Below are 65114 nucleotides of genomic sequence, written 5' to 3' on the forward strand. Positions count from 1 at the left end.
TTAGTGTTCAAGAGGGTTTTGATGTTAATTTTGAAGAGGGTATACCAATTTGAAATTATATCACAAATAAGATACCAATTTGAAAATACTTCTTTAAAACCAAATTGAAAGACTAAAATTTTTGAAATTGGTGGTGGTGCGGTCCTTTTGCTTTGGGCTCACACTCTCTCCCCCTTTGGCATAAATCGCCAAAAACGGAATCATTAGAGCCGTTTGAATTACTTTCTCCCCCTTTGGTCATAAATAAATGAGTGAAGATTATACCAAAGTTGGAGAGTGATGCGGAGCGACGGCGAAGGATTGTAATTTGATGGAGTGGAGTGGAAGCCTTTGTCTTCGCCGAAAACTCCAATTCCCTTTCAATACACCTATGACTTGGTTTGAAATCCACTTGAAAACACATTGGTCATAGCATATATAAAAGAGACATGATCAAAGGTATATTCATGAGCTATGTGTTTAGTGCGGCTATGCTCAACAGGATTATCCGCCATGCGGATTGCACTCTCATTATCACATAGAAGAGGAACTTTGGTTAATTTGTAATCGTAGTCCCTAAGGGTTTGCCTCATCCAAAGTAGTTGCGCGCAACAATGACCTGCGGCAATATACTCGGCTTCGGCGGTAGAAAGAGCGACGAAATTTTGCTTCTTTGAAGCCCAAGACACTAGGGATCTTCCCAAGAACTGGCAAGTCCCCGATGTGCTCTTTCTATTAATTTTGCAACCCGCCCAATCGGCATCGGAATAACCAATTAAGTCAAATGTGGATCCCCGAGGGTACCAAAGCCCAAACTTAGGAGTATAAACTAAATATCTCAAGATTCATTTTACGGCCGTAAGGTGAGCTTCCTTAGGGTCGGCTTGGAATCTTGCACACATGCATACGGAAAGCATTATGTCCGGTCGAGACGCACATAAATAGAGTAAAGAGCCTATCATCGACCGATATACCTTTTGATCGACGGATTTACCTCCCATGTCGAGGTCGAGATGCCCATTGGTTCCCATGGATGTCTTGATGGGTTTGGCATCCCTCATCGCAAACTTGTTTAGAATGTCTTGAATATATTTCGTTTGGCTAATGAAGGTGCCCTCTTGGAGTTGCTTCACTTGAAATCCTAAGAAGTACTTCAACTCCCCCATCATTGACATCTCGAATTTTTGTGTCATGATCCTACTAAATTCCTCACAAGTAGATTCGTTAGTAGACCCAAATATAATATCATCAACATAAATTTGGCATACAAACAAATCATTGTCAAGAGTTTTAGTAAATAAAGTAGGATCGGCCTTTCCGACTTTGAAACCATTAGTGATAAGGAAATCTCTTAGGCATTCATACCATAAAGCGCCTTAGAGAGTTTGTATATGTGATTAGGGTACTCACTATCTTCAAAGCCGGGAGGTTGCTCAACATAGACCTCTTCCTTGATCGGTCCATTGAGGAAGGCACTCTTCACGTCCATTTGGTAAAGCTTGAAGCCATGGTAAGTAGCATAGGCTAATAATATACGAATTGACTCAAGCCTAGCTACGGGTGCATAGGTTTCACCGAAGTCCAAACCTTCGACTTGGGAGTATCCCTTGGCCACAAGTCGGGCTTTGTTCCTTGTCACCACACCATGCTTGTCTTGCTTGTTGCGGAAGACCCACTTGGTTCCTACAACATTTTGATTAGGACGTGGAACCAAATGCCATACCTCGTTCCTAGTGAAGTTGTTGAGCTCCTCTTGCATCGCCACCACCCAATCTGAATCTTGTAGTGCTTCCTCTACCTTGTGTGGCTCAATAGAGGAAACAAAAGAGTAATGCTCACAAAAATGTGCAACGCGAGATCTAGTGGTTACCCCCTTATGAATGTCGCCGAGGATGGTGTCGACGGGTGATCTCGTTGTATTGCTTGGTGGACTCTTGGGTGTGACGGTCTTGGTTCTTCATCCTCCTTGTCTTGATCATTTGCATTTCCCCCTTGATCATTGTCGTCATCTTGAGGTGGCTCATCCTTTTGATCTTCTCCTTCATCAATTTGAGCCTCATCCTCATTTTGAGTTGGTGGAGATGCTTGTGTGGAGGAGGATGGTTGATCTTGTGCATTTGGAGGCTCTTCGGATTCCTTAGGACACACATCCCCAATGGACATGTTCCTTAACGCAATGCACGGAGCCTCTTCATCACCTATCTCATCAAGATCAACTTGCTCTACTTGAGAGCCGTTAGTTTCATCAAACACAACGTCACAAGAAACTTCAACTAGTCCTAAGGACTAGTTAAAGACTCTATATGCCCTTGTGTTTGAATCATATCCTAGTAAAAAGCCTTCTACAGTCTTAGGAGCAAATTTAGATTTTCTACCTCTTTTAACAAGAATAAAGCATTTGCTACCAAAGACTCTAAAATATGAAATATTGGGCTTTTTACCGGTTAGGAGTTCGTATGATGTCTTCTTGAGGATTCGGTGAAGATACAACCGGTTGATGGCGTAGCAGGCGGTGTTGACCGCCTCGGCCCAAAACCGATCTGAAGTCTTGTACTCATCAAGCATGGTCCTTTCCATGTCCAATAGAGTTCTATTCTTCCTCTCCACTACACCATTTTGTTATGGCGTGTAGGGAGAAGAGAACTCATGCTTGATGCCCTCCTCCTCAAGGAAGCCTTCAATTTGAGAGTTCTTGAACTCCGTCCCGTTGTCGCTTCTAATTTTCTTGATCCTTAAATCGAACTCGTTTTGAGCCCGTCTCAAGAATCCCTTTAGGCCTTGTTCGTTTGTGTCGGATTGCACCCGGAATCATTCCACTCAATCAAAGTTTATATAAATTAGAGAAAAAATCCGGTTAGGAATCGTTCCGACCCACCAATCCGACAGAAACGAACAAGGCCTTAAGGTTTCTTGGGTATGAGATTTTTCCTGCAAAAAGAACACCCAAGTGAAGGGAGAATAATCATCCACAATAACTAGACAGTACTTACTCCCGTCGATGCTTATGTAAGCTATCGGGCCGAATAGGTCCATGTGTAGGAGCTCGAGTGGCCTGTCAGTCGTCATAATGTTCTTATGCGGATGATGAACACCAAGTTGCTTCCCTGCTTGGCATGCGCTACAAATCCTATCTTTCTCAAAATGAACATTTGTTAATCCTAAAATGTGCTCTCCCTTTAGAAGCTTATGAAGATTCTTCATCCCAACATGGGCTAGTCAGCGGTGCCAGAGCCAACCCATGTTAGACTTAGAAATTAAGCAAGTGTCAAGTTCAGCTCTATCAAAATATACCAAGTATAGCTGACCCTCTAACACTCCCTTAAATGCTATTGAATCATCACTTCTTCTAAAGACAGTGACACCTATATCAATAAAAAGACAGTTGTAGCCCATTTGACATAATTGCAAAACGGAAAGCAAATTGTAGTCTAAAGAATCTACAAGAAAAACATTGGAAATGGAATGGTCAGGTGAAATAGCAATTTTACCCAAACCTTTGACCAAACCTTGGTTTCCATCCCCGAATGTGATAGCTCGTTGGGGATCTTGGTTTTTCTCATAGGAGGAGAACATCTTCTTCTCCCATGTCATGTGGTTTGTGCACCCGCTATCGATGATCCAACCTGAGCCCCCGGATGCATAAACCTACAAAACAAGTTTAGTTCTTGATTTTAGGTACCCAAATGGTTTTGGGTCCTTTGACATTAGATACAAGAACTTTGGGTACCCAAACACAAGTCTTTGATCCCTTGTGTTTGCCCCCAACATACTTGGCAACTACCTTGCCGGATTTGTTAGTTAAAACATAAGATGCATCAAGAGTTTTAAATGAAATGTTATGATCATTTGATGCAGTAGGAGTTTTCTTCTTAGGCAATTTTGCATGGGTTGATTGCCTAGAACTAGATGTCTCACCCTTATACATAAAAGCATGAGTAGGGCCAGAGTGAGACTTCCTAGAATGAATTCTCCTAATTTTGCTCTCGGGATAACCGACAGGGTACAAAATGTAACCCTCGTTATCCTGAGGCATGGGAGCCTTGCCCTTAACAAAATTGGACAATCTTTTAGGAGGGTCATTAAGTTTGACATTGTCTCCCTTTTGGAAGCCAATGCCATCCTTGATGCCAGGGCGTCTCCCACTATAGAGCATGCTTCTAGCAAATTTTAATTTTTCATTTTCTAAGTCATGCTCGGCAATTTTAGCATCTAATTTGGCTATATGATCATTTTGTTGTTTAATTAAAGCCATGTGATCATGAATAGCATCAATGTTAATATCTCTACATCTAGTACAAATAGAAGTATGCTCAACGGTAGATGTAGAGGGTTTGCAAGATTTTAATTCTACAACCTTAGCATGTAATATATCATTTTCACTTCTAAGGTTAGAAATGGAAGCATTGCAAACATCTAATTCTTTGGCCTTAGCAAGCAATTTTTCATTTTCAATCCTAAGGCTAGCAAGAGAAATATTCAATTCCTCAATCTTAGCAAGCAAGTCAACATTATCATTTGTAAGGTTGGGAATTGAAGCATCACAAACATTTGAATCAACCTTAGCAATTAAATTTGCATTCTCATTTCTAAGGTTGGTAATAACATCATGGCAAGTGCTTAGCTCACTAGATAGTTTTTCACATTTTTCTACTTCTAGAGCGTAAGCATTTTTAACCTTAACATGCTTCTTGTTTTCTTTAATAAGGAAGTCCTCTTGGGTGTCCAAGAGATCATCCTTCTCATGGATATCACTAATCAATTCATTTAATTTTTCTTTTTGTTGCATGTTTAGGTTGGCAAAAAGGGTCGCAAATTATCCTCCTCATCACTAGCATTATCTTCATCACTAGAGGATACATATTTAGAGGATGATTTAGATTTTACCTTCTTCCTCTTGCCGTCCTTTGCCATGAGACACTTGTGGCCGACGTTGGGAAAGAGAAGACCCTTGGTGACGGCGATGTTTGCGGCGTCCTCGTCGGAGGAGGAGTCGGTGGAGCTCTCGTCGGAGTCCCACTCCCGGCAAACATGGGCATCGCCGTCCTTCTTCTTGTAGTATCTCTTCTTCTCCTTTCTTCTCCCCTTCTTGTCGTCGCCCCTGTCACTATCACTAGATAATGGACATTTAGCAATGAAATGACCGGGCTTACCACATTTGTAGCAAACTTTCTTGGAGCGGGGCTTGTAATCCTTCCCCCTCCTTTGTTTGAGGATTTGGCGGAAGCTCTTGATGATGAGCGCCATCTCCTCATTGTCGAGCTTAGAGGCGTCGATGTGTTGTTGTAACACCTTAAAATCTCATTTTGAGAATTATGTAAAATTTTCCAAAGATGTTGAGTTAGAATATTTTTTTATCTCTTCTTTCAAAACTTTTGAAGTCACGTCTCCTAAAAATGTTTAATACTAAAGATTCAATAAAGGGATTCTTATATAAATTATCCTTTATTTAAGTTAATAGGTATTATATAAGGATAAAAATTAGAGCACTCCTTAGAAATATTTGGATCAAAAGAAAAATAAAACCATAATGAAGAATTGATAATAAAATTCTCCTAAACTAAATAAGTAATGTGTAAATCAATCCCTTATGAATTATGCATATAGAAGCATTCATTTAGGGGAATAATTAACCAATAAATAAATAAAATACATCATAAATTCATGTTGAGGTTCTTTGTTTGCTGCATTTAACTGGTGTTTGAATTTCAAAGCAAATTTGAACTCAAATCTATGGAAAAATAGAGAAAACAGAAAAGGGGGGAAAGCATTCCTACTGTTGGGCCAAAACTAGCCCACCTCGGCCCAACTACTCCACTTCTACCCTGTGTGGCCTGCTCTCTCGCGCCCACTCACGCGTGTGGCTAGTGGGTGGACCCACTCGGTCAGACCTTTCTTCCGCAGTGAGCTCGCTTCCAAATCATAACAAACCCCGCCCATCGCTCGGTACCATTGGGATCAGGCTGACCGTAGCACCACTATCGGATTTTGCGCCGGTCTCCTTGGAGCGGACTCGCCTCCTGCTCCTATAAATGTATGGCACCGTGACCTCGGCACCGCCGCGCCCGGCGTTCGTCACCAAGAAGCTGGGATCCTGGGTCACCGCAGTCGATCCCTGTCTCAATGACCTGCTCGGCCAAGGTGTCTGGTTCGGGTGAAGGAGGGCACAGCAGCAGACGTTCGAGGGAAGCTCTGGGCACGGGATCCACTAGAACACTGTCTCGCCTGAATCATAGCTCCGCCACGGGCCGCCTGGGTGCGTGGTCGGAATTCTTTGCGGCATGAACCCTGGTAAGCAAACCCCTACCAAGTTTGTCGTGTTCATAGCTTCGTGTAGCTCCGTTTAATTTGATGGTGGTGCTCGAGGGAGGCCGATTGGGTCACGGTCGTTCTTCTCCATAGCGCGGTCATGGCGGAGGCGCCCCTGCTTGGTTGGCGGGGGGAAGATGAACGACGACCGTTGATCTGGTCTGGGCGGCCACGATTAAATGGTTCGCGTACCGATTCGCTGGGTGAACCTGGGCCGTTTGATCTCGATCGGGCGAATCTGGGGCGAGTTGGGGTATTTTAAATCCGCGTCGTCTGTCGTCGATCGGACGGATATGATCGCGTACCGGTTCGATGTGGCCTGGATATAATCTGAGCCCTCGGTTTAGATCGTACGGTCAGAAACAGCCGTACCCCCTTCGCCGCGCCACTTTTCTTAAAAAAGCCCCTTCTCTTTTAGAATATGAACCCGCAGTCCACACTGTGGGAAGCCTGAGTCTGGGAAATATTTCGAGTTAGCCCCTGCGTTTCTCTGTTTTGACGCCCAGTCCAGAGATCAATGAAATTAGAAAATTAATTATAGAAAATGATTTTAAATACAAAAATAATTCCAGAAAGTTGGATTCATAGAAATTTCATATTAAGTCCAAATTGATCCATTCCAGTTTCTATAATTTTGTAATAATATTGTCTATCACCTAGTGTCTCTGTTTAGCCATGAAACTTAAATTAAAAATGTTCATTTGAGTTAATCTATTCTAAGTACCTAATAGCTTCAGAAATTCATAACTCAAAATCTATAACTCCAAAATTAATGATTCTTGTTCCTTTGATCTTATTATAATATGTAGAATATTCTTATATAGTCTGTTCTTATGTTTGGTGTGATGTTAATTTTGCCTATACCATGCTTGTTTGTATTGCTACGACTAGCGCGAGGTTACGAGCCACCTGAAGAGCAAGTTGTACCTGGAATCTCAAGTCCCAGGTAAGTTGTGCCCTTGATCACTTTCTTTTTACCCAATCATGTTCTTATTAATCATAATGATCTGCATAGGTTAATTTTGATGGGACCCAATAGGTTACCCCAGTTTGACTATTTTTATACCTTGATTACCACTGAACTTTTTGGGTAGTACTTGCTATTGCTTTATGTGGTTTTGGGTATGGAGATATATTATTCATGATTACACTTTTTATTATCTGTTCATTATTTACTGTTCATGATAAGATCATTATGTTAATGGGAACATGAAGAACCACCCGGGAAAACAGTGCTACCACAAGGGTTTAATGGGACGCCCTTGGCTGATTAATTAGGAAAGCTAGTGGATGACTACCTTACCCGAAAGGGGCAAGGGCAGTAGGGGAGTGGTCAGTGTAGGGAGGCCCTTGGGATGATTTTGCTGCGATGGCGGTCATGCGAGGGATTCCTGCATTGGAGCTTCCTATAACTGTAGCAGGTTTTCTGAAGCTAGTGGAACTTTGTAAAGGCCTCGTAGTGTTACCCTGCCTCGCCTCCTTGGTAGAGGTGTATGGGATTGGCCGTCTCTTGGCAGATGGGTAACATGACTTGTGGGTAAAGATGTGGAACCTCTGCAGAGTGTAAAACTGGTATACTAGCCGTGCTCACGGTCATGAGCAGCTCGGACACTCACATGATTAAATTATGGAACTTAAACTCAATTTGTCATATGCATTGCATCGCAGGTGATGTTGTTACTTCTGTTCTACTACTTAATTGGGTTTGGTATTTACTTATACTTAGTAATTGCTGATAAAATTTTTACCAACTTTAAAAGCAATGCTCAGCTCTAACCATTCTCTTTGGTAAGCCTTACACTTCACGTGAGCTCCCACCTTTGGCGAGTTCATGCACATTATTCCCCACAACTTGTTGAGCGATGAACGTATGTGAGCTCACTCTTGCTGTCTCACACCCCCCCCACACACACAGGTCAAGAACAGGTACCGCAGAATGAGGTGCATGGAGGATGTTGTGACGAGTTCGTGAGAGGTCTAGGCCGTCATCTCCCAGTCAACTTTTGGGTTGCTGGACCGTCGTCTCCTTATAATGTAATTTTTTATTTATTTTGTACAGAGCTCCTGTTATGTAGTAAAGTTGTGACATTCGATCATGTGCCATGATTCATCATATGTGTGAGACTTGGTCCCAGCACACCTGGTGATTATGTTCGCGCCCGAGTCTTGGTGCCCCGAAACCCGGGTGTGACAGAAGTGGTATCAGAGGAATGTTGACTGTAGGACGATACCTAGATAGAACTGGACAACCATTCCCTACTTACCTTTGCCACTCTGATTCTTTTCTAAACTTATCTTAATCTTTTCTCATCTATTTCTGCTTTACTCTGATTACTCTTACCTTTTCTTTCTAAAGACAAATGTGGATTTCACACTTTGAAATCATGTGCCTAAAGTAACCTTTAGGAATAGGAGACCTACTCTTAGGAACTAAAATAAAACTATTTTTATAGGTATCTATATGCTTGAGTGTTTGTTCTTATGTTACTTGTCTGATTTGGATCTTTGATTGAGTGTGATGGATTGTGGAATAATGTCCACAATTGCATCTGCATATACACTTAGACATAAGGGAAAATATTTATAAAATAGACAACACAGAATATTCCCTATTAGATCCATTTTATCTTAATAGATTCATCTTATCTCGAAGGAATCATCATATTCTAACCACTTTACTTATCTCATCCTAAAATAACAACCATGAGCTAATCCAAAATTTATTTAGATCTTATCTAGTCTAAAATAGTCATATCAATTTATTCTAGAACTGATCTAACCTAATAGGTTAATCTAACCTAACGAAGGCTAACCTTAAGTTGAGCTCACCTAAGGTCAGTCACTTAACCAGTCAATACCGTAACCATCCGATAGTTGCATGACCCTCTGTTTTAACCCATCAGAGATTCTGACTTACCTACACCATATGACCCATCCTATCTCAAAAGATTATAACAGACCCTAATAATACTTATTCTACCATAGTAGATCTATTTAACTTAAACTAGTCTAATCTAGTTATATCCAACCTAACCTACATCATAGGTTGCCTAGTCCATATATCCCCAAAAGCAAAGTTAAACTCTGTTCAAACCTACCTCATGTACCTCGACTATTCTAACTATATGTCCTAAACTCTAATGACAACTCCAAGAATAAAGGCCAAAGAAGACCAACCACGTCAAAGAAGGATAAGCATCAACTCAAGTCTTCAAAGATCGAGTTGGATCACCACATGAATCAAGATCCACAATCTTGGATGGAGTCTTTTCTTACCCCATTGCTTTTTACCCAAACCTATATATGCTTTAAAATATCCTTTATCCTACATAATAAAATGACTATACATATAGATACCCATGCTCTCCTAATCACTCACTAATGAATAAAAAGGCTTTTGATTTTTGAAATAATTAGAAACTGAAAGCTAAAATTGTGAACCACTCTTCCTATATCCTTTTTCTTACAAATCTCGGGTCGAGATTTCTGTTAAGGGGGGTAGGATTTGTAACACCTTAAAATCTCATTTTGAGAATTATGTAAAATTTTCCAAAGATGTTGAGTTAGAATATTTTTTTATATCTTCTTTCAAAACTTTTGAAGTCACGTCTCCTAAAAATGTTTAATACTAAAGATTCAATAAAGGGATTCTTATATAAATTATCCTTTATTTAAGTTAATAGGTATTATATAAGGATAAAAATTAGAGCACTCCTTAGAAATATTTGGATCAAAAGAAAAATAAAACCATAATGAAGAATTGATAATAAAATTCTCCTAAACTAAATAAGTAATGTGTAAATCAATCCCTTATGAATTATGCATATAGAAGCATTCATTTAGGGGAATAATTAACCAATGAATAAATAAAATACATCATAAATTCATGTTGAGGTTCTTTGTTTGCTGCATTTAACTGGTGTTTGAATTTCAAAGCAAATTTGAACTCAAATCTATGGAAAAATAGAGAAAACAGAAAAGGGGGGAAAAGCATTCCTACTGTTGGGCCAAAACTAGCCCACCTCGGCCCAACTACTCCACTTCTACCATGTGTGGCCTGCTCTCTCGCGCCCACTCACGCGTGTGGCTAGCGGGTGGACCCACTCGGTCAGACCTATCTTCCGCAGTGAGCTCGCTTCCAAATCATAACAAACCCCGCCCATCGCTCGGTACCGTTGGGATCAGGCTGACCGTAGCACCACTATCGGATTTTGCGCCGGTCTCCTCGGAGCGGACTCGCCTCCTGCTCCTATAAATGTATGGCACCGTGACCTCGGCACCGCACCGCCGCGCCCGGTGTTCGTCACCAAGAAGCTGGGATCCTGGGTCACCGCAGTCGATCCCTGTCTCAACGACCTGCTCGGCCAAGGTGTCTGGTTCGGGTGAAGGAGGGCGCAGCGGCAGACGTTCGAGGGAAGCTCTGGGCGCGGGATCCACTAGAACACCGTCTTGCCTGAATCATAGCTCCGCCACGGGCCGCCTGGGTGCGTGGTCGGAATTCTTTGCGGCATGAACCCTGGTAAGCAAACCCCTACCAAGTTCGTCATGTTCATAGCTTCGTGTAGCTCCGTTTAATTTGATGGTGGTGCTCGGGGGAGGCCGATTGGGTCACGGTCGTTCTTCTCCATCGCGCGGTCATGGCGGAGGCGCCCCTGCTTGGTTGGCGGGGGGAAGATGAACGACGACCGTTGATCTGGTCTAGGCAACCACGATTAAATGGTTCGCGTACCGATTCGCTGGGTGAACCTGGGCCGTTTGATCTCGATCGGGCGAATCTGGGGCGAGTTGCGGTATTTTAAATCCGCGTCGTCGGTCGTCGATCGGACGGATATGATCGCGTACCGGTTCGATGTGGCCTGGATATAATCTGAGCCCTCGGTTTAGATCGTACGGTCAGAAACAGCCGTACCCCCTTCGCCGCGCCACTTTTCTTAAAAAAAGCCCCTTCTCTTTTAGCATATGAACCCGCAGTCCACACTGTGGGAAGCCTGAGTCTGGGAAATATTTCGAGTTAGCCCCTGCGTTTCTCTGTTTTTGACGCCCAGTCCAGAGTCAATAAAATTAGAAAATTAACTATAGAAAATGATTTTAAATACAAAAATAATTCCAGAAAGTTGGATAATTCATAGAAATTTCATATTAAGTCCAAATTGATCCATTTCAGTTTCTATAATTTTGTAATAATATTGTCTATCACGTAGTGTCTCTGTTTAGCCATGAAACTTAAATTAAAAATGTTCATTTGAGTTAATCTATTCTAAGTACCTAACAGCTTCAAAAATTCATAACTTAAAATCTATAACTCCAAAATTAATAATTCCTATTCCTTTGATCTTATTATAATATGTAGAATATTCTTATATAGTTTGTTCTTATGTTTGGTGTGATATTAATTTTGCCTATACCATGCTTGTTTGTATTGCTACGACTAGCGCGAGGTTACGAGCCACCTGAAGAGCAAGTTGTACCTGGAATCTCAAGTCCCAGGCAAGTTGTGCCCTTGATCACTTTCTTTTTACCCAATCATGTTCTTATTAATCATAATGATCTGCATAGGTTAATTTTGATGGGACCCAATAGGTTACCCCAGTTTGACTATCTTTATACCTTGATTACCACTGAACTTTTTGGGTAGTACTTGCTATTGCTTTATGTGGTTTTGGGTATGGAGATATATTATTCATGATTACACTTTTTATTATCTGTTCATTATTTACTGTTCATGATAAGATCATTATGTTAATGGGAACATGGAGAACCACCCGGGAAAACAGTGCTACCATAAGGGTTTAATGGGACGCCCTTGGCTGATTAATTAGGAAAGCTAGTGGATGACTACCTTACTCGAAAGGGGCAAGGGCGGTAGGGGAGTGGTCAGTGTAGGGAGGCCCTTGGGATGATTTTGCTGCGATGGCGGTCATGTGAGGGATTCCTGTATTGGAGCTTCCTATAAACTGTAGCGGGTTTTCTGAAGCTAGTGGAACTTTGTAAAGGCCTCGTAGTGTTACCCTGCCTCGCCTCCTCGGTAGAGGTGTATGGGATTGGCCGTCTCTTGGCAGATGGGTAACATGACTTGTGGGTAAAGATGTGCAACCTCTGCAGAGTGTAAAACTGGTATACTAGTCGTGCTCACGGTCATGAGCAGCTCGGATACTCACATGATTAAATTATGGAACTTAAACTCAATTTGTCATATGCATTGCATCGCAGGTGATGTTGTTACTTCTGTTCTACTATTTAATTGGGTTTGGTATTTACTTATACTTAGTAATTGCTAATAAAATTTTGACCAACTTTAAAAGCAATGCTCAGCTCTAACCATTCTCTTTGGTAAGCCTTACACTTCACGTGAGCTCCCACCTTTGGCGAGTTCATGCACATTATTCCCCACAACTTGTTGAGCGATGAACGTATGTGAGCTCACTCTTGCTGTCTCACACCCCCCCACACACACAAGTCAAGAACAGGTACCGCAGGATGAGGTGCATGGAGGATGTTGTGACGAGTTCATGAGAGGTCTAGGCCGTTGTCTCCCAGTCAACTTTTGGGTTGCTGGACCGTTGTCTCCTTATAATGTAATTATTTATTTATTTTGTACAGAACTCCTGTTATGTAGTAAAGTTGTGACATTCGATCCTGTGCCATGATTCATCATATGTGTGAGACTTGGTCCCAGCACACCTGGTGATTATGTTCGCGTCCGGGTCTTGGTGCCCCGAAACCCGGGTGTGACAGTTGTCTACTTGATGTAGACTCCTCCTTCTTCTCCTCCGTTGCCTTGAATGCGACTGGTTGTGCTTCGGGCGTGGAGGGGCCATCTAGCTCGTTAATTTTCTTTGAGCCTTTGATCATCAATTCAAAGCTCACAAAATTTCCTATCACTTCCTCGGGAGTCATTAGTGTATATCTAGGATTACCACGAATTAATTGAACTTGAGTAGGGTTAAGGAAAACAAGTGATCTAAGAATAACCTTAACCACTTCGTGGTCATCCCATTTTTTGCTCCCGAGGTTTCACACTTGGTTCACCAAGGTTTTGAGCCGGTTGTACATGTCTTGTGGCTCCTCCCCTTGGCGAAGTCGGAAGCGACCGAGCTCCCCATCGATCGTCTCCCGCTTGGTGATCTTGGTCACCTCGTCTCCTTCGTGTACGGTCTTTAGCACGTCCCAAATCTCCTTTACGCTCTTCAACCCTTCCACCTTATTATACTCCTCTCGACTTAGAGAGGCGAGGAGTATAGTGGTGGCTTAGGAGTTGAAGTGCACAATTTGGGCAACTTCGTCCTCATCATAGTCTTCATCCCCTACGGATAGTACCTGTACACCAAACTCAACAACATCCCATATACTTTTGTGGAGTGAGGTTAGGTGATATCGCATCATATCACTCCACCTAGCATAATCTTCACCATCAAACGTTGGTGGTTTGCCTAATGGGACGGAAAGTAAAGGTGTATGTTTAGGAATGCGAGGATAGCGTAGGGGGATCTTACTAAACTTCTTGCGCTCATGGCGCTTAGAAGTTACGGACGGAGTGTCGGAGCCGGAGGTAGATGGCGACGAGGAGTCGGTCTCGTAGTAGACCACCTTCCTCATCATCTTCTTCTTGTCACCGATCCGACGCGACTTGTGTGAAGAGGATTCCTTTTCCTTCCCCTTCCCTTTGTTGTAGGACTATCCCGATGGAGCCTTCCCATGGCTTGTAGCGGGCTTCTCGCCGGTCATCATCTCCATCTTGGCGTGATCTCCCGACATCACTTCGAGCGGTTAAGCTCTAATGAAGCACCGGGCTCTGATACCAATTGAAAGTCACCTAGAGGGGGGTGAATAGGGCGAATCTGAAATTACAAACTTAATCACAACTACAAGTTGGGTTAGCGTTAGAAATAGAAACGAGTCCGAGAGAGAGGGCGCAAAACAAATCGTGAGCGAATAAAGAGCGAGACACGATGATTTGTTTTATCGAGGTTCGGTTCTTGCAAACCTACTCCCCGTTGAGGTGGTCACAAAGACCGGGTATCTGTCAACCCTTTCCCTCTCTCAAACGGTCCCTCGGACCGAGTGAGCTTCTCTTCTCAATCAAACGGGAACCAAACTTCCCCACAAGGACCACCACACAATTGGTGTCTCTTGCCTCGGTTACAATTGAGTTGATTGCAAGAAAGAATGAGAGAAAGAAGCAATCCAAGTGCAAGAGCTCAAAAGAACACAACAAATCTCTCACTCTAATCAATAGAGCTTGTGTGGAGTTGGGAGAGGATTTGATCTATTTGGTTGTGTCTAGAATTGAATGCTAGAGCTCTTGTAAGTAGTTGGAAGGTGGAAAACTTGGATAACTTGAATGTGGGGTGGTTGGGGGTATGTATAGCCCTGAAAGGGAATTAGGCTTACACCTATTTCCTAAATGATTTTGGTGGTTGAATTGCCCAACACAAATAAATAGACTAACTAGTTTGCTCTAGTGTATAAGTTATACAGGTGTCAAAGGTTCACACTTAGCCAATAAAAAGACCAAGAATTGGGTTCAACAAAGAGAGCAAGGGATAACCGAAGGCACCTCTGGTCTGGCGCACCGGACTGTCCGGTGTGCCACCGAACAGTGTCCGGTGCACCAGAGGACTCCAAGTCAAACTCATCACCTTCGGGAAAATCCAGAGGTGCTCCGCTATAATTCACCGGACTGTTCGGTGTACACCGGATAGTGTCCGGTGCCCCAGGGAAGAGCGGCTCTGGAACTCGCCAGCCTCGGGAAATTGCTCCGCTATAATTCACCGGACTGTCCGGTGAACCAGCAGAGCAACGTCTACTTCGCGCCAACGATCACCTGCAGGCGCATTTAATGCGCGCCAGAAGCGCGCAGAAGTCAGGCACGCGCGAGACGGTGCACCGGACAATCTACAGTACTTGTCCGGTGTACACCGGACAGCCAGGCGGGCCCAGAAGTCAGAAGCTCCAATGGTCGAATCCCAATGGCCTGGTGACGTGGCTGGCGCACCGGACATGTCCGGTGTGCACCGGACTGTCCGGTGCACCATACGACAGACAGCCACCACCAAACGGCTAGTTTGGTGGTTGGGGCTATAAATACCCCCAACCACCCCACATTCATGTCATCCAAGTTTTCCCACTTCAACTACTTACAAGAGCTCTAGCATTCAATTCTAGACACACCCAAGTGATCAAATCCTCTCCAAACTCCACACAACGCCATAGTGACTAGTGAGAGAGATTTGCTTGTGTTCTTTCGAGCTCTTGCGCTTGGATTGCTTTCTTCTTTCTTTGATTCGTCATTGCGATCAAACTCACTTGTAATTGAGGCAAGAGACACCAATCTTGTGGTGGTCCTTGTAGGAACTTTGTGTTCCAAGTGATTGAGAAGAGAAAGCTCACTCGGTCTGAGGGATCGTTTGAGAGAGGGAAAGGGTTGAAAGGGACCCGGTCTTTGTGACCACCTCAACGGGGAGTAGGTTTGCGAGAACCGAACCTCGGTAAAACAAATCCACGTGTCACACTCCTTATTTGCTTGTGATTTGTTTTTCACCCTCTCTCGCGGACTCGATTATATTTCTAACGCTAACTCGGCTTGTAGTTGTGATTATTTTTGAGAATTTCAGTTTCGCCCTATTCACCCCCCTCTAGGCGACTTTCAATTGGTATCAGAGCCCGGTGCTTCATTAGAGCCTAACCGCTCGAAGTGGTGTCGGGAGAACTCGCCAAGAGGGAGATGGAGACCGGCGACAAGCCCGCTACAAGCCACGGGAAGGCATCATCGGAAGAGTCCCGCAACAAGGAGAAGAAGAAGGAAAAGAATAAGGAGAAGAAGACTTCTTCTCACAAATCGCATCGGAGTGGCGACAAAATAAAGAAGATGAGGAAGGTGGTCTACTACGAGACCGACACTTCATCACCTTCTACCTCCGGCTCTGACGCGCCCTCCATAACTTCTAAGCGCCATGAGCGCAAGAAGTTTAGTAAGATCCCCTTACATTATCCTCGTACTTCTAGACATACTCCATTACTTTCCGTTCCATTAGGCAAACCGCCAACCTTTGACGGTGAAGATTATGCTAGGTGGAGCGATTTAATGAAATTTCATCTAACCTCACTCCACAAAAGTATATGGAATGTTGTTGAGTTTGGAGCATAGGTACCATCCGTAGGGGATGAGGATTATGATGAGGACGAGGTGGCCCAAATCGAGCACTTCAACTCCCAAGCCACAACCATACTCCTCGCCTCTCTAAGTAGGGAGGAGTACAACAAGGTGCAAGGACTAAAAAGCGCCAAGGAAGTTTGGGACGTGCTCAAGACAGCGCACGAGGGTGATGAACTCACCAAGATCACCAAGCGGGAAACGATCGAGGGGGAGCTCGGTCGAATCCGTCTTCGCCAAGGGGAGGAGCCACAAGATATGTACAACCGGCTTAAGACCTTGGTAAATCAAGTGCACAACCTCGGGAGCAAGAAATGGGATGACCACGAGGTGGTTAAGGTTATTTTAAGATCTCTTATTTTCCTTAACCCTACTCAAGTACAATTAATTCGTGGCAACCCAAGATATACTCTAATGACTCCCGAGGAAGTAATCGGGAATTTTGTGAGCTTTGAATTTATGATCAAGGGCTCACGAAAGATCAACGAGCTTGACGGCCCCTCCACGTCCGAAGCCCAACCGGTTGCATTCAAGGCGACAGAGGAAAAGAAGGAGGAGTCTACACCAAGTAGACAACCAATCGATGCCTCCAAGCTCGACAATGAGGAAATGGCACTCGTCATCAAGAGCTTCCGCCAAATCCTCAAACAAAGGAGGGGGAAGGACTACAAACCCCGCTCCAAGAAGGTTTGCTACAAGTGTGGTAAGCCCGGTCACTTTATTGCAAAATGTCCTATTTCTAGTGACAGTGACAGGGGCGATGACAAGAAGGGGAGAAGAAAGGAGAAGAAGAGGTACTACAAGAAGAAGGGCGGCGATGCCCATGTTTGTCGCGAGTGGGACTCCGACGAAAGCTCTAGCGACTCCTCCGACGACGAGGACGCCGCCAACATCGTCGTCACCAAGGGACTTCTCTTCCCCAACGTCGGCCACAAGTGCCTCATGGCAAAGGACGGCAAAAAGAAGAAGGTTAAATCTAAATCCTCCACTAGATATGAGTCTTCTAGTGATGAAAATGCTAGTGATGAGGAAGATAACTTACGCACTCTTTTTGCCAACCTCAACATGCAACAAAAAGAGAAACTTAATGAATTGATTAGTGCCATTCATGAAAAGGATGATCTCTTGGACACCCAAGAGGACTTCCTTATTAAAGAAAATAAGAAGCATGTTAAGGTTAAAATGCTTATGCTCTAGAAGTTGAAAAATGTGAAAAATTATCTAGTGAGCTAAGCACTTGCCATGAGACTATAGACAACCTTAGAAATGAGAACTCTAATTTGTTAGCTAAGGTTGATTCTATTGCTTGTAATGTTTCAATTCCCAATCTTAGGAATGATAATGATGATTTGCTTGCTAAGATTGAAGAATTGAACTTGTCTCTTGTTAGCCTTAGGAATGAAAATGAAAAATTAATTGCTAAGGCTAAAGATTTTGATGTTTGCAATGCTACTATTTCTGACCTCAGAACTAAGAATGATATATTGCATGCTAAGGTTGTAGAATTAAAATCTTGCTAACCCTCTACATCTACCGTTGAGCACACTTCTATTTGTACTAGATGTAGAGATGTTGATGTTAATGCTATACATGATCACATGGCTTTAATTAAACAACAAAATGATCATATAGCAAAATTAGATGCTAAAATTGCCGAGCATGAAATTGAAAATGAAAATTTTAAATTTGCTCGTAGTATGCTTTATAGTGGGAGACGCCCTGGCATTAAGGATGGCATTGGCTTCCAACAGGGAGGCAATGTCAAACTTAATGCCCCTCCTAAGAAATTGTCCAACTTTGTCAAGGGCAAGACTCCCATGCCTCAGGATAATGAGGGTTACATTTTATACCCTTCCAGTTATCCCGAGGACAAAATTAGGAGAATTCATTCTAGGAAGTCTCACTCTGGCCCTAACCATGCTTTTATGTATAAGGGTGAGACATCTAGCTCTAGGCAACCAACCCGTGCTAAGTTGCCTAAGAAGAAAACTCCTAGTGCATCAAATGAACATAGTTTTTCATTTAAAACCTTTGATGCATCATATGTTTTGACTAACAAATCCGGCAAGGTAGTTGCCAAATATGTCGGGGGCAAGCATAAGGGGTCAAAGACTTGTGTTTGGGTACCCAAAGTTCTTGTTTCTAATGCCAAAGGACCCAAAACCATTTGGGTACCTAAAGTCAAGAACTAAACTTGTTTTGTAGGTTTATGCATCCGGGGGTTCAAGTTGGATTATCGACAGCGGGTGCACAAACCACATGACAGGGGAGAAGAAGATGTTCTCCTCCTATGAGAAAAACCAAGATCTCCAACGAGCTATCATATTCGGGGATGGAAATCAAGGTTTGGTCAAAGGATTGGGTAAAATTGCTATATCTCCTGACCATTATATTTCCAATGTTTTTCTTGTAGATTCTTTAGATTACAATTTGCTTTCCATGTCTCAATTATGCAAAATGGGCTACAACTGTTTATTCACTGATGTAGGTGTCACTGTCTTTAGAAGAAGTGATGATTCAATAGCATTTAAGGGAGTGTTAGAGGGTCAGCTATACTTAGTGAATTTTGATAGAGCTGAACTCGACACTTGCTTAATTGCTAAGACTAACATGGGCTGGCTCTGGCACCGCCGACTAGCACATGTTGGGATGAAGAATCTTCATAAGCTTCTAAAGGGAGAACACATTTTAGGATTAACCAATGTTCATTTTGAGAAAGACAGGGTTTGTAGCGCATGCCAAGCGGGAAAGCAAGTTGGTGCCCATCATCCACACAAGAACATCATGACGACTGACAGGCCACTGGAGCTCCTACACATGGATCTATTCGGCCCGATTGCTTACATAAGCATCGGCGGGAGTAAGTACTGTCTAGTAATTGTGGATGATTATTCTCGCTTCACTTGGGTGTTCTTTTTGCAGGAAAAATCTCATACCCAAGAAACCTTAAAGGGATTCTTGAGATGGGCTCAAAATGAGTTCGCCTTAAGGATCAAGAAAATTAGAAGCGGCAACGGGACGGAGTTCAAGAACTCTCAAATTGAAGGCTTCCTTGAGGAGGAGGGCATCAAGCATGAGTTCTCTTCTCCCTACACCCCACAACAAAATGGTGTAGTGGAGAGGAATAATCGAACTCTATTGGACATGGCAAGAACCATGCTTGATGAGTACAAGACTTCGGATCGGTTTTGGGCCGAGGCGGTCAACACCGCCTGCTACGCCATCAACCGATTATATCTACACCGAATCCTCAATAAAACATCTTATGAACTCCTAACCGGTAAAAAGCCCAACATTTCATATTTTAGAGTCTTTGGTAGCAAATGCTTTATTCTTGTTAAAAGAGGAAGAAAATCTAAATTTGCTCCTAAGACTGTAGAAGGCTTTTTACTAGGATATGATTCAAACACAAGGGCATATAGAGTCTTTAACAAGTCCTCTGGGCAAGTTGAAGTTTCTTGTGACGTTGTGTTTGATGAGACTAACGACTCTCAAGTAGAGCAAGTTGATCTTGATGAGATAGGTGATGAAGAGGCTCCATGCATCACGCTAAGGAACATGTCCATTGGGGATGTGTGTCCTAAGGAATCCGAAGAGCCTCCAAATGCACAAGATCAACCATCCTCCTCCACGCAAGCATCTCCACCGACTCAAGATGAGGATGAAGCTCAAGTTGATGAAATAGAAGATCAAGCAAATGAGACACCTCAAGATGACGGCAATGATCAAGGGGGAGATGCAAATGATCAAGACAAGGAGGATGATGAACAAAGGCCGCCACACCCAAGAGTCCACCAAGCAATCCAACGAGATCACCCCGTCGACACCATCCTCGGCGACATTCATAAGGGGGTAACCACTAGATCTCGGGTTGCACATTTTTGTGAGCATTACTCTTTTGTTTCCTCTATTGAGCCACACAGGATAGAGGAAGCACTTCAAGATTCGGATTGGGTGGTGGCGATGCAAGAGGAGCTCAACAACTTCACTAGGAATGAGGTATGGCATTTGGTTCCACGTCCTAATCAAAATGTTGTAGGAACCAAATGGGTCTTCCACAACAAGCAAGATGAGCATGGTGTGGTGACAAGGAACAAAGCTCGACTTGTGGCCAAGGGATACTCCCAAGTCAAAGGTTTGGATTTCGGTGAAACCTATGCACCCGTAGCTAGGCTTGAGTCAATTCGCATATTATTGGCCTATGCTACTTACCATGGCTTCAAGCTTTACCAAATGGACGTGAAGAGTGCCTTCCTCAATGGACCAATCAAGGAAGAGGTCTATGTTGAGCAACCTCCCGGCTTTGAAGATAGTGAGTACCCTAACCATGTGTATAAACTCTCTAAGGCGCTTTATGGGCTTAAGCAAGCCCCACGAGCATGGTATGAATGCCTTAGGGATTTCCTTATCACTAATGGATTCAAAGTCGGAAAGGCCGATCCTACTTTATTCACTAAAACTCTTGAAAATGACTTGTTTGTATGCCAAATTTATGTTGATGATATTATATTTGGGTCTACTAACGAGTCTACTTGTGAAGAATTTAGTAGGATCATGACACAAAAATTCGAGATGTCTATGATGGGGGAGTTGAAGTATTTCTTAGGATTTCAAGTGAAGCAACTCCAAGAGGGCACCTTCCTAAGCCAAACGAAGTATACTCAAGATATTCTAAGCAAGTTTGGAATGAAGGATGCCAAACCCATCAAGACATCCATGGGAACCAATGGGCATCTCGACCTCGACGAGGGAGGTAAATCCGTCAATCAAAAGGTATACCGGTCGATGATTGGCTCTTTGCTATATTTATGTGCATCTCAACCAGATATTGTGCTTTCCGTATGCATGTGTGCAAGATTCCAAGCCGACCCTAAGGAAGCTCACCTTATGGCCGTAAAACGAATCTTGAGATATTTGGTTTATACTCCTAAGTTTGGGCTTTGGTATCCTAGGGGATCCACATTTGATTTGATTGGTTATTCGGATGCCGATTGGGCGGGGTGTAAAATCAATAGAAAGAGCACATCGGGGACTTGCCAGTTCTTGGGGAGATCCTTGGTGTCTTGGGCTTCAAAGAAGCAAAATTCCGTAGCTCTTTCTACCGCCGAAGCCGAGTATATTGCCGTAGGCCATTGTTGCGCGCAACTACTTTGGATGAAGCAAACCCTTAGGGACTACGGTTACAAATTAACCAAAGTTCCTCTTCTATGTGATAATGAGAGTGCAATCCGCATGGCGGATAATCCCGTTGAGCAAGCCGCACTAAACACATAGCCATTCGGTATCACTTTTTAAGGGATCACCAACAAAAGGGAGATATCCAGATTTCATATATTAATACTAAAGACCAATTAGCCGATATCTTTACCAAGCCACTTGATGAACAAACTTTTAACAAACTTAGGCATGAGCTAAATATTCTTGATTCTAGGAACTTCTTTTGTTGATTTGCACACATAGCTCATTCATATACCTTTGATCATGTCTCTTTCATATGCTATGACTAATGTGTTTTCAAGTCTATTCCAAACCAAGTCATAGGTGTATTGAAAGGGAATTGGAGTCTTCGGTGAAGACAAAGGCTTCCACTCCGTAACTCATCCTTCGCCATCGCTCCGAGCAACTCTCCATCTTTGGGGGAGAGATCACTCTTCGTCTTTGGTATAATCTTCACTCATTTATTTATGACCAAAGGGGGAGAAAGTAATTCAAAGGGCTCTAATGACTCCGTTTTTGGCGATTCATACCAAAGGGGGAGAAAGAATTAGCCCAAAGCAAAAGGACCGCACCACCACCTAATTTTAAAAAGAGTTTCTTAATTGGTATGATCTTGGTATGATTCTCAATTGATAAATTTAAAATTGGTATCTTATTGTGTTCAAAAGGGGGAGAAAGTAGCATTTCAAAATTGATATATCAAAACCCTCTTGAACACTAAGAGGAGAATTTTATTTAGGGGGAGTTTTGTTTAAGTCAAAGGAAAAGCATTTGAAACAGGGGGAGAATTTCAAATCTTGAAAATGCTTATCGAAATCTTATTCATTCACCTTTGAATACTTGCAAAAGACTTTGAAAAGGATTTCCAAAAACATTTGCAAAAACAAAACATGTGGTGCAAGCGTGGTCCAAAATGTTTAAAAACGAAGAAACAATCCATGCATATCTTATAAGTATTTATATTGGCTCAATTTCAAGCAACCTTTGCACTTACATTATGCAAACTAGTTCAATTATGCACTTCTATATTTGCTTTGGTTTGTGTTGGCATCAATCACCAAAAAGGGGGAGATTGAAAGGGAATTAGGCTTACACCTATTTCCTAAATGATTTTGGTGGTTGAATTGCCCAACACAAATAAATAGACTAACTAGTTTGCTCTAGTGTATAAGTTATACAGGTGTCAAAGGTTCACACTTAGCCAATAAAAAGACCAAGAATTGGGTTCAACAAAGAGAGTAAGGGATAACCGAAGGCACCTCTGGTCTGGCGCACCGGACAGTGTCCGGTGCACCAGAGGACTCCAAGTCAAACTCATCACCTTCGGGAAAATCCAGAGGCGCTCCGCTATAATTCACTGGACTGTCCGGTGCCCCAGGGAAGAGCGGCTCTGGAACTCGCCAGCCTCGGGAAATTGCTCCGCTATAATTCACCGGACTGTCCGGTGTACATCGGACTGTCCGGTGAACCAGCAGAGCAACGGCTACTTCGCGCCAACTGTCACCTGCAGGCGCATTTAATGCGCGCCAGAAGCGCGCAGAAGTCAGGCACGCGCGAGACGGTGCATCAGACAATCTACAGTACTTGTCCGGTGTGCACCGGACAGCCAGACGGGCCCAGAAGTCAGAAGCTCCAACGGTCGAATCCCAATGGCCTGGTGACGTGGCTGGCGCACCGGACTGTCCGGTGCACCATACGACAGACAGCCACCACCAAACGGCTAGTTTGGTGGTTGGGGCTATAAATACCCCCAACCACCCCACATTCATGTCATCCAAGTTTTCCTACTTCAACTACTTACAAGAGCTCTAGCATTCAATTCTAGACACACCCAAGTGATCAAATCCTCTCCAAACTCCACACAACGCCATAGTGACTAATGAGAGAGATTTGCTTGTGTTCTTTCGAGCTCTTGCGCTTGGATTGCTTTCTTCTTTCTTTGATTCGTCATTGCGATCAAACTCACTTGTAATTGAGGCAAGAGACACCAATCTTGTGGTGGTCCTTGTAGGAACTTTGTGTTCCAAGTGATTGAGAAGAGAAAGCTCACTCGGTCCGAGGGATCGTTTGAGAGAGGGAAAGGGTTGAAAGAGACCCGGTCTTTGTGACCACCTCAACGGGGAGTAGGTTTGCGAGAACCGAACCTCGGTAAAACAAATCCACGTGTCACACTCCTTATTTGCTTGCGATTTGTTTTTCACCCTCTCTCGCGGACTCGATTATATTTCTAACGCTAACTCGGCTTGTAGTTGTGATTATTTTTGAGAATTTCAGTTTCGCCCTATTCACCCCCCCCCTCTAGGCGACTTTCAAGCCCCAACCACCAAACTAGTCGTTTTATGAGGGCTGCTGTCGCATGGCGCACCGGACAGTCCGGTGCGCCAGCCACGTCACCCGGTCGTTAGGGTTCGACCGTTGGAGCTCTGACTGGTGGGGTCGCCTGGCTGTCCGATGGTGCACCGGACAGGTACTGCAGACTGTCTGGTGCGCCGTCTCGCGCGTGCCTGACTTCTGCGCGCTCTGGCGCGCATTAAATGCCTCTGCAGGTGACTGTTGGCGCCGTAGTAGCCGTTGCTCCGCTAGCACACCGGACAGTCCGGTGTGCACCGGACACTGTCCGGTGACTCACCGGATAGTCCGGTGAATTATAGCGGAGCGGATTCCCGAAGCTGGCGAGTTCAGAGTTGCTCTCCCTTGGGGCACCGGACACTGTCCGGTGGTGCACTGGACAGTCCGGTGAATTATAGCGGAGCTCCTCTGAAAATTCCCGAAGGTGAAGAGTTGGGCGTCGAGTTCCCTGGTGCACCGGACACAGTCCGGTGCGCCAGACCAGGGTGCCTTCCGGGTTGTCTTTTGCTCTCTTGTTTGAACCCTTTTCTTGGTCTTTTTATTGGCTTATTGTGAACCTTTGGCACCTGTAGAACTTATAGACTAGAGCAAACTAGTTAATCCAATTATTTGTGTTGGGCAATTCAACCACCAAAATCAATTAGGAAATAGGTGTAAGCCTAATTCCCTTTCACCTACCTCTTTTATAAAGAATAAAGCATTTGCTACCAAAGACTCTAAAATATGAAACATTTGGCTTTTTACCGGTGAGGAGTTTTTAAGATGTCTTCTTGAGGATTCGGTGTAGATATAACCGGTTGATGGCGTAGCAGGCGGTGTTGACTGCCTCGGCCCAAAACCGATCCGAAGTCTTGTACTCATCAAGCATGGTCCTTGCCATGTCCAGTAGAGTTCGATTCTTTCTCTCCACTACACCATTCTGTTGTGGGGTGTAGGGAGAAGAGAACTCATACTTGATGCCCTCCTCCTCAAGGAAGCCTTCAATTTGAGAGTTCTTGAACTTCGTCCCGTTGTTGCTTCTTATTTTCTTAATCCTTAAGTCGAACTCGTTTTGAGCCCGTCTCAAGAATCCCTTTAGGGTCTCTTGGGTATGAGATTTTTCCTGCAAAAAGAACACCCAAGTGAAGCAAGAATAGTCATCCACAATAACTAGACAGTACTTACTCTCGCCGATGCTTATGTAAGCAATCGGGCCGAATAGATCCATGTGTAGGAGCTCGAGTGGCCTGTCAGTCGTCATGATGTTCTTGTGTGGATGATGAACACCAACTTGCTTCCCTGCTTGACATGCGCTACAAATTCTGTCTTTCTCAAAATGAACATCTATTAGTCCCAAAATGTGTTCTCCCTTTAGAAGCTTGTGAAGATTCTTCATTCCAACATGTGCTAGTCGGCGATGCCAGAGTCAGCCCATGTTAGTCTTAGCAATTAAGCAAGTGTCGAGTTCAGCTCTATCAAAATCTACTAAGTATAGCTGACCCTCTAACACTCCCTTAAATGCTATTGAATCATCACTTCTTCTAAAGACAGTAACACCTATATCTGTAAAAAGACAGTTGTAGCCCATTTTACATAATTGTGAAACTGAAAGCAAGTTGTAATCTAAAGAGTCTACAAGAAAAACATTGGAAATGGAATGGTCAGGTGATATAGCAATTTTACCCAATCCTTTGACCAAACCTTGATTTCCATCCCCGAATGTGATAGCTCGTTGGGGATCTTGGTTTTTCTCATAGGAGGAGAACATCTTCTTCTCCCCGGTCATGTGGTTTGTGCACCCGCTATCAATGATCCAACTTGAGCCCCCGGATGCATAAACCTACAAAACAAGTTTAGTTCTTGATTTTAGGTACCCAAATGGTTTTGGGTCCTTTGACATTAGATACAAGAACTTTGGGTACCCAAACACAAGTCTTTGACCCCTTGTGCTTGCCCCCAACATACTTGGCAACTACCTTGCCGGATTTGTTAGTTAAAACATAAGATGCATCAAAGGTTTTAAATGAAATCTTAGAATCATTTGATGCAATAGGAGTTTTCTTCTTAGGCAATTTAGCACGAGTTGATTGCCTAGAGCTAGATGTCTCACCCTTATACATAAAAGCATGATTAGGGCAAGAGTGAAACTTCCTAGAATGAATTCTCCTAATTTTGCTCTCGAGGTAACCGACAGGGTACAAAATGTAACCCTTGTTATCCTGAGGCATGGGAGCCTTGGCCTTAACAAAGTTGGACAATCTTTTAGGAGGGGCATTAAGTTTGACATTGTCCCCCTTTTGGAAGCCAATGCCATCCTTAATGCCAGGGCGTCTCCCACTATAGAGCATGTTTCTAGCAAATTTAAATTTTTCATTTTCCAAGTCATGCTCATTAATCTTAGCATTAAGTTGAGCTATGTGATCATTTTGTTTCTTAATTAAAGCTAAGTGGTCATGGATAGCATCAACATTAGTGTCTCCACATCTAGTGCAAATGGAAACATGCTCAACGGTAGATGTAGAGGGTTTGCAAGATTTTAGTTCAACAATCTTAGCATGTAAAATGTCATTCTCACTTCTAAGATTGGAAATTGTAACATTGCAAACATCTAAATCTTTAGCCTTAGCAAGTAATTTTTCATTATCACTTCTAAGGTTAGCAAGAGAAACATTTAATTCTTCAATCTTAGCAAGTAATTCAACATTATTATCTCTAAGATTGGGAATTGAAGTATCACAAACATTTGAATCAACCTTAGCAATTAAACTAGCATTTTCATCTCTAAGGTTGGTAATAATATCATGGCATATGCTTAGCTCACTAGATAATTTTTCACATTTTTCTACTTCTAGAGCATAAGCATTCTTAACCTTAACATGCTTTTTATTCACCTTAATTAGGAAGTCCTCTTGGGTGTCCAAGAGATCATCCTTCTCATGAATAGCGCTAATTAATTCATTTAATTTTTCCTTTTGTTGCATGTTTAGGTTGGCAAAAAGGGTTCGCAAATTATCCTCCTCATCACTAGCATTATCTTCATCACTAGAGGATGCATATTTAGTGGAGGATTTTGATTTCACCTTCTTCCTTTTGCCGTCCTTTGCCATGAGGCACTTGTGGCCGACGTTGGGGAAGAGGAGGCCCTTGGTGACGGCGATGTTGGCGGTGTCCTCGTCGGAGGAGGAGTCGGAGGAGCTCTCCTCGGAGTCCCACTCGCGGCACACATGGGCATCGCCGCCCCTCTTTTTGTGGTACCTCTTCTTTTCTCTCCTCTTGCCCTTCTTGTCGTCGCCCCTGTCACTATCACTAGATAACGGACATTTAGCAATGAAATGACCGGGCTTACCACATTTGTAGCACACCTTCTTGGAACAGGGCTTGTAATCTTTCCCCTTCCTTTGCTTGAGGATTTGGCGGAAGCTCTTGATGATGAGCGTCATTTCCTCATTGTCGAGTTTAGAGGCGTCGATGGGTTGTCTACTTGATGTAGACTCCTCCTTCTTCTCCTCCGTTGCCTTGAATGCGACCGGTTGTGCTTCGGGCGTGGAGGGGCCATCTAGCTCGATGATTTTCTTTGAGCCTTTGATCATCAACTCAAAGCTCACAAAGTTTCCTATTACTTCCTCGAGAGACATTAGTGTATATCTAGGATTACCTCAAATTAATTGAACTTGCGTAGGATTAAGAAAAACGAGGGATCTTAGAATAACCTTGACCATTTCATGGTCATCCCATTTGGTGCTCCCGAGGTTGCGCACTTGGTTCACCAAGGTCTTCAAGCGGTTGTACATGGCTTGAGGGTCCTCGCCTTGGTTGAGTCGGAACCGACCGAGCTCCCCCTCGATCGTCTCCCGCTTGGTGATTTTGGTCACCTCATCTCCTTCGTGCGCGGTCTTGAGTACGTCCCAAATCTCCTTGGCGCTTTTTAACCCTTGCACCTTGTTATACTCCTCTCGACTTAGAGAGGCGAGGAGTATAGTGGTGGCTTGGGAGTTGAAGTGTCGGATTTGGGCGACCTCGTCCGAATCATAGTCTTCATCCCCCGGTGATGGTACCTATACTCCAATCTCAACAACATCCCAAATGCTAGTGTGGAGTGAGGTTAGATGATGCCTCATTTTATCACTCCACATATTATAATCTTCACCATCAAACATAGGTGGTTTGCCTAATGGGATGGAAAGTAAAGGAGTACGTTTGGAAATGCGAGGGTAGCGTAGGGGAATCTTACTAAACTTCTTGTGCTCATGGCGCTTAGAAGTTACGGACGGCGTGTCGGAGCCGGAGGTGGATGGTGACGAAGAGTCGGTCTCGTAGTAGACCACCTTCCTCATCTTCTTCATTTTGTCACCGCTCCGACCCGACTTGTTGTGTGAACGGGATCCCTTCACCTTGTTGGCGGACTCCCCGGATGGAGCCTTCCCATGGCTTGTGGCGGGCTTCTCGCCGGTCCCGGTCTCCCTCTTGGCGGATGCTCCCGACATCACTTTGAGCGGTTAGGCTCTAATGAAGCACCGTGCCTCTGATACCAATTGAAAGTCGCCTAGAGGGGAGTGAATAGGGCGAATCTGAAATTTATAAACTTAAGCACAACTACAAGCCGGGTTAGCGTTAGAAATATAAATGAGTCCGAGAGAGAGGGCGCAAAACAAATCGTGAGCAAATAAAGAGCGAGACACGATGATTTGTTTTACCGAGGTTCGGTTCTTGCAAACCTACTCCTCGTTGAGGTTGTCACAAAGACCGGGTCTCTTTCAACCCTTTCCCTCTCTCAAACGGTCACCTAGACCGAGTGAGCTTCTCTTCTCAATCAAACGGAACACAACGTTCCCACAAGGACCACCATACGATTGGTGTCTCTTGCCTTGGTTACAATTGAGTTTGATCACAAGAAGAATGAGAAAGAAAAGAAGCAATCCAAGCGCAAGAGCTCAAATGAACACAACAAATCTCTCTCTCTCTAATCACTAAAGCTTTGTGTGGAGTTGGGAGAGGATTTGATCTCTTTGGTGTGTCTTGTATTGAATGCTATAGCTCTTGTAAGGTGTAGAAGTGTAGAAACTTGGATGCCATTGAATGTGGGGTGGTTGGGGTATTTATAGCCCCAACCACCAAAAATGGTCGTTGGAAGACTGTTGTCGCATGGCGCACCGGACACTGTCCGGTGCGCCAGCCACGTCAGCAGACAGTTGGAGCTCTGACTTGTGGGGCCTCTGGGCTGTCCGGTGGTGCACCGGACAGGTCCTGTAGACTGTCCGGTGCGCCAACTGCGCGTGCTCTGACTCTGGCGCGCACTGTAGCGCATTGAATGCGGTTGCAGACGACCGTTGCGCGCGAAGTAGTCGTTGTTCCGCTGGCACACCGGACAGTCCGGTGAATTTTAGCGGAGCGCCCTTTGAATTTCCCGAAGGTAGCGAGTTCAGCTTCAAGTGCCCTGGTGCACCGGACACAGTCCGGTGGCACACCGGACAGTCCGGTGCGCCTGACCAGAGTGCCTTTTGGGATGTCTTTTGCTCTCTTTGTTTGAACCCTTTCTTGGTCCTTTTTATTGGCTTATTGTGAACCTTTGGCACCTGTAGAACTTATAGACTAGAGCAAACTAGTTAGTCCAATTATTTGTGTTGGGCAATTCAACCACCAAAATCAATTAGGAAAAAGGTGTAAGCCTAATTCCCTTTCAGTTAGTCACCCCTCATGTGGGGAGAGGTATTGTGTTTATCAAACTGGAGAAACCTAATAGGCAGCTATGACCTCTAGGGAATCTTTGTAAAAGCTACGTAGTGAAACCTTGCCGACTCACCTTGAGAGTGTTTTAGTAGGGTCTATACAACCTGAGGCAAAAAAGGATCACGACTCGTGGGTAAAGTGTGCGACCTCTGCAGAGGGTTAGAAACTGGTATATCAGTCGTGCTCATGGTTATGAGCGACCTTGAGAGCTCCTTTGATTAGAGATATTCTAGATACCTTTGAGGTGATGGTTTAATGATGATGATTATAATTATGGATATTCTTGTATTTCCTCTCTGAGGGAGTACCCTTTGATATAATACTTGGGGTTGTTACTAAAACTTGGCTCCTACTAATAATAAATATCTAACAAACTAAAAGCAACTGCTTCGAGCTTCACCCCCGCATAAAGCTAGTCCACTTTAGCCAAAACATGACATTTGTTGGGTACGTTTATTGTTAACATAATGTTTTGATATACGTCTCGTTATCCATATGTTGGGGCGAAGGCGCAACGCTCCCTCGCTCGAGAAGCTACAACGTCAGAGGATTCAAGGGAAGACTGGAGGGCGCGAAGGCCTGAAGAGTAAACTACGCTACGAAGGAAGTGCACGGAGAGAACGCGGAGCGAAGACCATCTAGAATTTTGAAGACTGAGCATCTGGACTGCGAAGACCATGTGTTGTAACCTACTACTAATTGTAATAAGGGGCCCGTGTATAGTCGGCCCATGCTAAGGATCCCACCTGTAGGCCGCTACGCGAGTAGAGCTGTTAGTGGATCAGCCCATGTTTGTAATTAATTACGCAGTAATGACCCGCCATAACCCCCAAGGGAGAATATCTCATGGATAACGTAGGTAACCGAGGGTATAATCGTCTTTGACGGGGCAGGGCCGACCCTCGGTTACCTATAAATACCCCTGTACAGCACCATTGCGGGGGACGGGAAAAATTACTATTGCCCTAATACTCTGTGTAACTAGGCATCAAACCTCTTCCTGTTTTTCTAATGTTTGAGCTCGATTGACCACGAGTTAGCGAGTTCCAACACCATAGTAAACATATAGACACCTAAACTGATGGTAAACATGTCTCCTCGCTAAAAAAAAACTCATTTCTAAAACCGACCGCAACATTTTTGCCAAACACCTCAGAAAACTTTGGAGTAGACCTGCTCTTTCCTGGTGTTTTGGAGCAGAGTTGCTCTAATGTGGAGTTGAGCCATGCCAAACACGTCCTAACACTCTAGGTGAAGCAACTCTGCTTTGGAGTCTATAGTGTTTTCTCATAGCAATGGCGAGTAAAATATCTTTAAACTCCATATGTTGCTTTTTAAGAATTTTAGAGCAGTAAAAAAAAGTATCCCAAAAACTTGTACTGCATCTCTCAAAACTTACAACTATGAAATTAGAGTGTTTGGCTAGTTTTGACTAGCACCATCTAAAGTTTTTCTCTGAAATCATGCCAAACACTCTTGTTATTACATCGTGCAAGAAAAAAGTGAATTAGGAGTGGATTTAGGGCCTGTTTGGCGGAGCTCTGCTCTATGATTTTTAGCTCCGAGAGTTAATTCTCTAGTAGAGTGATTTTGAGTGATTCTTTAGCAGAAATGAATCTATCTAACGGAAATCGTTTGTCAAATAGTCCGTAAAGTGATTCCTAAGGGGTTGGAGAGTGGGAAGCTGGTTGGAAGCGGTGGGAAGCATTATTTTTTGCTCTAACTCTCTAGTACAAAAGAGCGACTCATTCACTCCGCTCTCACAATGAAGCAATTCATTTTTTTGTTATTTTAGTTGCATAGGAGTGATACTCGTTAGGACCAAAACTGAGGAGCTCTACCAAATGCCATGTTATTGTACACTAACCATTCACTGCTTATTTGGTTCAACTTTTTTCTATCCAGCTTTTATGATAATCTAAAATTTTTAGAGAATCTGGCTATGGAAAAAATCTAAATATCATGGAACTACGTACGGAGGAAGATAAATAGGTCCATAGAGTTTAAGATCTAGTAATTGATAGATTCTTTCCATCGTGATCATGATTGACTCGACGAATTCTATATTTACGTTGATTTGAACGATTACGAAATGGACTGAAACTTTTGGGTGATAAAATCCGATTTTAAGTGCTAATTTGGAAACTCTAATTTTCCAAATAAACTAATTTTCTTTAAGAAATAAAAAAATATTGGGAAAATGGGTTCGAAACTAGCCTAACACACCATTCTCCTACACGGCTACACCACCACCACCGGCAGCAAGAAAAAACATTCTTTGTCCTCTTCTCCTCCGCTCCCCATTTCTCTTGCTAGGGTTTCTACCCCTCCATATCCTCGCTCCACGGTCATGGCGAAGACGAAGCAGGGAAATAAGGACGTGGATTCGTACACCATCGGCGGCACCAACAAGGTCGTCTATGGTAATTTCCCGCATCCCCGATCTGGTTGTATCTGTTTTCCCCGTGAGAGGTATCTGATGCTGCTGCAAATGTCTGTGCCGGGAAGTGGGAGACTGCGTGCTGATGCGGGCGTCGGACTCGGACAACCAGCCGTATGTGGCGCGGGTGGAGAAGATGGAGGGCGACGGGCGTGGCAGCGTGCGGGTGCAGGTGCGGTGGTACTACCGCCCCGAGGAGTCCAAGGGCGGCCGCCGGCAGTTCCACGGCGCCAAGGAGCTATTCCTCTCCGACCATTTCGACCTGCAGAGCGCCCACACAATTGAGGGGAAGTGTGTTGTCCACTCTTTCAAGAACTATACCAGGCTTGACAATGTTGGGCCTGAGGACTTCTTCTGCCGATTCGAGTACAAGGCGGCCACCGGTTCGTTCACCCCTGACCGCGTGGCAGTGTATGAAGCTCCTCAACCCTTCCATTGCTGGCTGTCCCTTTTACTGTGCATGCATTTTTAGCTTGCTTGTGATGATTGGGTTGTCTATTTTCTCTCAAGGTATTGCAAATGTGAGATGCCGTACAACCCCGATGACCTCATGGTGCAGTGCGATGCTTGCAAGCACTGGTACATTTGTTACAATGATTTGCAATTTACATTTCACTGATATTTGCCTTTGTTCCCCGTCTATTATGTGACTGTACAAAGCATGTTTTAAATCTCCTGATATTGAGTTTAGCGGCATCATCACCGAGCTGCTAACACAGTGCCAAACGCACCACCCAGAGTCCCAGACCTACCTCTTCAGTCCTTGTCCACGAGTTCTCGCTGACGCTCACACCTTTTATCTGTTTTCTTGCCCAACTCTGTCTTGCCTGCACTCTGCCACTCTAACTTTCCAATACTCACTCTGCTGCAAAACGGCTTCTGCTGCATTGCTGCTGGGGAGGACTTTGCGCCCAACAGCACACACGTTTGTGGCTGCGCTTGGGGAGAGTGTCGTGGATGAGATGGCCATGATTCAGCAGGGCTCAGTGCTCCTATCCTAGATCGAGGAGGAGCTCAAGCACACATCACAGGGGCTCAAGGACACTGAGGTGGTGGGCCAGAAAGCGCCGAGCAGAGGGCAAGAGTCACACAGCCAGTAGTCAGGGCACCTCGCCGACTGGAGCTAGGTGCTTCTGTGTGCAGAGGGGGGGGGGGAGCCGGCATCAAGTGGAGCTGTTGCTTCTTCTATTGGTGCGCTGAGGTGGAGAGCTGGAATTGGACGATGCTCGACAAGGAGGTACTCTTGTAACTGCGGCAGGCAGTAGAGAAGGTCTCAGCCTGCTGCTGGCAGTGTTCCGACGGGTGTTCTGCGAGGAACAGCAAGTCTCAACAATGTAAGCGGTAGCGCGGTACTAAATCACATCTTGATTAGCAGATTTCGCGCACTAAATCCGGCTATTAGTGCTAAAAGTCAACTATCCCAGCCGCTGTTCTGTGCAGCTGTGGTCTCTAGTTGTAGCGTCCACTATAGCTGGAGATTTAGAACTTCGGTACAAAGGCAGGAATTTCACGTCAGTTTTATCTGCTTCACAGCCCAAGAGGCTTCGCTGGCCCAGTGCCCTTGTTTCAAGCCCAGTGGATTGTTTAGCTGGAGTATAAGTAGAAGTAGCCGTGTAGGAGACTCCAACAATTGTATCGAAATGTTTAACTCATAATCATTTAACTGTTATGTTGTCGTTCTCTTCTGTCCCCTTCTTTCCGAAGGCTACCGTCACAATTTGTATCAGATTCATGGATCCTAGATCTGTTCCCGCTGCTGCATTACCATTCACCAGATTCCAGGGAGCCTGCGGTGCGATGGGCTTGCTCAGAGCTTCACTGAGCATGGTGCCAAGTTGGAGTGTTGCTTCGTCGATTTGGTGCGCTCCCATGACGACTCTTATGCCGCCTTGAGCAATGATAGGTTGATTAGGAGAACAACCGCTCCGAACACGTCAACACCAAGTGTGATGACTGATGATTGTGTCTCCACCTTAGAAGCTGCTGCCACAAATCTCAGCACCTGATGCCTGGAAGTGGAGGCCGCTATCGATATCTAAAGCTGAACAAGTTGACAAAGCATTGGTGGACTGAATAGTGTTTGACAAATTTTGCACCACCCACGGGTGATGAGTTCACCTTCCATGGCTGCCAAGCATTCACCCGACGGGATTCAAGCCACCTTGACCCATGATCCTGACATCGGTCAGCATGACCTGGATACTGGGTTTGGGCTGGCACAACCTGGACCCATGTCCCGGTGGTACACCCTTGCTTCCTCTTCTTAATTTCTCTCCTCGTCCTGTTATGGTTTCACGTTTGCCGCATTCTCCATTGTCCACACTGAACTATCCCATTGGCCACCTACTGGAGATCCAGTTTCCCATTTTCTCTAGTTTCCCAATTTCGACGAGAACCAGCGTATCTGGCAATCGGGTTGTGAGAAATACTATGTATGGGCTTGACAACTCTGTTTATGTTTGGGTAGCCGAAATGCACTTTTATGGCCCAACTGCTCGTTGGTTACACAAATTGTTAGATGCTCAAATCCAAACAGCGGTAGATGTCATGGGGCGGCAGCCCAGAGCATGGAGGCCATAGGGATATGCTTTGGGTTAGGATTAATGGATAAAGATTAGATTAGATAAGATTGAGTTAGTTACTTAGGATTAGATTAGATAAGATTAGGTTAGTTACTTAGGACTAGATTAGATAAGATTGAGTTAGTTACTTGGGGGCCAAGTCTTCCTATCTATATAAGGATAGGCTGTACCTCCTTAAGGAGGAATCAATCAATGAAGAAGAATTAGTCTCAGATCTCTCTAATAGTCTAGTCCCCCCAAGCCAACTCCGCCCGGCTATCTTCCCGGCGCTGTTTATCCCCCTATGAACTAGATTCATAACAGTAGATAGGGAAAATGTCTCTCGCCCTATATGGTCCCAAATAGGACAGTTTAGAGTTGAACTTTTGCTTTTATCTTGAAGGATAACACAATCTCATCTATAATTCATAATCCTATACATGACACTGTATACAATTGGGTGCTAGAGGATTCAGGATTGTGTACCACTATACTTTAGGCTGTATTAAGAGAATTGTTATTTGGAACCACCGCAACAGATGTGTCTTTGATAACTAGATTCCTAATGTGTCTTTAGCCATTAGGATGGCTCTGGAGGAAAGATGGATGTGGGAAATGGCTGGGGCTGAAGGTCTTTCCTATCTGTCTGCCCCCCTTCTTGAGGTTTAGCCTCGGAGGGCGTTTACACCAGTAGTAGTTTGCTGTCTCAGATGGATTATTTTGGTTTTCTGGTTGTTTGGCCTCCGTAAGGAAGTCTGTCTTATTGTACCTGGTCTCCTTAGACCCTGTTTTTCCTTCTTAATATAATGAGGCGCAGTTCTCCTGCGTTTTTCGAAAAAAGAGAATTGTTATGACATGTAAATTTTCCATGTTTCATTGATTCATACATGATGTTCATATCCCATTTGTTTCGAATCTTCACTGACAGTAGTTTTGTAAGAGTTTAAGTGCCATTAATTTGAATGAAAAAAACTGTCATCTTATGAGAATCATATATGCTCGTTACAACAGAACTATAGAAGTGCAAAGTCTGCATCCATCCTGGTTTCCAAGGCGTCGCCTAGGGCATACCCAGCTCACCTTGGACAACAATGGTGCCTTATTGCTTAGGAACCACCTACATGTCCATGCGAACCCAACACTCACCTTGATACCTATTCGTCTCTGAAACCATGACATTCATCTTATTGATGCAATATGCGTTGACCTTGCTTGTCATATCACCTACCCTTTTCAAATTAGAATCGAAAATCTGTCTGGATTTCCTTCAATGCATATTTGAGGTGTCAGAACTCAGGAACTTGCAAATAAACCTAAAAATATCAATTTTCTGAATATAAATTTTATGCTGTCATTGCTTTTCTATTAAGATATGGTACTGTGTCCCTACCTCGTTCATGCCCTATGATATGCAGGTTCCATCCATCTTGTGTGGCTATGACCATTGAACAGGCCAAAAAGCTAGATCACTTTGTTTGCTCAGACTGTTTCAAAGAAAATGGTTCAAAGAGACTTTCAAATGCATATGCCACTTCACCAAATTTTGAGCCTAAGGTAAGTTAATTGTTTGTTCTTTATATATTTTTGGGTATTTTCTTTTCTCCAAACAAGTTTACCTTAATATTTTGAGTCTCTAAGTTATTTGGTTCAACCTTTTGGTGCTCTTTGAGATGCCAGCATTGTCTTCCAACAATTTCATGTTCATCCTGTTGTAATTACTTAGCAAACATTCAAGAAGGCATTTTTTTTCATTTCTCTATTTTCCTTGATGAAATCACCTGAAACATAACCTTTGGTTTGTACCATGTTTGGAGTGGAACCATGGGTTTTAGTACCTTGATTGATGTTTAAGTTTATTCTAGTTTTGCGATTTAGTTCTAAAGCTCATGGACGTGTTTGTTTCTGATTAAAATCGGATCTGCGGCCACCCTACCATGAGGATCGAGAAAACTCCTAAACGACTCATGGTACCGCTGATTCTTTCTACCGCGTCAAGATCACCGTGAGATTGAACTAGCACCTTTGTTTTCCGTGCCGCGGGGTGGAGGCCGCAGTCGCCATACTCCACACTGCACGGTTGACATGCCGCGGTGCCAAACATGCCCCATAATTCTTTGGCATGTTTTTTGTTTTTCTGCACCTCGTTTCAGATATAATTGTTATTGTATGCTTATTTCTAAGCAGTAGCAGAGAATATTTAGCTAGCAAATTATAACGTTCTTTGTTGGTACAAAGAAAATTTTCTTTTGAACTTCGCCGACAAGCTCGATCTGCCGCTCGGGGTCGCAGGGCGGTGGCTTCGCCACTGTTTCTAAGCCTTCATGGATTGGAGCTGCATGCAGCTTTTAGAAAAACGTTTCAAATATCTAGGCCGCTATGCCGCATGAGAGTCAATGTATTCAGACATTATTCAACTTTACTCCATAATTTCTACCTGAACGGGGATACATGCTTATTCCTAGGATTTCATGGATTGGTTGGAGCACTATTCAGACATTATTCCTTTGACATGCCACTCAACTTTTGCAAGATTAGATAACTAGTTCATTTGGATGCCACTTCGTAAAATTAGATAGCTGGTTCATTTGGATGACATAGAGTGGCATCCAAATGAACTAGCTATCTAATCTTGCAAAAGTTGAGTGCCATGTATACAATTAATCCATTGTTAACCCCCCCCCCCCCCCCCCCCCCCCCCCCCCACACACACACAAAGTGTTTCCATCACATTTTGCTGATATATGTTTGTTCTATTGTGGCTGCTTGACAACTGCAGGCTGAACCAAAAAGGCAGAGGAGGTAACAAACTGTGAGTGGTAACATCCATATGGGTAAGGGGAGATGTGCTGCTTCTGTGGTGAATCAGCCCTTGCCCTTTGCTGTGGTGAGAGCAGAGGTGTACAGTGTACTAGACCAGTGTTTGCTGTTAGGGGAACGGGTTTTGTTCGATGTGTAGACCGTGTGGCATGGCATGCAGTTGTTGGTAGAGGTCAAAAGAACAGTCGTTGTGTTCACTTGGTCAGCTTAGCGCCTTAGCCCTTGTTAATGTGTTAATGCACTGTGTTAACTCAGCGAGCCCCCCTTGTGGCTGATAATGCAAGTCATGCAGTTGTTGATACAAATGTTGCTGCGGCCATTTCATCGACTGTCATTGTTCAGTGGTACTGGAGTTTCGGTTTTGCCAGCTCAGTGCAGGGCTCGATCTAAGCTGCCATTCGTTTGGTTGAACAAATGTGAGTGCCCGCTATCGTCAACGTCATAGTCGGCAAAATCACAGTTCTACCGTATGCAAATTTTACGTTCCGATTTTAACGAAATCACGACTAGGGATGAAACGATCGGAAAAGCAGTTAAATTATTTTTTTTTTCATATTTTTTTGATCGGGGCGAAAACGAAAACTTGGTCGAAATATGGGATCGAAATTGTTGGTCATGTGAAAACGATCGAAAACAATAAACTCCAGTAGAAAAGATAATTTTTTGTAGTTTCCACAAATATATAATAAAGTGACATATTGCCTATTTTTTAGATATAAAAATACACAAACAATTTTTTTATCATTCGTATATAACTTGAATAAATTATATGATAGATGTATCTCATATTATATGAAAACGGTAAAAACAGTATCATCATGACTTAAAAACGAAAAATACGGAAACGATCGGAAAACTAGCTAAGACCCCGTTTGGTTCCCTTAGTTACCTGACTAAATTTTAATGACTAAAGTTTAGTGACTAAAGTATCTCGTTTGGTTCCAGTAACTAGTAACTAAACTTGACTAAAAAGCATTAATTGGTGCGAATAATGACTGCATTACCCCTATTAATTAGTGGATGCATGCTGCACTAAGAAGATGAGAGTGCAAATGAGGTAAAAATCCTACTTTATTCCCTTTTAGTCACCCCCTTAGTGACTAAAGAACTTAAGTTTAGTCACCACACTTTAGTCACCATGTTTGCTTCTTTAGGTACTAAAAGTGACTAAAGTTTAGTCACCCCAAACCAAACGGGGCTTTGAAAGCATCTAGGCCCCTGGTTGGTTTTAATGATTAATGATAACGTAATATTATATGTGACTAACGTGTGTTTTGCAGAGCCAATGATAAGTTAGGTCGCATTACAGGAAGTTGTACTACAACGGTGAAAACAATCCCCGAGATGAGAACTTGAAGCGACGGCGGAAACGACGAATCAAAAGATGAAGGTCTTTGTATTCCGAGTGTCGAAAGAGTTGCGGACACTAGGTATAGAGTTAGGTCTTCTATTTTATTTTAGTCGTACTATAAAGAGGGGTTGTGGATGAGTAGTTTGACCAAGAGAATTCTAGTGTATTGTTGGTGCATATTTACACTCACATCTAGTTGAAAGTCGCCTAGAGGGGGGTGAATAGGCAAATCTAAAATTTATAAACTTTAAGCACAACTACAAGCCGGGGTTAGCGTTAGAAATAAAACCGAGTCCGTTAGAGAGGGCGAAAACAAATCACAAGCAAATAAAAGCGGATGACACGGTGATTTGTTTTACCGAGGTTCAGTTCTTGCAAACCTACTCCCCGTTGAGGTGGTCACAAAGACTGGGTCTCTTTCAACCCTTTCTCTCTCTCAAACGGTCACCTAGACCGAGTGAGCTTTTCTCCTCAATCAATTGGGTCACTTAGACCCTACAAGGACCACCACAACTTGGTGTCTCTTGCTTTGATTACAAAGGTGTTGAGAACAAGAAATGGGGAAGAAGTAAAGCGATCCAAGCGACAAGAACTCAAATGAACACAAATATCTCTCTCACTAGTCACTAATTGTTTGGAGTGATTCCGGACTTGGGAGAGGATTTGATCTGTTGTTTGTGTCTTGGATTGAAGTCTAGAGCTCTTGTATTGAATGCAATGGCTGAAAACTTGGATGCCTTGAAGTGTGGTGGTTGGGGGGTATTTATAGCCCTCAACCACCAAAGTGGCCGTTGGGGAGGCTGTCTGTCGATGGACGCACCGGACAGTCCGATGCGCCACCAGACACTGTCCGGTGCGCCAGCCACGTCACCCAACCGTTAGGGTTCGACCGTTGGAGCTCTGACAGATGGGGCCACCGGACAGTCTGGTGGTGCACCGAACAGGTACTATTCACTGTCCGGTGCGCCTTTTGGCGCCTACTCTAACTCTGCGCGCGTTGTCCGCGCACTGTAGCTGTGTTAGCCGACCGTTGAACTCGACCGTTGCGATGGCGACCTTTGCTCCGCTTGGCACACCGGACAGTCCGGTGCCACACCGGACAGTCCGATGAATTATAGCGGAGTCGCATTCAAAAAACCCGAAGCTGAGCAGTTAAGAGTTGATCTCCCTGGTGCACCGGACACTGTCCGGTGGCACACCGGACAGTCCGGTGCGCCAGACCAGGGCAGCCTTCGGTTGGTTTTGCTCCTTTCTTTTTGAACCCTATCTTGGACTTTTTTATTGGTTTGTGTTGAACCTTTGGCACCTGTAGAACTTATATTCTAGAGCAAACTAGTTAGTCCAATTATTTGTGTTGGGCAATTCAACCACCAAAATCATTTAGGAAAAGGTTTGACCCTATTTCCCTTTCAATCTCCCCCATTTTGGTGATTGATGCCAACACAAACCAAAGCAAATATATAAGTGCAGAATTGAACTAGTTTGCATAAGGTAAGTGCAAAGGTTACTTGGATTTAAACCAATTTATACTTTCATAAGATATGCATGGATTGCTTTCTTTCTTTTAATGTTTTGGACCACGCTTGCACCACTTTTTTTGTTTTTGTAAATGTTTTTGAAAATTCTTTTTCAAAGTCTTTTAGCAAATAGTCAAAGGTATATGAATAAGATTTCGAGAAGCATTTTCAAGATTTGAAATTTTCTCCCCTTGTTTCAAATGTTTTTCCTTTGACTAAACAAAACTCCCCCTTAATGAAATTCTCCTCTTAGTGTTCAAGAGGGGTTTACAAATTGAAAGATGATCAAATGTTTTAGATACCAAATTTTTGAAAAACTCCTCCTTTTAATATAGTTACCAATTGAGATAGAATTTCTTAGAGGAATACTAATTTCAAAGATACCAATTGAAGAACATTTAAAAATTTAAACTTGTTTCGAAAATTTTGAAATTGGTGTGGTGGTGCGGTCCTTTTGCTTTGGGCTAATACTCTCTCCCCCTTTGGCATTAATCGCCAAAAACGGAGTCTTTAGAGCCCATATTCAATTCTCTCCCCCTTTGGCAAACAATATATGAGTGAAGGATTATACCAAAGTGAAGAGCGATGCAGAGTGACGTCGAAGGGTAAATAATACGATGGAGTGATGGAGTGGAAGCCTTGTCTTCGCCGAAGACTCCATTTCCCTTTCAATCTAAGACTTAGCATAAAATAAACTTGAAGAACACATTAGTCATAGCAAATGAAAGAGATATGATCAAAGGTATATAATTGAGCTATGTGTGCAAAATATCAATCAAAATTCCGAGAATCAAGAATGTTTAGCTCATTCCTAAGTTTGGTAAAGGTTTTCTCATCTAGTGGTTTGGTAAAGATATCGGCTAATTGTTCTTTGGTGCTAACATAAGCAATCTCGATATCCCCCTTTGTTGGTGATCCCTCAAAAAGTGATACCAAATGGCTATGTGCTTAGTGTAGCTGTGCTCAACGGGATTATCCGCCATGCGGATTGCACTCTCATTATCACATAGGAGAGGGACTTTGATTAATTTGTAACCATAGTCCCTAAGGGTTTGCCTCATCCAAAGCAATTGCGCGCAACAATGGCCTGCGGCAATATACTCGGCTTCGGTGGTAGAAAGAGCTACTGAGTTTTGTTTCTTTGAAGCCCAAGACACCAAGGATCTTCCCAAGAACTGATAAGTCCCTGATGTGCTCTTTCTATCAATTTTACACCCTGCCCAATCAGCATCTGAATAACCTATTAAATCAAAAGTGGGTCCCTTGGGGTACCAAAGACCAAACTTAGGTGTATGAACTAAATATCTCAAGATTCGTTTTACGGTCCTAAGGTGAACTTCCTTAGGATCGGCTTGGAATCTTGCACACATGCATACGGAAAGCATAATATCTGGTCGAGATGCACATAAATAGAGTAGAGATCCTATCATCGACCGATATACCTTTTGATCTACGGATTTACCTCTCGTGTCGAGGTCGAGATGCCCATTTGTTCCCATGGGTGTCTTGATGGGCTTGGCATCCTTCATTCCAAACTTGGTGAGTATGTCTTGAATGTACTTAGTTTGGCTGATGAAGGTGCCCTCTTGGAGTTGCTTCAATTGAAATCCTAAGAAATACTTCAACTTCCCTATCATTGACATCTAGAATTTTTGAATCATGATCCTACTAAACTCTTCACAAGTAGATTTGTTAGTAGACCCAAATATGATATCATCAACATAAATTTGGCATACAAACAAATCATTTGCAATAGTTTTAGTAAAGAGAGTAGGATCGGCTTTTCCGACTTTGAAGCCATTAGTGATAAGGAAATCTCTTAGGCATTCATACCATGCTCTTGGGGCTTGCTTGAGCCCATAAAGCGCCTTAGAGAGTTTATACACATGGTTAGGGTACTCACTATCTTTAAAGCCAAGAGGTTGCTCAACATAGACCTCCTCCTTGATTGGTCCATTGAGGAAGGCACTTTTCACGTCCATTTGATAAAGTTTAAAGCCATGGTAAGTAGCATAGGCAAGTAATATACGAATTGACTCAAGCCTAGCTACGGGTGCATAGGTTTCACCGAATTCCAAACCTTCGACTTATGAATATCCCTTGGCCACAAGTCAAGCTTTGTTCCTTGTCACCACACCATGCTCATCTTGCTTGTTGGGGAAGACTCACTTGGTTCCTACAACATTTTGATTAGGACGTGGAAAAAGATGCCATACCTCATTCCTTGTGAAGTTGTTGAGTTCCTCTTGCATTGCCAACACCCAATCTGAATCTTTTAATGCGTATTCCACCCTGTATGGCTCAATAGAAGACACAAAAGAGTAATGTTCACAAAAAATGAGCGACACGAGATCAAGTGGTTACCCCTTATAAATATCACCGAGGATGGAGTTCACGGGGTGATCTCGTTGTATCGCTTGGTGGACTCTTGGGTGTGGCGGTCTTGGACCCTGATCATCTTCCTTTTCTTGATCATTGGCATCTCCCCCTTGATCGTTGTCCTCCTCTTGAGGCGGCTCTTTTTGATCTTCATTTTCATCATCTTGAGCTTGATCCTCATCTTGAGTTGGTGGAGATGCTTGCATGAAAGATGAAGGTTGATCTTGTTCTTGTGGAGGCTCTTCGGATTCCTTAGGACACACATCCCCAATGGACATGTTCCTTAGCGCGACACATGGAGCCTCTTCATCATCTAGTTCATCAAGATTAACTTGCTCGGCTTGAGAGCCATTAGTCTCATCAAACACAATGTCACAAGAAACTTCAACTAGTCCAGTGGACTTGTTAAATACTCTATATGCCCTTGTGTTTGAGTCATAACCGAGTAAAAAGCCTTCTACAGCCTTAGGAGCAAATTTAGATTTTCTACCTCTTTTAACAAGAATAAAACATTTGCTACCAAAGACTCTAAAATATGAAACATTGGGCTTTTTACAGGTTAGGAGTTCATAGGATGTCTTCTTGAGGATTCAGTGAAGGTAGAGACGGTTGGTGGCGTAGCAAGCGGTGTTGATTGCTTCCGCCCAAAACCGGTCCAAAGTCTTGTACTCATCAAGCATGGTCCTCGCCATATCAAGTATAGTTCTATTCTTCCTCTCCACTGCACCATTTTGTTGTGGTGTGTAGGGAGAAGAGAACTCATGCTTGATGCCCTCATCCTCAAGAAAGCCTTCTATTTGAGAGTTCTTGAACTCTGTCTCATTGTCGCTTCTAATCTTTTTGATCCTTAAGCCGAACTCATTTTGAGCCTGTCTCAAGAATCCCTTTAAAGTCTCTTGGGTTTGAGATTTATCCTGCAAAAAACACACCCAAGTGAAGCGAGAATAATGATCCACAATAACTAGACAGTACTTACTCCCGTCGATGCTTATGTAAGCTATCGGGCCGAATAGATCCATGTGGAGTAGCTCAAGCGGCCTGTCGGTCGTCATGATGTTCTTGTGTGGATGATGAACACCAACTTGCTTCCCTGCTTGACATGCGCTACAAACCCTGTCTTTCCCAAAATGAACATTGGTTAGTCCCAAAATGTGTTCTCCCTTTAGAAGTTTGTGAAGATTCGTCATCCCAACATGTGCTAGTCGGCGATGCCAGAGCCAACCCATATTAGTCTTAGCAATTAAGCAAGTATCGAGTTCATCTCTATTAAAATTAACTAAGTATAGCTGACCCTCTAATACTCCCTTAAATGCTACTGAATCATCACTTCTTCTAAAGACAGTAACACCTATATAAGTAAAAAGACAGTTGTGACCCATTTTGCATAATTGAGAAACAGAAAGCAAATTGTAATCTAAAGAATCTACAAGAAAAACATTGGAAATAGAGTGGTCAGGTGATATAGCAATTTTACCAAGTACTTTGACCAAACCTTTATTTCCATCCCCGAATGTAATAGCTCTTTGGGGATCTTCATTTTTCTCATAGGAGGAGAACATCCTTTTCTCCCCTGTCATGTGGTTTGTGCACCCGCTATCAATGATCCAACTTGAGCCCCCGGATACATAAACCTACAAAACAAGTTTAGGCCTTGTTCTTAGGTACTCAAATGGTCTTGAGTCCTTTCACATTAGAAACAAGTACCTTGGGTACCCAAACACAAGTCTTTGAACCCTTGTGTTTGCCACCAACATATTTGGCAACTACTTTGCCTGATTTGTTAGTGAGCACATAAGAAGCATCAAAAGTCTTAAATGAAATGTTGGGTTCATTTGATGCAATAGGAGATTTCTTTTCAGGCAATTTAATATGAGTGGATTGCCTAGAACTAGATGTCTCACTCTTATACATAAAAGTATGATGAGAGCCAGAGTGAGACTTCCTAGAATGAATTCTCCTAATCTTATGTTCGGATAACCAACAGGATATAAAATATAGCCCTCTTTATCCTGAACCATGTGAGCTTTGCCCTTAACAAAGTTAGACAATTTCTTAGGGGCATTAAGTTTAACATTGCCTCCCTGTTGGAAGCCAATGCCATCCTTAATGCCAGGGCGTCTCCCACTATAGAGCATGCTTCTAGCAAATTTGAATTTTTCATTTCTATTTCATGCTCATTAATTTTATCACTAAGTTGAGCTATGTGATCATTTTGTTGTTTAATTAAAGCTAGGTGATAATGAATAGCATCAACATTAATGTCTCTACATCTAGTACAAATAGTAACATGATCAACACTAGATGTGGAGGGTTTGCAAGCATTTAATTCATCAATCTTAGCATGTTAGGTGGCATTCTCATTTCTAAGATTGGAGATAGAAACATTGCAAACATTTAAATCTTTAGCCTTAGAAAGTGATTCATTCAACTTATCAACTTTAGCAATCAAACTAGCATTATCATTTTTAAGTTTGACAAGAGAATCATCACAAACATTTAATTTCTCAACCTTAGCAATTAATTTAACATTCTCATTTCTAAGGTTGGAAATAGTATCTGAAAGGGAATTAGGCTTACACCTAGTTCCTAAATAATTTTGGTGGTTGAATTGCTCAACACAAATAATTGGACTAACTAGTTTGCTCTAGTGTATAAGTTATACAGGTGTAAAAGGTTCACACTTAGCCAATAAAAAGATCAAATATTGGATTCAACAAAGGAGCAAAGGGACAACCGAAGGCACCTCTGGTCTGGGGCACCGGACTGTCCGGTGTACACCGGACAGTGTCCGGTGCACCAGAGGACTCCAACTCAAACTTGCCACCTTCGGGAATTTCCAGAGGCACTCCGCTATAATTCACCGGACAGTCCGGTGTACACCGGACAGTGTCCGGTGCTCCAAGGAAGAGCGGCCTCCGGAACTCGCCAGCCTCGGGAAAACGCAGCGGCTGCTCCGCTATAATTCACCGGACATGTCCGGTGAACCAGCAGAGCAACGACTACTTCGCGCCAACGGTCACCTGCAGGCGCATTCAATGCGCGCCAGAAGCGCACAGAAGTCAGGCACGCTCATACTGGCGCACCGGACATTGAACAGTACATGTCCGGTGTGCACCGGACATCCAGGCGGGCCCAGAAGACAGAAGCTCCAACGGTCGGAATCCAACGGCATTGGTGACGTGGCTGGCGCACCGGACATGTCCGGTGTGCACCGGACTGTCCGGTGCACCATACGACAGACAGCCTCCACCAACGGTCATGTTTGGTGGTTGGGGCTATAAATACCCCAACCACCCCACCATTCATTGCATCCAAGTTTTCTAGCTTCCAACCACTATACAAGAGCTAGCATTCATTACAAAGCACACCAAAAGAGATCAAATCCTCTCCTAACTCCACACAAAGCATTAGTGACTAGAGAGAGTGATTTGTAGTGTTCATTTGAGCTCTTGCGCTTGGATCGCTTCTTTTCTTTGGCATTCTTTCTTGTGACCAAACACTCACTTGTAATTGAGGCAAGAGACACCAATTGTGTGGTGGTCCTTGCGGGAAGTTTGATTCCCAAGTGATTTGAGAAGAGAAGCTCATTCGGTCCGAGGGACCGTTTGAGAGAGGGAAAGGGTTGAAAGAGACCCGGTCTTTGTGACCACCTCAACGGGGAGTAGGTTTGCGAGAACCGAACCTCGGTAAAACAAATCCTTGTGTCACACTCCTTATTTGCTTGAGATTTGTTTTTGCACCCTCTCTCGCGGACTCGTTTTTATTTCTAACGCTAACCCGGCTTGTAGTTGTGTTTATATTTGTACATTTCAGTTTCGCCCTATTCACCCCCCCTCTAGGCGACTATCAATTGGTATCGGAGCCCGGTGCTTCATTAGAGCCTAACCGCTCGAAGTGATGTCGGGAGATCATGCCAAGAAGGAGATGGAGACCGGCGAAAAGCCCACTACAAGCCACGGGAGCACTTCATTGGAAGAGTCCCGCACCAAGAGGAAGGAGAAGAAAGACTCCTCCAAAGGGAAGGAGAAGAAGAAGGACTCCTCCAAAGGGAAGGAGAAGAAATCTTCTTCACACAAAGAGAAGAAGGAGAAGTCTTCCTCCCACAAACCGCAACGAAGTGGGGACAAGAAAAAGAGGATGAGGAAAGTGGTCTACTACGAGACCGATTCTTCATCGACATCCACCTCCGGCTCCGACGCGGCATCCGTCACTTCTAAGCGCCAAGAGCGCAAGAAGTATAGTAAGATCCCCCTACGCTACCCTCGCATTTCTAAACATACACCTTTACTTTCCGTCCCATTAGGCAAACCACCAACATTTGATGGTGAAGATTACGCTAGGTGGAGTGATTTAATGCGATTTCATCTAACCTCACTCCACAAAAGCATATGGGATGTTGTTGAGTTTGGTGCACAGGTACCATCCGTAGGGGATGAAGACTATGATGAGTATGAGGTAGCCCAAATCGAGCACTTCAACTCCCAAGCCACAACCATACTTCTCGCCTCTCTAAGTAGAGAGGAATACAACAAGGTGCAAGGGTTGAAGAATGCGAAAGAGATTTGGGATCTACTCAAGACCGCGCACGAGGGTGATGAACTCACCAAGATTACCAAGCAGGAGACGATCGAGGGGGAGCTCGGTCGCTTCCGTCTTCGCCAAGGGGAGGAGCCACAAGATATGTACAACCGGCTCAAAACCTTGGTGAACCAAGTGCGCAACCTCGGGAGCAAGAAATGGGATGACCACGAGGTGGTTAAGGTTATTCTTAGATCACTCATCTTCCTTAACCCCACTCAAGTTCAATTAATTCGTGGTAATCCTAGATATACATCAATGACCCCCGAGGAAGTTATCGGGAATTTTGTGAGCTTTGAATGTATGATCAAGGGCTCAAAGAAGATCAACGAGCTTGATGATCCCTCCACGTCCGAAGCACAACCGGTGGCTTTCAAGGCGACGGAGGAGAAGAAGGAGGAGTCTACACCAAGTAGACAACCAATTGACGCTTCGAAGCTCGACAACGAGGAGATGGCTTTAATCATCAAAAGCTTTCGCCAAATCCTCAAGCAACGGAAGGGGAAGGATTACAAATCCCGTTCCAAGAAGGTTTGCTACAAGTGTGGTAAGCCCGGTCACTTTATTGCTAAATGTCCATTATCAAGTGACAGTGACAGGGATAACGACAAGAAGGGCAAGAGGAGAGAAAAGAAGAGGTACTACAAGGGCGGCGATACCCATGTTTGTCGTGAGTGGGACTCCGACGAAAGCTCTAGCGACTCCTCCGACGACGAGGACGCCGCCAACATCGCCGTCACCAAGGGTCTTCTCTTCCCCAACGTCGGCCACAAGTGCCTCATGGCAAAGGACGGCAAAAAGAAGAAGGTTAAATCTAAATCCTCCACTAGATATGAGTCCTCTAGTGATGATGATGCTAGTGATGTGGAAGATAATTTGCGTACCCTTTTTGTCAACCTTAACATGGAACAAAAGGAAAAATTAAATGAATTAATTAGTGCTATTCATGAAAAGGATGACCTTTTGGATTCTCAAGAGGACTTCCTAATTAAAGAAAATAAGAAACATGTTAAGGTTAAAAATGCTTATGCTCTAGAAATTGAGAAATGTGAAAAATTATCTAGTGAGCTAAGCACTTGCCATGAGACAATAGACAACCTTAGAAATGAAAATGCTAATTTGTTAGCTAAGGTTGATTCTCATGTTTGTAATGTTTCAATTACCAATTCTAGAAATAATGATGATGATTTACTTGCTAGGATTGAAGAATTGAACATTTCTCTTGCTAGCCTTAGGATTGAAAATGAGAAATTGCTTGCTAAGGCTAAAGATTTTGATGTTTGCAATGTTACTATTTCTAACCTTAGAAGTGAAAATGACATATTACATGCTAAGGTTATAGAATTAAAATCTTGCAAACCCTCTACATCTATCGTTGAGCATGTATCTATTTGTACTAGATGTAGAGATGTTGATATTAATGCTATTCATGATCACATGTCTTTAATTAAACAACAAAATGATCACATAGCAAAATTAGATGCTAAAATTGTCGAGCATAACTTAGAGAATGAAAAATTTAAATTTGCTAGAAGTATGCTCATAAGTGGGAGACGCCCTGGCATCAAGGATGGCATTGGCTACCAAAGGGGGGACAATGTCAAACTTAATGCCCCTCCTAAAAGATTGTCTAATTTTGTAAAGGGCAAGGCTCCCATGCCTCAGGATAACGAGGGTTACATTTTGTACCCTGCCGATTATCCCGAGAGCAAGATTAGGAGAATTCACTCTAGGAAGTCTCTCTCTAGCCCTAACCATGCTTTTATGTATAAGGGTGAGACATCTAGCTCTAGACAACCAAACCGTGCTAAGTTGCCTAAGAAAAGAACTCCTAATGCATCAAATGAGCATAGTCTTTCTTTTAAAACTTTTGATGCATCTTATGTTTTGACTAACAAATCCGGCAAAGTAGTTGCCAAGTTTGTTGGGGGCAAACACAAGGGCTCCAAGACTTGTGTTTGGGTACCCAAAGTTCTTGTTTCTAATGCCAAAGGACCCAAAACCGTTTGGGTACCTAAAGTCAAGAACTAAAATTGTTTTGTAGGTTTATGCATCCGGGGGCTCAAGTTGGATACTCGACAACGGATGCACAAACCATATGACAGGGGAGAAAAGGATGTTCTCCTCCTACGAGAAAAACCAAGATCCCCAACGAGCTATCACATTCGGGGATGGAAATCAAGGTTTGGTCAAAGGTCTTGGTAAAATAGCTATATCTCCTTACCATTCTATTTCCAATGTTTTTCTTGTAGATTCATTAGATTACAATTTGCTTTCTGTATCTCAATTATGCAAAATGGGCTACAACTGTCTTTTCACTGATGTAGGTGTCACTGTCTTTAGAAGAAGTGATGATTCAATAGCATTTAAGGGAGTGTTAGAGGGTCAGCTATACTTAGTAGATTTTGATAGAGCTGAACTCGACACTTGCTTAATTGCTAAGACTAACATGGGCTGGCTCTGGCATCGCCGACTAGCACATGTTGGGATGAAGAATCTTCACAAACTTCTAAAGGGAGAACACATTTTAGGACTAACAAATGTTCATTTTGAGAAAGACAGGGTTTGTAGCGCATGCCAAGCAGGAAAGCAAGTTGGTGCCCATCATCCACACAAGAACATCATGACGACCGACAGGCCGCTTGAGCTACTCCACATGGATCTATTCGGCCCAATTGCTTACATAAGCATCGGCGGGAGTAAGTATTGTCTTGTAATAGTGGATGATTATTCTCGCTTCACTTGGGTGTTCTTTTTGCAGGAAAAATCTCAAACCCAAGAAACCTTAAAGGGATTCTTGAGACGGGCTCAAAATGAGTTCGGCTTAAGGATCAAGAAAATAAGAAGCGACAATGGGACGGAGTTCAAGAACTCTCAAATTGAAGCCTTCCTTGAGGAGGAGGGCATCAAGCATGAGTTCTCTTCTCCCTACACGCCACAACAAAATGGTGTAGTGGAGAGGAAGAATAGAACTCTATTGGACATGGCAAGAACCATGCTTGATGAGTACAAGACTTCGGATCGGTTTTGGGCCGAGGCGGTCAACACCGCCTGCTACGCCATCAACCGGTTATATCTACACCGAATCCACAAGAAGACATCTTATGAACTCCTAACCGGTAAAAAGCCCAATATTTCATATTTTAGAGTCTTTGGTAGCAAATGCTTCATTCTTATTAAAAGAGGTAGAAAATCTAAATTTGCTCCTAAGACTGTAGAAGGCTTTTTACTAGGATATGATTCAAACACAAGGGCATATAGAGTCTTTAACAAGTCCACTGGACAAGTTGAAGTTTCTTGTGACGTTGTGTTTGATGAGACTAACGGCTCTCAAGTAGAGCAAGTTGATCTTGATGAGATAGGTAACGAAGAAGCTCCATGCATCGCGCTAAGGAACATGTCCATTGGGGATGTGTGTCCTAAGGAATTCAAAGAGCCTCCAAATGCACAAGATCAACCATCCTCCTCCACGCAAGCATCTCCACCAACTCAAAATGAGGATGAAGCTCAAGTTGATGAAATAGAAGATCGAGCAAATGAGCCACCTCAAGATGACGACAATGATCAAGGGGGAGATGCAAATGATCAAGACAAGGAGGATGAAGAGCAAAGACCGCCACACCCAAGAGTCCACCAAGCAATCCAACGAGATCACCCCGTCGACACCATCCTCGGCGACATTCATAAGGGGGTAACTACTAGATCTCGTGTTGCACATTTTTGTGAGCATTACTCTTTTGTTTCCTCTATTGAGCCACACTGGGTAGAGGAAGCACTCCAAGATTCAGATTGGGTGGTGGCAATGCAAGAGGAGCTCAACAACTTCACTAGGAATGAGGTATGGCATTTGGTTCCACGTCCTAATCAAAATGTTGTAGGAACCAAATGGGTCTTCCGCAACAAGCAAGATGAGCATGGTGTGGTGACAAGGAACAAAGCTCGACTTGTGGCCAAGGGATACTCCCAAGTCGAAGGTTTGGATTTCGGTGAAACCTATGCACCCGTAGCTAGGCTTGAGTCAATTCACATATTATTAGCCTATGCTACTTACCATGGCTTTAAGCTTTATCAAATGGACGTGAAAAATGCCTTCCTCAATGGACCAATCAAGGAAGAGGTCTATGTTGAGCAACCTCCCGGCTTTGAAGATAGTGAGTACCCTAACCATGTCTATAAACTCTCTAAGGCGCTTTATGGGCTCAAGCAAGCCCCGAGAGCATGGTATGAATGCCTTAGGGATTTTCTCATCGCTAATGAATTCAAAGTCGGAAAGGCCGATCCTACCCTATTCACTAAAACTCTTGATAATGACTTGTTTGTATGCCGAATTTATGTTGATGATATTATATTTGGGTCTACTAACAAGTCTACATGTGAAGAATTTAGTAGGATCATGACACAAAAATTCTAGATGTCTATGATGGGGGAGTTAAAGTACTTCTTGGGATTTCAAGTGAAGCAACTCCAAGAGGGCACCTTCATTAGCCAAACGAAGTATACTCAAGACATTCTAAACAAGTTTGGGATGAAGGATGCCAAGCCCATCAAGACACCCATGGGAACTAATGGGCATCTCGACCTCGACACGGGAGGTAAGTCCGTGGATCAAAAGGTATACCGGTCGATGATAGGTTCTTTACTCTATTTATGTGCATCTTGACCGGATATTATGCTTTCCGTATGCATGTGTGCAAGATTCCAAGCCGACCCTAAGGAAGCTCACCTTACGGCCGTAAAACGAATCTTGAGATATTTGGCTTACACTCCTAAGTTTGGGCTTTGGTATCCTAGGGGATCCACATTTGATTTGATTGGTTATTCGGATGCCGATTGGGCGGGGTGCAAAATCAATAGGAGAAGCACATCGGGGACTTGCCAGTTCTTGGGAAGATCCTTGGTGTCTTGGGCTTCAAAGAAGCAAAATTCGGTCGCTCTTTCCACCGCCGATGCCGAGTACATTGCCGCAGGCCATTGTTGCGCGCAATTGCTTTGGATGAGGCAAACCCTGCGGGACTACGGTTACAAATTAACCAAAGTCCCTTTGCTATGTGATAATGAGAGTGCAATCAAGATGGCAGATAATCCCGTCGAACATAGCCGCACTAAACACATAGCCATTCGGTATCACTTTTTAAGGGATCACCAACAAAAGGGAAATATCGAGATTTCATATATTAACACTAAAGATCAATTAGCCGATATCTTTACCAAGCCTCTTGATGAACAAACCTTTAACAAACTTAGGCATGAGCTAAATATTCTTGATTCGAGCAATTTCTTTTGCTAACTTGCACACATAGCTCTTTTATATACCTTTGATCATGTCTCTTTCATATGCTATGACTAATGTGTTTTTCAAGTCTATTTCAAACCAAGTCATAAGCGTATTGAAAGGGAATTGGGGTCTTCGGCGAAGACAAAGGCTTCCACTCCATAACTCATCCTTCGCCGTCGCTCCGAGTCACTCTCCATCTTTGGGGGAGAAAGCAAAAGGACTTCATCTTTGGTATAATCTTAACTCATTTATTTATGATCAAAGGGGAAGAAAGAACTTCGAGGGCTCTAATGATTCCGTTTTTGGCAATTCATGCCAAAGGGGGAGAAAAGTATGAGCCTAAAGCAAAAGGACCGCACCACCACCAATTTCAAAAACTTAGTTTTTCCAAGAGTATTTTCAATTGGTATCCTATTGTGTTCAAAAGGGGGAGAAAGTAGTATTTCAAAAATGATACATCAAAACCCTCTTGAACACTAAGAGGAGGATCTCATTTAGGGGGAGTTTTGTTTAGTCAAAGGAAAAGCATTTGAAACAAGGGGAGAAAATTTCAAATCTTGAAAATGCTTTGCCAAATCTTATTCATTTACCTTTGACTATTTGCAAAAGAACTTTGAAAAGGATTTACAAAAGAATTTGCAAAAACAAAACATGTGGTGCAAGCGTGGTCCAAAATATTAAGAATGAAAGAAACGATCCATGCATATCTTGTAAGTATTAATATTGGCTCAATTCCAAGCAACCTTTGCACTTACATTATGCAAACTAGTTCAATTATGCACTTCTATATTTGCTTTGATTTGTGTTGGCATCAATCACCAAAAAGGGGGAGATTGAAAGGGAATTAGGCTTACACCTAGTTCCTAAATAATTTTGGTGGTTGAATTGCCCAACACAAATAATTGGACTAACTAGTTTGCTCTAGTGTATAAGTTATACAGGTGTAAAAGGTTCACACTTAGCCAATAAAAAGATCAAATATTGGATTCAACAAAGGAGCAAAGGGACAACCGAAGGCACCTCTGGTCTGGGGCACCGGACTGTCCGGTGTACACCGGACAGTGTCCGGTGCACCAGAGGACTCCAACTCAAACTTGCCACCTTCGGGAATTTCCAGAGGCACTCCGCTATAATTCACCGGACTGTCCGGTGCTCCAAGGAAGAGCGGCCTCCGGAACTCGCCAGCCTCGGGAAAACGCAGCGGCTGCTCCGCTATAATTCACCGGACATGTCCGGTGAACCAGCAGAGCAACGACTACTTCGCGCCAACGGTCACCTGCAGGCGCATTCAATGCGCGCCAGAAGCGCACAGAAGTCAGGCACGCTCATACTGGCGCACCGGACATTGAACAGTACATGTCCGGTGTGCACCGGACATCCAGGCGGGCCCAGAAGACAGAAGCTCCAACGGTCGGAATCCAACGGCATTGGTGATGTGGCTGGCGCACCGGACATGTCCGGTGTGCATCGGACTGTCCGGTGCACCATACGACAGACAGCCTCCACCAACGGTCATGTTTGGTGGTTGGGGCTATAAATACCCCAACCACCCCACCATTCATTGCATCCAAGTTTTCCAGCTTCCAACCACTATACAAGAGCTAGCATTCATTACAAAGCACACCAAAAGAGATCAAATCCTCTCCCAACTCCACACAAAGCATTAGTGACTAGAGAGAGTGATTTGTAGTGTTCATTTGAGCTCTTGCGCTTGGATCGCTTCTTTTCTTTGGCATTCTTTCTTGTGACCAAACACTCACTTGTAATTGAGGCAAGAGACACCAATTGTGTGGTGGTCCTTGCGGGAAGTTTGATTCCCAAGTGATTTGAGAAGAGAAGCTCATTCGGTCCGAGGGACCGTTTGATAGAGGGAAAGGGTTGAAAGAGACCCGGTCTTTGTGACCACCTCAACGGGGAGTAGGTTTGCGAGAACCGAACCTCGGTAAAACAAATCCTTGTGTCACACTCCTTATTTGCTTGAGATTTGTTTTTGCACCCTCTCTCGCGGACTCGTTTTTATTTCTAACGCTAACCCGGCTTGTAGTTGTGTTTATATTTGTAAATTTCAGTTTCGCCCTATTCACCCCCCCCCCTCTAGGCGACTATCAGTATCATGGCAAATGCTAAGCTCACTAGTCAATTTTCACATTTTTCTATCTCCTGAGCATAAGCATTTTTAATCTTAACATGCTTCTTGTTTTCTTTAATAAGGAAGTCCTCTTGGCTATACAAGAGTTCATCCTTCTCATGAATAGCACTAATTAATTAATTCAATTTTTCCTTTTGTTGCATGTTTAGGTTGGCAAAGAGGGTGAGAAAATCATCCTCACCATCACTAGAGCTAGCCTCATTACTAGATGTTGCATATTTAGTGGAAGCTCTAGATTTTACCTTCTTCTTTTTGCCGTCCTTTGCCATAAGGCACTTGTGGCCGACGTTGGGGAAGAGGAGACCCTTGTTGACGGCGATGTTGGCGGCGTCCTCATCGGAGGAGGAGTCGGTGGAGCTCTCATCAGAGTCCCATTCCCGACACACATGGGCATCACCGCCCTTCTTCTTGTAGTATCTCTTCTTTTCCTTCCTCTTTCCCTTCTTGTCGTCGCCCCTGTCACTATCACTTGATAATGGACATTTTGTAATGAAATGACCGGGCTTACCACACTTGTGGCGAACTTTCTTGGAGCGGGGCTTGTAATCTTTCCCCCTCCTTTGCTTGAGGATTTGGCGGAAGCTCTTGATGATGAGCGCCATTTCCTCGTTGTCGAGCTTGGAGGCGTCGATTGGGAGCCTACTTGATGTAGACTCTTCTTTCTTCTCCTCCGTCGCTTTGAATGCGACGGGTTGCACCTCGGGTGTGGAGGTGGCGCCTCGCTCGATGATTTGTTTGGAGCCTTTGATCATCAATTCAAAGCTCACAAACTTTCCTATAACCTCCTCGGGAGACATTAGCTTGTATCTAGGATCACCACGAATTAATTGAACTTGTGTAGGATTAAGAAAAACGAGTGATCTTAGAATAACCTTGACCATTTCATGGTCATCCCATTTTGTGCTCCCGAGGTTGCGCACTTGATTCACCAAGGTCTTGAGCCGGTTGTACATGGCTTGTGGCTCCTCCCCTTGGTTGAGCATGAATCGACCGAGCTCCCCCTTGATCGTTTCCCGCTTGGTGATCTTGGTCATCTCATCTCCTTCATGCGCGGTCTTGAGCACGTCCTAAATCTATTTGGCACTCTTCAACCCTTGCACCTTATTATACTCCTCTCGACTTAGAGAGGCGAGGAGTATAGTAGTGGCTTGGGAGTTGAAGTGCCGGATTTGAGCTACCTTGTCCGAGTCATAGCCTTCATCCCCCACGGATGGTTCCTGCACTCCAAACTCAACAATGTCCCAAATGCTAGTGTGGAGTGAGGTTAGATGGTGCCTTATTTTATCACTCCACATACAATAATCTTCACCGTCAAAAACCGATGGTTTGCCTAGTGGGACGGAAAGTAAAGGAGTGTGTTTGGAAATGCGAGGATAGCATAAGGGGATCTTACTAAACTTCTTGCGCTCATGGCGCTTAGAAGTGACGGACGTCATGTCGGAGCCAGAGGTGGAAGGTGACGAAGAATCGGTCTCGTAGTAGACCACTTTCTTCATTTTCTTCTTCTTGTCGCCACTCTGGTGCGACTTGACGCGGGGAGGTGATTCCTCCCTGTTCTTGTTGCCGGACTCCCCCGATGGAGCCTTCCCGTGGCTTGTGGCGGGCTTCTCGCCGGTCACCATCTCCTTCTTGGCGTGATCTCCCGACATCACTTCGAGCGGTTAGGCTCTAATGAAGTAGCGGGCTCTGATACCAATTGAAAGTCACCTAGAGGGGGGTGAATAGGCAAATCTGAAATTTATAAACTTTAAGCACAACTACAAGCCGGGGTTAGCGTTAGAAATAAAACCGAGTCCATTAGAGAGGGCGAAAACAAATCACAAGCAAATAAAAGCGGATGACACAGTGATTTGTTTTACCGAGGTTCGGTTCTTGCAAACCTACTCCCCGTTGAGGTGGTCACAAAGACCGGGTCTCTTTCAACCCTTTCCCTCTCTCAAACGGTCACCTAGACCGAGTGAGCTTTTCTCCTTAATCAATTGGGTCACTTAGACCCTACAAGGACCACCACAACTTGGTGTCTCTTGCTTTGATTATAAAGGTGTTGAGAAGAAGAAATGGGGAGGAAGTAAAGCGATCCAAGCGACAAGAACTTAAATGAACACAAATATCTCTCTCTCACTAGTCACTAATTGTTTGGAGTGATTCCGGACAGAGGATTTGATCTTTTGTTTGTGTATTGGAGTGAAGTCTAGAGCTCTTGTATTGAATGCAATGGCTGAAAACTTGGATGCCTTGAAGTGTGGTGGTTGGGGGGTATTTATAGCCCTCAACCACCAAAGTGGCTATTGGGGAGGCTGTCTGTCGATGGGCGCACCGGACAGTCCGGTGCGCCACCGGACACTATCCGGTGCGCCAGCCACGTCACCCAACCATTAGGGTTCGACCGTTGGAGCTCTGACAGATGGGTCACCGGACAGTCCGGTGGTGCACCGGACAGGTACTGTTCACTGTCTGGTGCGCCTTCTGGCGCCTGCTCTGACTCTGCGCATGCTGTCCGCGCACTGTAGCTGTGTCAGCCGACCGTTGAACTCGACCGTTGCGCTGGCGACCGTTGCTCCGCTTGGCACACCGGACAGTCCGGTGCGACACCGGACAGTCCGGTGAATTATAGCGGAGTGGCATTCCAAAAACCTGAAGCTGAGCAGTTCAGAGTTGATCTTCCTGGTGCACCGGACACTGTCCAGTGGCACACCGGACAGTCCGGTGCGCCAGACCAGGGCAACCTTCGGTTGGTTTTGCTCCTTTCTTTTTGAACCCTATCTTGGACTTTTTATTGGTTTGTGTTGAACATTTGGCACCTGTAAAACTTATATTCTAGAGCAAACTAGTTAGTCCAATTATTTGCGTTGGGCAATTCAACCACCAAAATCATTTAGGAAAAGGTTTGACCCTATTTCCCTTTCACTAGTGCTAGGTGTCACTCTATAACACACGAGTTAGAACGAAAACGGATTTGAAAATCATAATGAAAAAGAAGATAGGATTTTTGTCTTAGGGGCACCGGACTGTCCGGTGCGCCCCATGACAGTGGGGCTAGTCAGGCCCGGGGGTAGAGCCTCGCCCCCGAGAAAAACCCGAGAGCAACGAGTTGCGAAGTTGAATTTTAGCCGTCACACCGGACTGTCCAGTGTGCACCGGACAAGAACTGTTCACTGTCCGGTGTGCCATCAGCCCAACGGCTAGCTGTCAGAACTAGTCGTTGGAGTCGACCGTTGGCGCATCGGTGGCGCACCGTTGGCGCACCGGACTGTCCGGTGCGCCCATGCGCAGGAAACCCTGGTAACGACTAGTTTAGTGGGTGGGGCTATTTATACCCCTCCACCCACTATACTGAATGTCTTGTTGCCCACATTGATAACCATACATTGCTAGAGCATTGCAAGCACCACAAAGCATAGTGAGGTGATTATAAAATCTTAATCCCGCATTAGGACCTCATTAGTGCAAGTAAGAGCCACCTAGAGCACACACCGCATGCATTAGGCTTCTCTTGGTCAAGTAAAAGTTTATGGCTTGTTACTCTTGGTGATTGGCATCACCTAGACGACTTGGTGGTGTTGGGAGCATGATGATCACCTTGGAGGATTTGTTGGTGACCCAGCTCAAGATTGTAAGCGGTCGTGAGGGATCCACCACGCCGGAGTGGCAAAGGATCATCTCATAGTGAGCACTTGGTTCTTGCGAGGACCAAGGGGAAGCGATACCCTTGCGCGGGTGCTCCAACAAGGACTAGGGAAGAGTGTCGACTCTTCGATACATCGAGAAAAATTGGAGGAGTCTTCTAAACCTTGCTTTACATTCCGCATGTAATTCAAGCATTTTACCTTGTTTAATTGTTTAGCAAGTACTTGAAGTAATGTCTTATTATTGTTGTCTTTCTAGTAGTATTCTCTTATTGCTGCAATAATAGTTGGGTGAAGTTGGGCTCTTTCTTAGGGTTTAATTGTTGTTGATTTTTAGAGAAGCCCAATTCACCCCCTCTTGGGGGCATCATGATCCTTTCAGGCTTAAATCATTTTCGTACCGTTTCTAATCGGTTCCTGAACAATTTGAAAACGATTGGGAAAAAACAGTATTCGAAATGGGACGGTACGAGAATTTCCCTTCCCGTTTTCATCCCTAATCGCGACAACACACATCTGCGGTTTGGCTTAGACCCTGTTTGGTTACTTTTAGTCACTAGACTAAACTTCTAAAGTACCCAGTTTGGTTCCAGTGATTAAACCGGACTAAAGAGCATTAATTGTTGTAAATAATGACTGTATTACCCCTATTAATTAGGGATGTAAATGGTACAGATAATATTCGTCCGTATCTGAGTCCTAAGAGAGCAAATAATGATTTGGATATTTTTTCGGATATTCGAACATTTTTTCCGGATATCGGATATGGATTCGGATACTTGCTTCGGATATCGAATACGAATACAATATAGGCTATATCCGATGGATATCAGGTATTCGACAAGAGTATCGAATATATTTGAATAGGTATTCGATTTAATATCCGATTTAGCTCTGCAATTGGCAAACACCGAAGTACCAAACCACGGCCCACTACGGCCCACTTGGCCTTCCTACGGTCTGCATGACTGCATTACCCTCCAAACCCTAACATGTAACAGGCTAACAGCCTGCGACCGTGCAACCCGGAGGCCGGAGCTCGCAGTCACTCGTCAAGACGCCGCTGCCCGCTGGGTCGCGCACTCGCGCTAGCTCATGTTCGCCTGTTCCCGCTCGGTGGCGCCACCGCCGCCGCTCCGTGTCCCGCTCGCTGCTACGCCTGCGCTCGGTGGCCCTCGCTCGGAGCTCGCTGCTACGCCCGCTCGCTGCTACACCGTCGCCATACGCGTACGTGAAAGGGAAATGTGCCCTTGGGCAATTTCTATAAGTATTTTGGTGATTAGATGCCCAACACATTATTTGAGTACTTATGTGCTAAATGTGTGAAAGGTGCAAATCAAAGTAAAATGTATGTTTCTAGACTTAGTACATTGTTTTTGTGAACTAACATTGTTTGTCTAAGTGCTAGAAATAGTGCCGAAAAGAGAGAAATCGAATTGCAAAAGACTTGGCTGTGAGCAACCAAATTTCAGCTCGGACTAGCACACCGGACTGTCCGGTGGTGCACCGGACAGTGTCCGGCGCGCCAGGCTGGTCTCTGGTGAAAAGGCCGCTCTCGGGAATTGACGACGGTGTATGGCTATAATTCATCGGACTGTCCGGTGAGTCATTCGTGGCGATCTCGTCGCTCTCGGGAAACGGAAAAGGCGACGTGGCTATAATTCACCGGACTGTCCGGTGGTGCACCGGACTGTCCGGTGAGCCAATGGTCGCCAGCGCCAACGATCGGCCGTGAAATCTGCGGGCGACGCGTGGCAGCTCCAACGGTCAGCAGGGGGCACCGGACTGTCCGGTGTGCACCGGACAGTGTCCGATGCGCCAACGGGCCCGGAGCTGTAACGGTCGACTATGCCTGATTTGGAAGGAAATCGTGCACCGGACAGGCTACAGTAGCTGTCCGGTGGAACACCGGACTGTCCGGTGCGCCACTCAACAGAAGGCAGGAATTGCCTTCCAAGATTGTCGCCAACGGCTCCTAGCTGCCTTGAGGCTATAAAAGAGACCTCTAGGCGCATGGAGGAGTACACCAAACATTCACTAAGCATTCTAAGACTCCCACACTCCGCCTCCGCGCATTTGATCGATTGTGTTAGTGATTTGAGCTCCGTTCGAGTTGTGAACTCTCTGTGCTAAGTTTCGAGCTCAAGTCTTGGCTTGTGTGCGTGTGTGTGCTGCGGATTTGTGTCTTGTGTGTGTTGCTCTCCCTAGCTTACTCTGCACTTTCTTTGTGATCTCTATTGTAAGGGCGAGAGACTCCAAGTTGTGAAGATTCCTCGCAAACGGGAAAATACACTAAGGGCCCGTTTGTTTGATTGGAATTGGACTGAATTAGAATTTAATTCTTAGGCTGACCTGTTTGGCAAACTATAGAATTGGAAACTAACTTTCCATCCATTTCTTGGGTCTGAATTAGAAGCCTCTAAAACTTTCTTAACCTAAAATCAGGAAACAGATTCCTGACTCGTCCTGGTCCTCAGCGCCACCGCACCGCCTCCTGACTCGTCTCCTCCCCGAGCGCCGCGCCGTCGCCTCCTCCTCCCCGAGATCTGCTGTGGTAATGTCGCTTGCTCCCCACCCCTTCTCCTCTTCTCTGATATTCCCGTTTGGTGCCTCAGTTGTGTTCTTCACCCCCACGCCTTCCTTCGAGTGCCGACGCCGCGGGTTCGACTGTAGCACTGGTACACCTTTCGCTTCAGTCGCTCAAGGTCTCGGCCGAGCCGTCCGCCTCGCCCTGCAGCAGCTGGTCGAGCCAGTCGCTCGTCACCTTGAGCTACGACAGCCGGGCCACGATCCTCCTGCTAGGGTCTCACTCGCATCCTTGTACTTGTTGGAGCTGCAGATTCGTGCGCTTGGACGCTGCTACCACTACCCCTTGTTTGGCCGCGAGCAACACCGATGCTGCCAGTGACATGGCGCCACTTCTGCTAGCGAAAAAGCTTTCTTCGTGCATACCCCTAGCTAAAATTTCTTCCACTCTTCTCTTCTCACACCGCCTTTTGCGGGTCTGTTTTTTCTTTTTAATGAAGCAACAGTACTGCTTCTGCTGTAAATGGAGGGAGTTGAGAAAGATCATGCAACCGGTGAAGCAGCAAAGACCCCGGCTGGTGGTGCGAGAGATATGAGTAAGGAAGAGGGAACCGGTAAAGAGCTTACTTCATCAACAACCTCAGAAAGCTTGAAGAGGCAACGGTCCAGTGATTCCTTCACCTCAATGATCGCGGAGAAATTAGACAAGTTCACTGAAGCTATTAGGGATGAAGCACCAAAAGGCCCGACATCAAAAGAAATTTTTAGCAGATTGGAGGAGATAGATGGGTTAGATGAAGACACATTTTTAGACTTGTTTGATATCTTAACAGGTGATGCGCGCAAGTACGAGTCCTTATTGGCACTTCCATTGATTCTGAGGAAGAGATGGTTGTTGAAGCAACATAAAAAGTGAACCGAGTTGTGGTTGGGTGAATTGAACTGTTGTTGGGTGTGTTGATGTTGCTGTCTTAGTTTATGTTGGGTGAATTGAACATCACATTGAGTAGCAAGTAATGTGCTCCAATGATATGTGGACATTTGAGACAAATCTGCATTATTATTACTATTCTCGTGATGCATGTTGCTTGATAAATTATAGGGTGAAAACTTGTGTATTTTGTCGTGTGTAAGTTGATGTGGTTACTTCCCTCCAAATATGTAAATTTCATATATAACTATCCAAACAGGATATTGAATTTGATTCATGAAAAATAATTCCATTAGCATCCAAACAAAAAAAATTGAATTGAATCAAATTCTAAGGAATTACTTTCTTTAGGAATCTAATATCTAGAATGTTATTCATGGAATGGGTTTCATTTCCAAGGAAACAAATGGGCCCTAAAGGAAAAGATCGTGGCATTCAAGCTGATCATCGGATCACTTGAAATGGGTTGAGTGCAACCCTCGTCCATTGGGACGCCACAACGTGGAAGTAGACAAGTGTTACTTGGCCGAACCACGGGATAAAATCGCGTGTCTCTTGTGATTGCTTTCTCTGTGATTGTTTTGTCCACAAGAACTCGCCTCAAAACTACTTAGTCACACTAACACTTCTATAACTAAGTTTTGTGGCTATCTAGTGTTTAATTTTACAGGATCACCTATTCACCCCCTCCTCTAGGTGCTCTCAATTGGTATCAAAGCCGTACTCTTCACTTAAGGGACTAACCGGCCGAAGAGATGGATCCTAAGGGAAAGGGGATGGTGGTCAACGACAAGGAAAAGGAGTCCGTCTTCAACGAGCCAAGAGAAATACGGGAAGAGGGAGAAGAAGAAGTTCTATCTCAGTACGCCTATACTGAGGTAGGTCAGTAGGGTTTGGAGCGACATGCCAACGAGCAGCGGGCGAGTTCCCATTCCCCAGCTCCCCCAACCCGACGCAATCTATTCCCCGGCTTCAAGGAATCAAGGTAATCCATAATCTTCTAGTATTTATTTTTACTAATGTTATCTGTAAATTTCTTATCTGTAGATGTATTTTGTAAGCTTCATTATTTAAATTTATATGTATAGTTTAGGATCACGTCTGTTGCTTGCTGGACTGGTGCTCATTCATTGTTTGCCTGTTTGGACTTTGGAGTAGTGTTTGTTCATTATTTGGTCCGAGATTGAGAGGCTATCAAACTGACAATGGCTGCCAATCCATTAGTGCTAAGGTCTGGAAGTGGGAGTGTATGTGCAAGCACAGGAGCATCTCCTGCTGCTATATCACCTATTGGCACTAATCAGTCTGCACCTAGAACACAACAACTTGTCGGTGCTATGGTTATAGTAGGTGGAAGTGCCGAAAATGTTGTTAATACTGAAGAAGCTCGAGATGAGTCCAATGGCACCGAGGAATTAGGACGTGGTGAAAAGAGAAAAACAAACAAACAAAAAGCCTACCTCCAAGGTTTGGGACCACTTCACCAAGTCCACGGTGATGCGGAAGGGAGATGATGGGAAGATGGAGGAACAAGTTTGGGTGAAATGCAAGAAGTGCACGTTCAAAACTCGTTGTGAATCCTCGAGGGGCACAACCGCCTTCTGGAACCATTTGAAACTAAAGCACTATATAAAGAAAGGGCAGCAAGAATTACAAGTCCAGAATGGTGAAGGTGACAATGTTGTTGTTCAAACTTTCAAGTATGATCCTGAAGTTAGCATAAAAAAGTTCTATAAGGCCATGATTATGCATGAGTACCCATTTATGATGGTTGAACATGAATTCTTTGTTGATTTCATCAAGTCTCTGCGTCCACACTTTTCATTCAAGTGTCGTACAAGCACTAGGAATGCAATAATGCTAATACACTTGGATGAAAAGAAAAAAATGTTTGAGCACCTTAAGTCTCTTTCTTGTCGATTTTCTGCAACTATGGATATGTGGACATCAAACCAGAATAAAGGTTATATGTGCATCACTATTCATTGGGTTGATGATATGTGGCAAATGCAAAAACGTATAATTTGTCTCCCTCATGTTAAAGGACACCATAGAGGAGAATTACTAGCTACTGAATTTATCAAAGGCGTGATGTCTTGGAATCTAGAAAAAAGTTATTTGCTCTCACCTTAGACAATGCTTCATCCAATGATAAATGTGTGAGAGTAGTTGTGAAGGAGCTTAATAATCTTGCTAAGGTTCAGAAGTCTCCTCCTTTGATCTGTGGGGGTGTTTTATTTCATGTAAGATGTTTATGTCACATATTAAATCTAGTTGCTCAAGATGGTTTGTCAATTATTAGATCATCGGTTAAGAACATTAGAGCCATCATTGTCATTGTGAAGAACTCTACACTGCAATGGGAAGAATTTCAAAAATGTGCAAATTTTTTTGATCTGAATAATAAATCTGGTCTTCCATTGGATGTTCCTACAAGACGGAATTCAATGTATGAGATGTTGAGCCATGCTCTCTATTATAGAAGTGCTTTTGAAAGGCTAGTATACTTGCACAAGGATAGATATGGGCATTGTGCACCATTGAATGATGAATGGGACATGGCAGAATCATAATCATTTTGCAAATGCTTGAAGCAGCTCAATGATGCTACAATGTTGTTTTCAGGGTGTCAGTATCCAACAGCTAACTTGTTTTGGTGGAAGTTCTGTGAAATAAAATTAACACTTGAAGAATGGTGTGAAAGTGCTGATATTACTATTGCTTCTATGGCCGAGGCTATGCAAAAGAAATATGACAAGTATTGGAGAAAGTCCAACATAGCTCTTGCTGTGGCATGCTTCCTTGATCCTAGATACAAGAAAAAGCTAGTAGAATATTTTATGTTGAAGATTTACAAAGACATGGCTACTGTAGAGATTACTCGATTCATGGATGTTGTGAACCAATTGTTCCAAGAATATTTAAGTATTACAAATCAAGGCTCTTGTGCTCAACCAAACCTTACTGCAGGTAAAGATAAAGATAAAGATATTCCAATTGGTCTAAATACTGACATTGATGAGTTTCTATATGAAGATGAAGCTGCAACCAGTAGGGGTGAAGTAAGTGAATTGGATGTTTACATGAAATAGAAACCAATTAGGTGGGTTGATCCTAGTGGTAAAGGTCTGCAGTTTGACATATTATCATGGTGGAAGGCTAACCGAGTGACATATCCTGTTTTGTCACGCCTTGCTCGTGATGTATTGGCCATTCAAGTCTCTACTGTAGCCTCGGAATCTGCCTTCAACTCT

The 65114-nt window shown here is 44.0% G+C and overlaps 1 protein-coding gene across 1 annotated transcript; it reads left to right on the forward strand.

Moving 5' to 3' along the window:
* The first annotated feature begins 31953 nt into the window (after window positions 1-31953).
* Window positions 31954-37833, forward strand: LOC100286231 (uncharacterized). The gene is made up of 5 exons (NM_001159119.1): window positions 31954-32133; window positions 32219-32561; window positions 32661-32729; window positions 36127-36265; window positions 37488-37833. The coding sequence occupies exons 1-5, from the start codon at window positions 32061-32063 to the stop codon at window positions 37512-37514; spliced, it is 651 nt and encodes a 216-aa protein (NP_001152591.1). The 5' UTR covers window positions 31954-32060; the 3' UTR covers window positions 37515-37833.
* The last annotated feature ends 27281 nt before the right edge of the window (window positions 37834-65114 follow it).

This window comes from Zea mays, chromosome 4, assembly GCF_902167145.1.
Source record: "Zea mays cultivar B73 chromosome 4, Zm-B73-REFERENCE-NAM-5.0, whole genome shotgun sequence".
Classification (NCBI taxonomy): domain Eukaryota; kingdom Viridiplantae; phylum Streptophyta; class Magnoliopsida; order Poales; family Poaceae; genus Zea; species Zea mays.

Bases quoted from the DNA above. Each gene is read 5' to 3' on its own strand.
- LOC100286231 (NM_001159119.1), top strand. From the start codon at position 32,061: ATGGCGAAGACGAAGCAGGGAAATAAGGACGTGGATTCGTACACCATC. The intron at 32,134-32,218 runs GTAATTTCCCGC...TGTGCCGGGAAG, and splicing joins CACCAACAAGGTCGTCTATG to TGGGAGACTGCGTGCTGATG. The intron at 32,730-36,126 runs GTACATTTGTTA...TATGATATGCAG, and splicing joins TGCGATGCTTGCAAGCACTG to GTTCCATCCATCTTGTGTGG.